The following is a 72089-nucleotide window of genomic DNA, read 5'->3' as shown; positions in this document are numbered from 1 at the left end:
AATAATCACATGAAACAATATAAATAGATATATCACATACATGTTGGCCCAACAGAAATCTCTAAAACACAAAATCACAAACCATAATACATAAGCAAACGATCTATTTGGTAGTGCTTTTCTTCTGAATGGTTGTTACCCAGACTCATATTGTCCACATAACAGAATTATACTTTTCCCAATAAAACACCAAGGACTTGGTGGCAGGCTATGACTTAATGATGGCTGTAAACCTGTGCTGCCCCCCCTTGAACTGCCCATAGAGGCAGGTGCCTTAATGTGGAGATTGATCTAATGGCTTGTTCTAAGTCACAGTTGTCTCCTTTTGTGTTATGAATGAAGCCTAACTGGAAGTTGATTTTTAGAACAAACATTAGCAGAAGTGGTTTTCTCAACAATTCCAAACTTTAATTACAGTCAAAATTTTCTTTCTTACTATTTTTAACAAATCTGGTCATATTGGGGACAGTGCCTACTCCTTTAGCTAAACCCTGCTTTGTGTAACTTAGTACTTCCTAAACATGTATGTAAGTACATCCTTTGAAGTGTAAGTTTTGACTTCAAGATTCTCCTGTATCAGTAGTCCCTGTAGTGATGCAAAGGCCCTCTAAAAGCCTCCTCTCTTCTTCTTACTGCTGCAGTAGAAATAACATTTCAATATGAGTTTTGAAGTAGAAACCCATAAAAACAAAGCATTGCATTTCTGCCCTGCTCTGCCCTGCCAATGGTTTCCCCCGCAAGACAAGACACTGAAATTCCACCCCAGTAGATGAAAATAGTCTTTTTCCCAATATTAACTCAATATTTTAAAGTCTGAAGTATCATCTGTGAAATCAAGTAAATTGTCCACTTATGTTATGCAATGGTGACAAGGAGACAGGTTAGATTTTCCTATCCTTAAAAAGAGAAATGCATCCAAAAAAGTGAATGCCATTGGCAGACAAGGATCCCGGTGTGTCAGGTATTATCTTCCCTATGGTTTTGTTGAATCCATTTTCTTGGGTGCAGTTAAAAACTGGTATCAATAGTTCTTCCAGGTAGGCAGTCCAGGCTACCAGTGGTTCTGCTCTGCTAGGTCCCTAAATGCAGCCTTCTTCACATAGTTCATGACAGAAATGTAAATATTAAATATTACCCTATAGACAGAATTCTGATGGAGGATTTGAATTTTTAGGAGAAGAAAAGCATTTCCTAACTGCTCTAGAATTTTGCACACTTGAGAATTACAATCATGTGGCACTCGTAACTGATCCACACCTGAGACGTCTTGAACCTAAGGACCTCACAGTTAAGAGATGTTGGACTTCTAATGAGCTGAATTGTTAAAAACTGTGGGAACTTTAAAGTTAGACAGAGTACATTTTATTTTATAACGTAGTCCTTAAACTACCTGGACAATTAATGGAAAAGTGTGGCTTAAAGTGTTTGAGTCTCAAGGTGCAAAAGGGTGGAGTTGTGATGGTGAGTGCTAATTGTTAACTCTACAGAATCTAGAATAACATGACAGATCGGCCATTGGACATGCTTCTTACTTTAACGGCATTAATTGAAATTGTGTGGCCCAACTACTTTGGGTGATGCCATTTCTGACTGAAATCCTGGACTGTATGTATGGAGAAAGGGAATGGAATGGCAATATGCACTCATTGATGTCTGATTCCTAAAGGTGGGTACAGTGTGACCAGTTACTTCCAGCTTCTGCTGTAGTGACTTTTCTATGCACTGCAAGCTACACTAAGTTCTTACCCAATTAACTTTCTTTTGTCGTGTTATTTTAGCACAATAACAGGAAAAGGAATTAATATAATATCAAGATAGTGTCCTCTGGATTCTAGGGCACAGATGACCAGGATGTTTGCAGTGAGATGGTATCATCTATGTATAACAGAGAGTTACATTTATGAACTCTCAACAAATGGTCTCCAAAGGAGATGTGGGACATTTCAGAAAGCTCCAACCTTAAGTGAAGATGTACAGACAACTAATAAAAGAATGAGAATCATCCTTTGCTGGTGAGTTCTCTAATAGGTTATCTAATGTGGTCAGCTCTAAACATATAAACCATGAGCAATACTAAGTGGATTCATTAGAATATATCTATATATAGATATGTATATGTGCATGTATTTATGTATATAACAGTAACAATTAAAGGTCATGAATTGGGAGAAAGTTGAGGGGTAGGGAGGAGAGGGAATAGGGAGAATGCAAAATTCTCAAAAAAAATTAAAGTAAATGTTAAAAATGAAGAAAAAAAACTACCAAACTCATAAAGGAAACCAGAACCCTGATGCCAAAACTAGACATGGGCATAGCAAAAAATAAAAGTATACACTGAGTTTTCTAATAAACATAGATTAAATAACTCAACAGACTTTTTGCAAACTGAATTCAATGATACATTTTAAAAGATATACAAAATGATCATATTAGAGTGATCTCAGTGATGCAAGGATAACTAGGTATATACAAAACAAAATGTAACAGAGTGCACAAACAGTCTCCAAAATGTAACAGAGTGCACAAACAGTCTCTAAGAGAGAAATCTCATGACTGTCACTAATAGATGGGCAAAAGGGTTTTTAACAAAGGTCAATATTCCCTAATAATGATAGCCTCGGGGAGAGACAGAGACAGAGACAGAGATACAGAGAGAGGCAGACAGAGACAGAGACAGAACAGAAACAGCATACAAGAAATATACTCAGCATAATAATGACCTATAGCCAACATTATACTAGATGGTGAAAAACTGAAAGAATTTTACTTAACGTTAGGAGACAAGATTGTCCTTTCAACTATTATTTAACATGGCACTTGGAATCTTAACCATAAAGAGAAAATGAATACATATTTCTATAAATTGTCTTTCTGCAATATGCCACACATATTCAACAACTTGCCTCTGATTTTTCTCTTCTTTCTTATGTATTTCATTTTGCTCAGATACTCAAGTTTCTGCCCTTTTTTCATCTTTCATCCATTCAAACATAGTTCTGGAAACATTGAGAATTTTCACTTAGCCACACACGTGTTAGTTTCATTTCTAAGCAAGTGTCCAGTGACTACCTTTGATAACAGCCATTTTTAGATTCACAGTTTGAGGTAAGCATCCTGCCTGCCTCTATCTTTCTCACCTCAAAGGGCACATTAGCTTCAGTGGTGCACACAGGAAGAACTGATGTGCCAGGAGGTTGGTGGCCAAGAAAACCATCAGTTAAATCTTGGTGGTGAATCTCAACTAATAGGAGAGATTTGTAGTTTGCTGTGTTGATGGTTTTTCTCAAGTGACTTGATCCCAGGCACTTCACTTCACAAAGCATAGCACCTTGTCCTTACAATAACCATACATGAACTTAGACAGTCAAGCTACTACTTATCCACAAATTCCTTTATGGTGTATTAAATCCCTATGAAAGGATGTCTTCTGATGGCTATACTGCATCCTTTAGCAATTCCACAAACCAAGAGTAATGCTACCCAAATGTTCTGTGATGCCTCCCACATAATGGTTGTAGAATGACCTTGTACTCAGTAATGGAAAATGGGGGAATTTTCTTAAACATGATGTTTCTTTATTCAATAAATATTTTAACTCGCCACCTAGGACTCACCTTGTGCTCCTCTTTAGGATTCCTTGCCAGGGCTGGAGAGAAGGCTCAATGACAAAGTGCTTACTGTGTAATCTGAAGATTAGAGCTCATACCCAGCATCTACATTTACAAGTTGGGTGGCCTAGCAAAGGCACAACACTATCTCTAAGAGATTCAATGCTCTCTTTTGCCCTCTATACACATTCACAAACACATGTGCATACTCATACTGACACATGTAAATAAAATCTATTCAAAAAATGAAATATTCTTTTCCACACTGTCTTGTTTAGGATGCTTATAACACAACACCATAGGCACAGTGTGCAGCTTGTCCTCAGCTTCCCCAAAATGTTTATTTTGAAATTTTTCTCTTTATCAGTGTATTTAACTGACTGGCTCAGGTTGTACATTACTGTTCAAAGTAAGTGCATGGCCCTAAGAAAGGTGTGCCATGGAAATACCCTAGGGCGTGCAGATAAAAGCCAGCTGTTGTTCCTTAGAGTCAGACTCTGGGCAACTTGGAGCCCCTATAACAAAAGCAGCCTGGCCATCAGCATCACTAGGGCAAGGCATGGGGCACAATGCATACACACACAATAATACTTTAGTTAGGAGCATCAACTGATGTGTGGCCTAATAAACACTTGCATCCAGATTTGACTGTGCTGCATGGAATGAGGTCTACTGAACAGCACCCTTGATGAAGCAGCAAGGTTCAGAGCTGCCACAGGTCTGTATAGAATCCCAATATGTGGTCCTGGAGTAGGAGGCCTTATACAACATTTCTTATCTCTTCAAACTCTTAAAACTCAGGCCGTTACTGTCCACAGCTCAGGAACAATACCTGGTAAAGATAAACTCTGCTCCTGTCTGAAGTCCTAGGGAATCACGAGGTTAGTATGACCTACAGATAGTCTGAAGGAACAGAATTCTTAATAAAAGGTATGTTAAATTGGTAGACATGGTTTGAAGTGTTACCACCTGTGGGGGTTTCTGCCACCTTCACGCACTGAGGCTGAGGGCTTGGCATCCAATAATGCTGAGCTCCAGATTCGCAGTTGTGGATCACATCCAACTCCCTTGCTGGAGTCGCTTCCTCATAAATGACCTCCTATTTTTTGTCTATTCACATGACTGCCTCTTGTCTGTATGCTTCTGATTTTTATATTGCCTGTCTCTGCTCTCTTATCAATTTCTCTTAGTTAAAATAGCTTTGCTGTTAGAAATAAAAGATTCTTTCATGAGAGGTGTGACCACCACTAACCTGTGGGTATTTAGGATGAAGTTAGGAATTGGGATGGTATAGAAAGCAGCAATACTATGGACTCTTTAACAGCCATGAACTCACTAGCCTTGGGACAGCATCTGGCTCCTTTTCCAGTACTAGGTCTGACTTCTGTCATCTTGAGTAGGCATTACATCTAATTATATAGCTGTTAGTTACTGCCAAGATGTGAATGCCACAGTTGCACCCTTAGGGATATTGTACCATCTTGGTCATTGTTGTGGTTCATATTTCAGGGAACATAGAAGAAGAGAGGTTAGGAAGACTGGAGAACCAGAGGACCTGCAGAGCTGCTGTGAGATTAGAGAAGTGACATAAAACTTCAGTCATGATGTCTCACAAATATGTCTACCTACACAGGAGTCATACAAGTACAACATATATAGACACTGCTGACATGGAAGAGGGAAATATCATGGTACTCCATCATAGACAAAGAACTACAGGAAAAAAAAAAGAAGTGCTGAAATTTGGGGGGAATAGTCTTCTTTGGAATGAGCCCTCTAATTCGTTATCAAATACCAAGTGGTCAGTGCTGAAATCAAATACATACATGTAACACTAAAGAAATTGATCAAGTTGTTATTACATATTTATTTGTGTGTGTGGGTGTATTCATATACCATGTATATTAGACAGCTATGTAGATACATAGATAAATATATAAATAGATAACATTTAAAGAATAACAGTTAAAGAAGCACTTAAAAATCAAAAGGGAAAAACATGAATTTGAGAGAGAGTAAAGGGGGATATGGAGAATGGGGGAGGATAAAGTAAAGAAGGGGGAAGAGGAAATGATGTGATTATAACTTAACTTAAATTTTAAAATAAAATGGCTTTTAGACATGATGCTTTAAAATTCTATGTGTATGAGTGTTTTCTCTACATGTTATGTGTGTATGTGCCCCATGTAGGTAGGTACCTGATGTGTGAGGAGACCAGAACAGGGTGACAGTTACCCCCCAACCCCCCAGTAAACTGCAGTTATGTGCTCCACCAGGTGGGTGTTGGGAATTAAGCCAAAGTCTTCTGCAAAAGCAGCAAGTGCTCTCATTTGCCGAGCCATCTCTCCGGCAAATAATAAAATAATATAATAAAAAATAATATAATAAAATAATATAATAAAATAGCAAATAATAAAAATGATGTCACCAACTTTTGTTTCTTCAATTATGGCTTCCTAGATCTTGGCTATCTATGTACTTAATACATATTTAAGATTTTCCTACAACAAAATCCAGAGTGTTAATTAGAATTGAACCAAATATCTAAAGCATGCTAAGAACAGTTGACAGCTTTATGAATATTCAGAAACTTTGTATTTTCTCACCAATATTTCACAATGCTTCCATTATTAGTTTAACTGTATATTTAACAAGATAGTTGTTGCTATTAATCTTTCATCTTTAACAATATATCAGCACTTGCAAATTAATGTTACACTGTTTGCTAACACTAGCCCTATTAAATGACTATTAAATTATTTTTATTTTCTATGTACATAAACATATTTATTTTCATATGAATACATCTAGCATATATGTGTGTATGTTTCTCTGTATGGTCAAGAAAAATAGTTCCCATGGTTCCCACCTACACATTGCAGCAGACTAGATTCCAGTAAAATGACCAAAGCTTATGCATAGGATGAGTAAAGGATTTTTTTCCTTCTATTTATTTTCAAACAGATTGAAAACTATATTTTGTATTTTTTTGCACTTCTGATTTCCATGTTATATAACGCCATTGTTTACTTTTCAAAACTCCACTCTATTTCTTACCATTAAGATCATCATTGTCCATCCCTAAGGGCTTGACACTTATTCACCAACTGTGATCAAACCGCCTTCAGCAAATAAGCCACGTTGTGTGTGGCAGGAATGATAGCTGTGCTGTGGTTGTGTGGGGGTTCTTTACAAGAAGATGAAACTGACCCTTTCACAACGGCCTCGGAGATGAAATTACTCAAACATCTTCACTTTCAGTTCCAATTTTTTTCTGAGGACAAGGCCCACATTTTCTAGTTGAGTTGAAGGCTTTGACTCACAAGAAACAGGATCTCCCTTCTCTGCTCAGGTCTGTGAGTCTACATACTTATACATATATTTCTAACAGCTTTTTTTCCCATAAAATAGGAGTTATATGTCAAGTCAGGAAAGTTCTATAACTATTTACATGCCAGGTAATTGTAGCTTACATGTTTGAGTAGAAATACTGAAGGCAAATAGTGCTTTGCTTGTCTGAGGTTTGATATACTCTGTATCACTATATCCAGTGTCCATAACCAGGGCAGTCCTACTGAAGAGTAAGAAGTTATGTTGCTGAAATAATAGGCCCTACCTCTTAAGCAAAGTATATTTTGGGAATTAGAAGGCTGACGTTTGACTGAGAATTAACACACAAATGAAATAATCTTATGAAGGGGTCGTTTTACTTCAGAGCTAACACAACTTCACATTCATGAAGAGACAAGTAGTGTGCATTTCATTCAGTTATCATATTCATGTATGAATAGTGCCCATTTTAAAGACCTGAGCACTATATATTAAACAGCTACTCTATGGGAACACTTCTAGACAATGGAAATGTTGCAATATACACATCTATGAAATTATTTGAATGCAGATGTTACACCACTCAATGTAACAATAAAACATGATGAAAATGGTAACATTTTATTGATGGTGATAGACAGAAGTTTTACTAAAAGATGAGAAAATCTACAACAGAAACTTATGTATCTGACATTTATTTATCTTACAAAAAAATCCATCACCAAGTAAAAACTACAAACAAAACATTTTATGTGCTGAAGTTCAATGTCAGGAAGCCAAAATTTTTTATTAACTATCTCATTGTAAATAAATTAAAAATACTTAATTGATTTTAATCAATTATTCAAACTGTATTTTGAAATAGTGAGTCTTTATTTTACCATAAAAATATTAAATTCCCCCTGTCTTGGATGAGCTGTTATTTCCATTATTTCATATTTAAAGAAAATTCTTTTCTATATTATACTTGTCTAAAACAAATATTTTCATCTCACCATAGAGACAGCAGAAAAAAAATCTGTTAGAATTTACCTTGTCTATATGAGTCTTTTGTGTATTACAGAAATTAGGACAGATTCGGAAGTGGTGTCACATATCTTTAATCTCAGCATTCAGGAAGCAGAGGCAGATTATCTCTGTAAATCTGAGGTAGCCATGGCTGCAGAGAGATACACTGTCTTAAAAAATGTTAGTTAATAAATAACAAAAACTACAACCTGGATCAGTTTCTGAAGTAAATCTCTCATAATTCTCACATAATGGCATTGATTCGTGATCGAAAGTCTCATCACTCAGGTATGTTGTGTCCATATGAATGTATATGTCTACTGCTCTGTAGTGTTAATATACCCAGCATCTATCTCTACGAGGCAATGATAAACATGGGAAACCGCTTAACTGTTTTTCTCATTATGTTCATTTCCTGTTATACTTATAATGCATTTAAAATTTAGTTTTTGAGATTGTGGAAAGCTTTTTCCCTTTAATTCATCATCTACCTACTCCACTGTGAAATCATTTATAACATAGGATGGGTTGGAATAATGAAAAGGCATAGCACTTGGAATCAGAAGAGCTGAATTTTAATTAAACTTTCCAAGCTTTCCATCTTTAAATCGGGGCAGTCCATGGTCTCTGTGCATTTTCATTTTGTTTATACCAATAGAAAAATAAATCATTCTGAATTTACCTTAGCAGAATCCTAGACTATGCAACTCATGGAATATAGAACTTAAAAGTGCCTCTTATTCTAAAAAGTGTTATGAATTGCTCATAGATACTATGCTGAATATCTCTGGCATTCAAAATTTTCACTAAACATAATAACCTGTACTCTTCGGGTCTTATAATTGAATTATATGCAAACAATGTTTAAGGCCAATATTTAAGCCTAAAATAAATTTGATAAAATCTTTTCATTTACACAATGATCAAATTGACAATGGAAATTTTAAGAAAAAAAAAAACCAAAATTTTTTTTTCCAACTTGCTTTGTTCAAAGACAAGACTGTCATATTTATTATAAGACTTAGGAATATACCATTCGGGTCTTTATATGCTCCCAACTCTCAAAGAATTTGGCACACTAGTATTTACTCTTGTACAGAGTTGGCATTATTCATACCAAGGTCATCATGCTTTGTTTCATTGTTATCATGTCCATAGGCTATTGTATTGATGCTTTTCTCTTCTATACTGTAGAGATCTGAATACAGATTTAAATTACTTCTACTTATCAATATTACATCTAGGTGTATTGTGTAATTATATATCCATCTTCCTCTATTTCCTTCCATTGCATAAAGTCCGCTTTGATGTTAGATTTCATTTTACATTATGAACTGGTTTATTTCAAAATTCCGTACTATTTTGCTAACTCTAATTCTCCAAGGAATAAGCATTTTTATGTCTGTTAGAAAGTATAACCATCTTAATAATAAGGTAACAAAAGCAAAGGAAACACATGCTGCCCTTTAAAAGGATGTTCATGGGAAGTATATCCATAGAAAGACAAGGTCAAAGTCAGAGACTTATTTTTCAAATGGCAGAAAGTCTGTGAACTTGCATCAGCTTGTGTTGTTTTCTCCAGAGATGAGCAAATGCCATAATTACGACCTCAAGCCAGCAAAGTGGGATACTTCTCAAGAACAACAGAAACAAAGATTAGCACTAACTACCAGTCAACCTGGAGAAAATGGTACGTCTTGGTTTACATTTGTCTCCTCAAAATGGACTGAGGTGGATGTGGAAACATTGCTGTTGTCATTCACAACCCTTTTTCTTTTTACTTCCCCAGGGGAACAAGCTCTTTTTGCTATAGAATGTATATGCAAGTTACAGGTGATGAGACAATTTGTTATAAGGACAACTGAACCAAGAATTTTGGGAATCTGCTTTTAAGGAAGGCTATATGGTAGACTATAGAAAATAAATTTTAAAAAATCATCTAACTATCTTCTTAAAATATAATATAAGTAGTAAATTTAGGAAATTTTTAGGGACCTTTCTGAATGTAGTGGAGACAATTTTTACTCAAACTATTTCAAGCCAGAGTATTATCAATATTAAAATTTGCAGCAAATTATATAAAGGAGGAAGCCTGAGCCTGGTGTGTTCTCACATATCTGCCATCCCAGGACTTGGTAAATGGAGGCAGGAGAAGTTAGAAGAGAAGGTTATCCCCACCAGTAAAGAGTTTAAGTTCAACTTGGTTACATGAGACACCATCTCAAAAAAAAAAAAAAAAAAGATAGAATAAATAACTCTAGAAGAAAGCCAACAAATTCATCCATAAATTTTATTACATCAAAAGACTTGAAGTCCCAGCGAGTGGGGAGGTATGGTAGAGTGGGAGTGGGGAGTTGGGGACATCCTCTTGGAGATGGGGGAGAAAGAATGGGATAGGGAATGGTCAGAAGGCAGACAGGGAGGGGGATGATACTGGACAATAAAAAAAAGATTAAAGAACAAAAATATGTAAATTAAAATAAATAAATAAAAATGAAGAAATAAATTAACAAAAGTTACATTAAAAAAGCTAATTTAAGGAATTCAATCATGTGGTATGTAATAACCAAAGGTGAATGCTTATGTAATTGTGTACATGATGTTTAAAAGACATTGATTAAAATTCAATACAAATTTTGATTTTATGAAATTTTGATTTTCAAATTATTATAACCTAAATGCTGTCTTTAATATATGTATGAATGTATAACACATAGAATATGTACAAATTTCTAGTTATATTATTAAATGTTAGGAGGATTTTTCAATGTAATAATTAAAATGCAAAAATATTATTGCCACTGTTACAAAATTTTCTGATATTGGTAAGTGATTACACAAGAAAAGATAAAAAGGTGATATCTATCACATCAGAGTTTAAAAGCAAAAAAGATATAAATAAAAGTATTTGAAAACTTGCAAATACATAATTAAAAAATGTTGATTAGTAATATAATTTGAATGTAACCTTGATAGAAAATTAATGCATAAACAAAAATAAATTTATTTCATAACTAAAACTATCAAAAAACTATAATGTATGAAAATTTTATGACCAAAAATTTGAAAGAGGCAAAATAAACTTTAATATTAAAAGTAACGTAGAAATTACTTTAAAGTTACTTTGAACTGCTAATGAAAAAAAGAATAAAGCACACATAGTAGAAATAGAAACTATTCAAGGATAAATACAACACTTTACAGATAAAATATTTGTGTGTGTGCACAGTCAATGTGATTCTATCAGGATGTCAATATACCATAGTTTAGAATGTCATACTCTTTTTTTTTTATTACGTATTTTCCTCAATGACATTTCCAATGCTATCCCAAAAGTCCCCCATACCCTCCCCCCCCCCACTTCCCTACCCACCCATTCTCATTTTTTTGTCCCTGGCGTTCCCCTGTACTGGGGCATATAAAGTTTGTGTGTCCGATGGGCCTCTCTTTCCAGTGATGGCCGACTAGGCCATCTTTTGATACATATGTAGCTAGAGTCAAGAGCTCCGGGGTACTGTTTAGTACATAATGTTGTTGCACCTACAGGGTTGCAGATCTCTTTAGCTCCTTGGATACTTTCTCTAGCTTCTCCGTTGGGGGGCCTGTGATCCATCCAATAGCTGACTGTGAGCATCCACTTCTGTGTTTGCTGGGCCCCTGCCTAGTCTCATGAGAGACAGCTATATCTGGGTTCTTTGAGCAAAATCTTGCTAGTGTATGCAGTGGTGTCAGCGTTTGGAAGCTGATTATGGGGTGGATCCCTAGATAAGGCAGTCTCTAGATGGTCCATCCTTTTGTCGCAGCTCCAAACTTTGTCTCTGTAGCTCCTTCCATGGGTGTTTTGTTCCCAATTCTAAGAAGGGGCACAGTGTCCACACTTTGGTCTTCATTCTTCTAGAGTTTCATGCATTTGGAAAATTGTATCTTATATCTTGGGTATACTAAGTTTTGGGCTAGTATCCACTTATCAGTGAGTACATACTGTGTTAGTTCCTTTGTGATTGGGTTACCTCGCTCAGGATGATGCCCTCCAGGTCCATCCATTTGGCTAGGAATTTCATAAATTCATTCTTTTTAATAGCTGAGTAGTACTCCATTGTGTAAATGCGCCACATTTTCTGTATCCATTCCTCTGTTGAGGGGCATCTGGGTTCTTTCCAGCTACTCTTGAAGAGCTCATTTTAAAGTTTTTGTTAAAAGTAATTATTTTTATTTCATTTCTCTATCTGTGTTTTGTGTGTGTGTGTGTGTGTGTGTGTGTGTGTGTGTGTGTGTGTGTGTGTGTGTGTATGCACGCACATATAAGTGCAGGTGCTCACCAGGGCCAGAAGAAGGGGCCAAATCCCAAGTAGCTGGAATCTCAGCTTATTGTGAGCTGGAAATAGAACTCAGAGTCTCTGAAAGAGTTATACCCATTCCTAACTGATGAGGCAACTTTCAAGAGTCTTATTTTAAAGTCTTAACGATGAAATAAAGTGCTGTAATACCCATTCTGCTCTGAAAAGAAACATGTACTAATATTGTAGGCACCATTGAATTTTCAAGCATTTTTATGAATGTAGTAAAGTTATACCTGTAGGAAATGGGCAGGCTGATTAGCTTATGTATGAAAATACTAATGCATATGGAGTGAAGCCATAATACACTGATGGCAGCATTCATGTCAGTGACAGGACACAGGTTTATTCTATAAATCATGATATGAAAGTTCAGTGTGCATTCAACAAAGAATAACTTCTGTAAGTTTCATTCCTTCCAAATATCACACACACATATACAAAATTAATGTAACAATAAAAATAAATATGTAACATTATTATAAATGCATTTTATTCATATCTATAATATGAGCCATGAAGGAAAGCTTGACAGAATCAACCTAGGAAAAATAAGTCATTTCATCCCTCTGAAGGTATCATGAACAAAACAGAGAGAATATCCGGAACATATGCATGCAAAATATATGACAAGGTGTGGTGTCACAGTCACCAACTGAGAAGTATGGAGCAAGCCAATAACTTGATAAAAACTAGAAAAGTCTCATGGAAATGAAAAATATACACATTATTTAAATGTAAATAGAAATGTCTAACCTTATTATGAAAGGAAATAAAATTATTAAAACAGAAAAATAGTGCATACTAAGTTTATAGATAAAACATGTAAACAATAATAATTGCTGAGAAAGATGCAATGAACCAGGAAATTCTATTTACTTGTGCTACTATAAAATTAGAGTAATCTTTGTGAACTAAAAGTTTCAGTCACTAGAAAGCATAACATCTGTGCTCTTTATCCACTAGGTATCATAAGAGGAAGATACCCTATAGAAAAACTCAAAAGTGAGTATGAAAACTATTACTATTTCTAATGCCAGAACTTAGCATGCATTTGAAATGTCTACTGGGAAAATTGAAAAATCTGTTGATTTAGTTTGTGCAGATATCAATGAAAGTGAATATAAGTATGCAGTTTGACTTCATATATGTCACAACGTGGTATAGTCCTAGGATGTTGTCCTAACCAAAAGATACAGAATATTTTACTAATACCTGAAATGTGTGTTGTTAAAACATTGATTATAAAAGCATTAATACATAATAGCTCTTATGTAGAAGATAAAATTGATACAATCTAAATTGTAGATAAATTAGTAAAATCTACATAGAAGATAAAATTGAGAAATGTAATTTATTCAGGGAGCAAAAACTAGTGATATAATCTGTAATCCCACAATTCAAGATCTGAAGCTGGAGGACTGCAAATTTGTGTACAGCCTGAGGCTTCATAGTGAAACTTTGTGTAATGAGGGGAAAAAAGTTTCAAAAACTTGCAAAGGATCATGGATTGGAATGGACGAAAGGAGGGACCTTAGATGAAATGCACACTTAGTACTCTTATATTTGAGTCACTTGAGTGCTTATGCTTCTTGGTCTAAGGAAACACCTTTTCTCTACCTTTTCATAAAGATGAACATTTATATTAAACAGAAAGCCACCTTGGTCCATTAGCCTTCCTTTTGCTCTGACTTCTCCTGTTTTTCTTTGACAGTATCTCCAATGTTCGTTGTTCGAGTCCTTGCTATAGCCTTGGCAATTCGATTCACCCTTAACACATTGATGTGGCTTGCCATTTTCAAAGAGACGTTTCAGCCAGGTACAGATATTTGCTGCATAAACCTACAATCTGAATTCCATTCCCAAAAACCAAAGAAATGTGGAAGGAAGAACTGACTCCACAAAATGGTTCCCTGGCCTCCATGTTCACTCCCTGGTACATGGGTACCCTCATATGCATGCCTACATGCAACATGTATGTGGGCACACACACACATAGAGTTTAAAAAGTGAAAAAATATATAAAAGCAAAGAAACATTCAGTAGTGAGAGTGAAAATGTTTTAAACCATAGCTTGGCTGTTCTACAAACATCCAAGTCACATTTGTTTACAGTAGAAGTTACTAAAGTTTAACAGTTATAATTATCTTGACAGTATTGTGCAACAAGGAAGTCCCAGTTTCCTCAAGAGGTAAGTGAATCTTTTTTTAATATTAAACACAAATTGCAAACATCTATGTGTATCAGGATTTACTAAATATTCAAAGGCATTCAAAATATTTATGATATAGTTAGATATATAGCACATAGTTCACTGTAGACTTTATTGCTTTTAACTGTGAAGGCTGTGAAATTGTTGGAAGAGAGTATTATGTTCCTTTTTTTCTGGCACTTAACACGCTAAAGTAGGAGGATCAGTAATTCACATCCCAGACTGGCTGTGTAGAAAGTTCAAAGCCAGAATGGGTTACATGAATCCCTGTCTAGAAACAGTAAATAAATAAAGAATAGTTTTGCTGTTTCTTATTATATTTTATTTTGTTGTATTTGGTTGATATCTCTTAGAAGCCTGCTATTATGTAATGAGAAACAGAAAGGAAGTGAATCTGGAGGAAAGGGAAGGTGGGGAGAAACTAGGAGGAGTAGGAAGAAAGGAAACTATTAATCAGGCTATAATGCGTGAGAAAATAATCTATTTTCAATAAAAAAATAGAAGGAAAAAGGGAAAGAAAGAAAAAGAAAGAAAGAAAGAAAGAAAGAAAGAAAGAAAGAAAGAAAGAAAGAAAGAAAGAAAGAAAGAAAGAAAGAAAGGGTGAAGAAGGAAGAATAAAGGAAGGAAGGAAGGAAGGAAGGAAGGAAGGAAGGAAGGAAGGAAGGAAGGAAGAAATCTTTAGTTTGGGGACCTTCTTTTCTTCATATATAATGATTCGATGATTTAGAATTGGAACAGAAAGGGTATTTAACTTGCCTAGATGAGATCTGGTTCAATAGTCAAGTGTGTACAGGATTAATCTCATCTCTTTCTAGAGGGCTACTGTGGCCCATGCCCTAACAACTGGATATGTCACAGAAACAACTGTTACCAATTTTTTAATGAAGAGAAAACCTGGAACCAGAGCCAAGCTTCCTGTTTGTCTCAAAATTCCAGCCTTCTGAAGATATACAGTAAAGAAGAACAGGTTAAGTATTTAATTCCATTTAATTCTAATACTTGAGGAAAGTCACTGGAGTGCAAACCTAGAACATACAGCAGGCATCAAGGTGTTCTAATACCCATTCCAGACAATAGTGATAAAAATTAAGAAAGTGGGAGTTGGGGAGATGGCTCAGTGAGTTGAAACATTTGTTCTTAAAACTTGAGGACCTGAACATGAACTCCACAGCTCCCATCAGGCATTGGTGAACATGTTTGTATCCCCAGCTCTAGACTCAGAGACAGGTAGATCCCAAAAGCTCCTGACCAGACAGTTTAGCTGAAAAGTTGAGTTTTCATTTCAGTGAGGGACCATGTTTCAAGACAATGAGACAGGGAGCAATGAAGGGAGATATATTATGTTTTGTCCTAGCTTCTGTGTGCAAGATGAGCAACTGCATACTCATATGCATATATACCACCCAATGGCTGACCACCCCCAAAGATAGAAAAATTAAGAGATATTTGAGTGTCTATGGTTCAGTGAGAATTACAGAGGCCATGGGACAATGCCTCCTTGCTCAAGTGATGAGTTTCTAATATTCTAGACATGGGTTTCATCTGTATTTCTCTTGTGATTTCTCACAGGATTTCTTAAAGCTGGTTAAGTCCTATCACTGGATGGGACTGGTCCAGATCCCAGCAAATGGCTCCTGGCAGTGGGAAGATGGCTCCTCTCTCTCATACAATCAGTGAGTCTCAAGTGGGTTGTTCAGCTGTTCCTATGAGCACTCATTTTTCAGTTTCTTTTTCACAATCTGACACATTATCATATTCTAATAAGTATAGAAAAATGCTTAGATTCTAAATCTAAAGGGCAGGGAGAGTGGTGGAGTAGCCAGGATAAACATTAACGAATGACATAAATTGATGACTAAGTGTTGAGAACTGGTAAAGGTCAATCAAATATATCAATTTCATAGATAGGGGCTGAAGAACTGCATATTTTCTTTTGTATATTTGTGACTCAAATGATGGGGATAAAACTGACATGCAATAAGCTGTAGCCTTCCATCCCTAGTAGCCTCTTGTCTGTTTTTATGTTCCAGGTACTTTCAAATATGAAGTAACATATGGCTAGCTGTGGTCATTCTATTTTACAATGGAAGAACAGAAATAACAAATGTATGAGGCCCCTGGGATGCTAAATATCTTTACTTCATCAGTAGACAGCATTCACATATATCACATCATGAAGTTGTACCCCCAAACATATACGATTATAGTTTCAACTAAAAAGTTAGAAATGATGCTTTAGTGTATATGGATTGCAACCTTCAAAGAGCAGTTCCTAATAGAATTTCTCTGCAGGTACCAGCTGTTTCTATACCAATGGCATTCTGTACCTTGCCCTTTTAAACAAGGATAACAATGGACCCCTTTCTCTTTAGGCTTTAAATTTTACACTGAAGTGACATTGTCATTTCCTTGTGTCTTCTATTTCTGACTTTGTCCTTAAAAGGAGAAATTTTATTTATTAAATTAATCATGGAATTCCAAACATTAAGACAAAAGTAAAACACACTCACATGTGTACCCACATATGCATACATACATCACACCAGTGTGCACACACACACATCACATACACTACACATGCATGTACACATATATGCACACATATGTACCACACACATATACCCATATACATGCACTGTTATTGTGCATATACATGTGCGTGTGTGTTGAGAATTTTACAATTACTTTTGTTTCTCACCATGTAAAATTGTGTATGTAGTCATTCATGGGAGACTGGCTCCAAACCTTAATCTCTCCATAGATTCTGAATTCCATGAATGATTATCATCTTTATACAGAATGGTGTAGAACCTGCTTGTATTCGGACAATTCTGTATAGTTTAAATCATTTTATATTGACTATCACGCCAAGTAGAATGTAAATATTGTATAAACAATTCCCACACTGCATTATTTAGGAAATCAGGACAAGATACAAAGTAGATATCCCGTATGGATGTGGGCTTTGTTTTGGTTATTTGTTATGTATAGTCAGTTGTATCGGACAATACTAGTCTATTTACCTATGGAAGATTGCTAATTTTTACACAGAACACTCCAGCAATTGAATTTGAAGTTTATTTCTCCATCCATTTCTAATGTAAATACTTAATATTAAATAAACATCTTGAAGCATTTTTACTCAGGTTCATATGTAGAGGATTTTAGAATTCTGAGGTGATTAATTTCTGGTATGAGCACATCGAGGGATTATATTTTTACTTTTATCACCTGGATTGGCTCTATTTTGCACATGTGTTAGGAGGAATAAACATAGTGCTATAATGACTTGAAATATATTTGAAATCCCTGCATTCAAATCCCATAAATAAGAGTCCATGTTGATGTGGCATGCCTTTCTCTCTGCTGCAGGTTAACTCTGGTGGAAATACCAAAAGGATCCTGTGCTGTCTATGGCTCAAGCTTTAAGGCTTACACAGAAGACTGTGCAAATCTAAACACGTACATCTGCATGAAAAGGGCGGTGTAAAAACTTTCATTACCCATCTCAGCAACAACCAGAACAAGAGAATTGTCTCGGGAGAAATTGGGACTAAGAAGAAGAGACTGGGCATAAGACAAAAGCAAAACAGCAGGTCTGCACCCTCCACCAAATGATTAGCTAAACACATTGTGTTCCCATAAAACAAGGGAAGCCTGTGGGGCCAAGGAACCATGAGACAGGGGAAGAGGGAACAGGAGGACCAAGAGTGTGGTTGAAGCCTATCCAAACTAGGGAAATATGGTCCTGCCCTACTGGAGGAGGTGGTGTTGCCCAGTAGACTCTCAGCACCTTGATTTCCTCCCAGATATCCCCTACTCACTCTCTAAAGGTTTAAATTAAATATGATATTTTATTCAAGATGCCTCTAGAGAGTCTAGACTCTATTTTTGTAGTGGTCACCGAGGCCTGAGGTCTTTTCACTCCTGGCAGTTCTTGCCTCACTTCCCCTCTCAGGGTCTGCTATTGTGATCATTGGTTGATCATGCTGCTTCTAGGATATGGGGAAGAAGACGAGGAGGAGCTTCCATTTCAAGATGGAATCAAAACAGAGGAACTGTGAGAACTGGAGAATAAAACCCTATAGCTCACTGGGAGCTTAATCTCCAGCACTATGGAAAACTGATGGCTGGGTATAGCCACAGCAGGGACCACAGGGAGTGCTGTGCCTGGCAGTGTTGCCATCTCAGTGACTCAAGAAAGCAGCCTGCTGTCTGGGAGGGACAGCAGAGACTCTCTGAGAAAGGTCAAGCAGGACTGCTTTTGGAACTTGACAATCTCATGGAACTCACTTTGTTGATTTTTGTGCTTTCTTGGGATTCTCCCACTCTTTCATATGCTTTCCACTTGAGATGACAGTGTCTGTTGAAAGCAAGGCACTATATTTGAAAGTATATAGCTTGTTTCACTTTACAAGTCAGAAAGGTGGTGCTGGAAGGAGTTGTCAGCTCTGTGGTTGTTAGGGTAGAATGGATACAGTTTGCAAGTGAGGAGATGGACTCCTGGAGCCATGGGTATAAGTTATACACCAAATGATTTTGTATTTTGTACCTCCACGTTTCATATTTAAAATTCAAACTCCAGGTATTAATATGAGGAGACAGGCACTGGATCATAATGTTTTAAATCATAAGGATAAAGGCTTTGTAAGTGGGATTACAAGAAATGGAGTTAGTTTTGCCTCTTAAGAATGCACCCAGGCAGTCACCTTTCTTCTCTTAGCTATAAGAGAACACAGGATAATTCTGATATACAACCTGCACAATGACCTCATCAATAAACAGTAGATGTGGTTATCAGTAGCCATCGATTCCCAGACTTCATAATTGTGGGAAGTAGATTTCTGTTGCGTACAGCTTGATCTGTTGTATTTTATAATATAATCCCAAATAAGCTGAGACCAGAGGGGAAGATCGCTAGATATTAGGTCTTAGTGAAAAATTTGAAAACAGGGCTGGAGAGGTGGCTCAGAGGTTAAGAACACAAGTAAAGAGGTTAAGACTTGGGTTCACTTCACAGCACCTGTATGACAACCCATAACCAGCTGTAACCCCACTTCCAGAGGACCCAACACCCTCTCTGGTTTCTACAGTCACCTGCATGCATATCTTGTACATAGATGAGTGAAGACAAGCACTCAAAATAAAAATAAATTTTAGAAGAAATGTTTTATAATAGTGTTGTATACTATTTTACAACATAGAAAATACTAAAAAATAATAGGCAGGTTTAAAAGTCTGTAGGACATCATATATAAATAACACAGAGAATCACAACAGAAAGGGAGCCACAGAGCCTTACTTTCATCTGAGAGACTATAATAAAACTGTGGGAGCCTTAGGTTTCTGTTTTGAAAGTTTTTGTGAAGCAATAGAAACATGCGATTTAGCTTTGGGATCCTCTGAATGAGGGATTCCCCCAAAGGCTATAAGCTTATACAAAGAATGGCAAATAAAACCCACACTTTAGAAAGTAACAACAAGATTCCTTGCTATCTATGCCCATGAGATGGGGGGGGGGGGGGAGAAAACCTCCATGAAGACTCTGCATCGATGGAAAGGCTTCCTTTAATCTCACAGCCCAAGGTCTGCCTAGCACTCTTTGCAGGAAAACAAATCTGTATCTTTTCAAGGTAAATAACAGTCTACCATCAACACTTTATTTTATAAGTCTAGTGTACATCCATTTGGACAAGAGAGACACCCAACAACACTTTGGGTTTTTTGGTTTGTTGTTTGGTTGGTTTGTTTAGTTTTTATAGAACTTCAACTCATTCCTTAAAGATTTCTCACACACAATCTAAAGAGTAAAACAAAAATTGAAGAATAGTGATAGTTAGGGGTGGCAGTTAGTTAGCTCATGGCAGTGTTACAGTATCCAGGGGACCTACCTGGGTGAGTGGTAGTATTGTGATTCATTGAATAATTAAAGAAAGTTTAGCCCTACACTAACAAGAAAAAAAACAGGGCATTCCTATGTTCTAGACACTGTATTCAATCTGAAAATGCAAAAAGAAATCAATAAAAATCCCACTTATTTCCAAGAGCTCAATACAGACCTCAATAAAACATAAAATCCAGACTAGAATGCAAGGCAGGCTGATACAAAAGGTTTCAGGGGAGGAAATTCTTGTGATAGCAGCGTGAGCAGCTTTACCAGAAACAAAGCTTTTGAAAACATTTCTAATAAAGAAACCATGAGAAAGGGTGTAACTAATTTAGATACATTTCATGGTGTGCTTAGGAAAGCACTTGATATTTCTGTGATAATCATCTCCAGGTTAGTGCAGAATGTGTTATATGTGTTTTCTTGGTCAAGAAATGGAGTTAGTTTTGCAGTGTAAACAGATTCCACTGTGCCTAGGGGAAAGGCAACTTAACACTTTGTGTTTATGTTTAAATATTTGAGGGTTACTGATAAGTGAGTCACAGGCATGAAGGCAGCTGCCATTAGAACAGTTTAAAGTTTTGCTCAATTTCCAACACTGTGTGAAGAAGCTGTTCTAAGATGTTAGGTCTTCTTATAGGCCCAGATCAAGAGAGCAAACATTCACTTTCCAATCATGTTCTCTTTAGTTCCCACCAGCTGTTCCATGGAAAGATTGAAAAGGAGCAGTTGACACTGATCACATCTAACCTCTGTGTATCACAGAAGTGCAGGGCCTGCCAAAGTTTGGGGATGGAGGAGAACGTAGAAACTATCCTCTGATTCTGTAGAAGGGAAAAGGCCTAGATCCAGGAGTCCTCAGAACAGTACGGGTCCTAGAAAGTTACTCAGAGACCCTCAGTGTTGAAGGCAAAGGGGAGTTTTACTGAAGTGGGATCAAACCAGCAAGAATAAAAGTCTAACAATTTTACATCTTTCTTAAAGAGATTATAACAGTAGGAAAGAGAAGCAAGGCAAGGGTTGGTGTGGTGGGTTTTATGGTATCTATCCTGGTCTTCTTGCTCTCTCTCTGTGTATTGATATTACTTTGGAACTTTCTCAGAATCCTCTATGTGGTGGTATGGCAAGAGCAAAGAAGGTGTCTGTTGTTTACCTTCCCTCCTCCTTCTTAAAATGCTCACCTATAATAAGAATCTTTAAGATACATAGTAATTGTAGGAAATAAAAGTCTAGGTTTGGCATCATATGCCTTTAATTCCAGCAGTCAGGACAGGAACAAGCAGGTTTCTATGAGTTTGAGGCCAGCCTTGTCAATAAGCTGATTCAAGACCAGCCAAGGCTACATGGTGAAACTCTTTTTCATAAAAACAAACAGCCTAGGAGAGATCAAAACCAAGAAAGAAAATCAAGATGATGTCAGAAAGAAAATAATCTTAGCCAGTTAGTCCTGAGAACTCCAGTGTCTTCTTCCCCTGATTTTTTTCCCCTGAGTTTAGGATAGTGATTTTTTTCTCTTTGAGAAAAGACACAAAACAATGTAGTGTCCTGATTCTAAGATCAAGATAAAGACAAGTGACCAGAGGCAAAGCATTCAACCATGATGATTCTTCAACACCACTTTGGGGCCTTGCACCCCAAGCTAACCTGTTTGTTCTAGGCATGGGAAAAGGAACTCAGCTGCTCTTAGGAAAAAACACAGAATCCCAGGCTGTCCATACTCTGCTCTGATAGCAGTTAAAAATATCTGCTTCTAGAAGTGAAGCAGGAAATCTTGTGACATGGACTCAACTGTGGTACACAGTAGAAGACCACAGCTGGCAAACAGGAAATTGATTCACACCCAAGATCTCACTGATACAAGACCACACTCAAAGATGGAGTGGTGGGGAGAAACCAGCTGCAGGCTTTACCCACTTCACTCACAGACCCCAAAAGGAAAACCTTGAAAATTAGATGGAGATGGGCCAGATATATTTTAAACATGGAACTGAAAAGCAAGGATTGATACTTTAAAAGGCTGAAGCAGAAAGTGTGGCAATCAGCATGGCTGTAGAAGACATTACAATGCATATGTGCAATGGATAAGAAGCATGAAAGAGAAATACACACAGAAAAGACAAGTTGTTAGATGAATGACTTGCTTCATGAACTCTCCTAAATCTCAATACTGTTGTCTTAAGACTAGCATTGAGCAGTTGAAAGTACTGGCTTCTCTTCCAGAGGATAAACATTCAATTTCCAGCAACTACATTGAAGCTTCGTAATTGTCTGTAATTCCAGTTCTAGGGGATCTGACACCCTCACAGAAACATACATAAAGGAAAAACACCAATGTCCATAAAATATAAAGCTAACACCAAACCCAGACACTATTGCATATGCCAGCAAGATTTTGCTGAAGGGACCCTGATATAGCTGCCTCGTATGAGGCTATGCCAGTGCCTGGCAAATACAGAAGTGGATGATCACAATCATCTATAGGATGGAACACAGGGCCCCAAATGTAGGAGCTAGAGAAAGTACCCAAGAGCTGAAGGGGTACTTTAGGTGGAACCCTATAGGTGGAACAACAATATGAACTAACCAGTACCCCCGGAGCTCATGTCTCTAGCTGCATATGTAGCAGAAAATGGCCTAGTTGGCCATCATTGGGAAGAGAAGCCCCTTGGTCTTGCAAACTTTATATGCCGCAGCACAGGGGAATGCCAGGGCCAAGAAGTGGGAGTGGGTAAGTAGGGGAGCAGGGCGGGGGGGGGGGTATAGGGAACTTTCGGGATAGCATTTGAAATGTAAATAAAGAAAATATCTAATAAAAAAAGAATCAAAAAATAAAGCTAAAAAGAAGCACTAGCATCAGTAATACTAGCAATTTATCCTTAGATCATGCAAATGTTTGCTACAAAATCTGGCATTATAAAATTCTTACATGTAATTTCCTGAACTTCTTGTTGGTCTTATCCTTCATCCTCCTCCTATAATGCCACAACATCCACCTCCATCTCTTCTTCTCCTTCTCCTCCTCCTTCTCCTTCTCCTCCTCCTCCTCCTTCTCCTTCCTTCTCCTTCTCCTTCTCCTTCTCCTTCTCCTTCTTCTTCTCTTTCTCCTTCTTCCTCTTCCTCTTCCTCTTCCTCCTTCTCCTTCTCCTTCTCCTCCTTCTCCTCCTCCTCTTCTTTAAATTTTATTTATTATGTTGGCAGGGGCACACATGCCACAGCCCACAAGTAGACATCAAAGACAACATGGGGAAATCAATTTTCTCTCTCTTTCCGGGATGTGGGTTCCAGAGACTGAACTCAAGTTGTCAGTCTTAGTAGCAAGGGCTTCCATGAACTGAGCTATCTTGATGGCCCCCCAAATTGAAACTTTTGAACTTGTACTCTTCAGAGTATCTAATAACATGTGTTCCTGTTTGTCAGAAAGGAATTTATAGAAACAGTTCCTAAACATAAATCATTTACAAAATCATGATAGGAAAAAACAGTTATAAACTGGTTACTCTTTTCCCTTTCCTATCCAATACAACCAAAGTTTATATCATACACAAGACAGAGCTCTGTGGTGCTGGGTGGACAGAAGCAGAGACATGAATGACCCAGTGATGTGCTGTTACTCAAGTTACTGGCATAAGCTAAGTAATACTTTTTCAAATACGTGTTCACAGTTGGGCATTGAGGCTTTTGTCTGTAATGCTAGCACTTTGGAAGAAGACTAAGGCTGGAGGATCTACTTAAATGTGAGGCTGTGCTATGTTAATGAGCATTTATTGTGAAGCACCAATTAGCCTCTTTTCAAGGAATCTAAGGAATGGCAAAGTCAATATGTAATCAATTGCTATGAAAACGATATTGCATGAAAAACTGATGGCAAACTATAAAGTAGATATTAATTTGTTAAAGACTGTTACACACATGCATACACACATGCACACAACTATGGAGTTTGTTTTATCTTACTGTTTTCATATCATTAAAAGTTTTCACTTCATTAGATGAAAATTAGGAGCTAGAGAAAGTACCCAAGGAGCTAAAGGGATCTGCAAGCCTATAGGTGGAACAACAATATGAACTAACAAGTACCCCAGAGCTCTTGACTCTAGCTGCATATGTATCAAAAGATGGCCTAGTCGGCCATCACTGGAAAGAGAGGCCCATTGGACACGCAAACTGTATATGCCCCAGTACAGGGGATCACCAGGGCCAAAAAAAAAAAAAATGGGAATGGGTGGGTAGGGAAATGGGGGGGAGGGTATGGGGGACTTTTGGGATAGCATTGGAAATGTAATTGAGGAAAATATGTAATAAAAAATATTTTAAAAAATTCAAATAGCAAAAGGTACTAGTAATCTCACTTTTCAAGATTTTCTATTAAAAATCTCCTTAAGATTTTCTGAATTCTTCAACATGGTATTAGTTTCAGTAAACAATTTTAATTGTTACTTGTACTTGCAGTTCATATACAATATTTGTTATTTTCATCACATGACTTAGTTGCAAATTATAGGATACTTTGGCATTTCACATATTCAAATAACCTTGGAAACTGCCTGTTGCTGTCAGAGTTCTTGATTCACCTTGGCATACTATTATTTTGATGTTACTAGCAGATACTAGAGTGCTCTAAACATCTAGGTTTTATTACTAAACACAAGTTGAACAAAGCAAATTTGAGGCATTGTAACCTTTTAGATGATAAATAATTCTTCTTTAAAAGTTACATAAAATAGAAATGTAAAGGCATCATCAATCTCTTCTATTATTTTATATTTGTCTGTAGCTTTTTTCTAATTACATCAACAATTATGAGTATGTAAATTTTCTCTCTCTTAATAGGATAATCCAGTACTGCCTTGATAGTCAACAGCCTTCTACCTTTCAATCATTATAATTTACTTCCATGGTATAATAGAACATAGTGATAGTGTTGGCTTTCAACTCATGCCATAGAACCAATGTTTTGTTATCAAATGTATAGCTTTATAATTCTACATTTTGTTCTTAGATAATGTCTTTGTAATTTGTTCTAGTTTTGTGCAGAACTCAGCTTTTGTTATTAAACACATTTAATTTTTATTTGCAGATCCACAGACAAAGAACTTTAAGAATTCAAATACAGTTATTTTTAAAAGCCACAAATACTCAGTGATGAAACTGTAGGACTAGAGGGAAAACTTAATGTTGTGATACAATAATAACTGAGTAAAAATTAAACTGGAGGTAAGAAATAAATATAGTTTTTTAAAAAATGAGTAAGTTCAGACAGCTAATGCCAGACAGTATCAACAGACCTAAATTAGTATCATTGTATTCTCAGAATACAATGACACATGGTGTTCTGAAGTCAGAGAGATTTCTGCCCAAACTAGGAAAAGGTATACCTGGTATAAAAAATAGAGATAGTATCAGAGAAAAGCCACGTGGAGAAGAAATTTCTTTAGTTCTGGGTGTAGGCAGACAAAGGTCTCAGGTGTACCTACAAACTCCATAAACATGGAGTATACCCAACATACCTCAGCAAAGACTCTAAGACATAAACTATAATAACATTAAAATTCACATGTTCAATCCACTGGTTCACCTACCTATCCCATAACCCTTTCTACCCCCAAATATGTTAAATGTTGAAGCTGAACTTCCATGGGACCACCATCCACAAAGACTGAGAACACAGGAACATTTCTATCTGAATATGGTTATTATCTTACTGGTTGTTTAATGGATATATGAAATGTAAAGAAATCAAATGTACCCTTTAAAAATATGCCCTTTGGTGCATATAAAATATCTCAATATATTGAGAAACAGCTGTTTTATAATTTTATGTTGGCAATTATTTAGGAGATGAAAGTATATGAAGTTGTTGCAGGAAATATTAATGAGTGGCAATATCCCGCGCTATACCCAGCTACTCTTTGACCACAGTATTTCCACTTCTAGGCTATCCCTATGCAGCAACTGATCATGGTTTTCTTGCTGAAGATTCTGCTAACATTCCTGCCATCCATCCCCCTGTGGTCAGCGATCTCAAATCCCAGTGACCCAGTAAAATCAAAACTCTAGAGGCTTGGAATTTATAAGTTAGATTTATATCAGTAAATTCTCACCCCACAAAATGCCCACACAATGAACTCAGAGCCAATCAATATTGATATAAATTTCCCACCTAGGTAAGACAAATTATCCCAATTATTCTATCCCTATATGATATTATAGCTACCTGTGACTATTTAAAGCCACGTAGAATCTGGATCATCTTCCTGTTGCTCCATCTTCCTTCCTTCTGCTCCTTCCCCTCAGTCCCTGTCTCTGAAAACCCTTCACTCCACCTCCCTTTTCCCTGTCCAATCATAGGTTTCTTGTATTAATTGGACAGGGAAAATTCTGCTGCATGAAGTCTATTACCCACTATCTCAAAAATTCTCAAATACATACTGTCTAACAAAATGTCTAGTAAAAGTAAGTCATTTCTCTCTGAACCAAAAAAAGATGTTCTATGAAAGATACAACATAAATAAAGAGATTGAGAATCCTTGCTCATGGATTGGAAGAGCCATCACTGTTAAGGTTTCTTTATTTAATAATATACACTGGCTGTGCAACTTATTGTATATGAACTTAATGCTATGGGGGGGCGCTATTTAGCTTCTTCCTTTGGTCTGTCTATTTTAATATTTACAAATGTATCCTCATACTTAGTAGACGCTGGTCTTTATAATGGTTATACCTTCTCAGTTTACTTAAACACTGAGGCTACATTTACATATTATCTCTGTCAAATTGCTCAGCTCCACTAAATATATCACTAGGTTTTTAAAGAGAACAGTTTAATTTTTAAAAAAAGTTAATTAAAAAGTTTCAAAATTAAATGCCTTTATATTCTTGTCTCATTTTGTATCTTTCAGTAGTTCCTTTACATATGTTTCTGATATGTTTTTAAATTTCATTTTTACATATTTTTTCTTTTTTATTGCTGTTAATGAGGATTTATCATCTCTTATGTTTTCCTAACTGGTTACTATTAATGTAAAGCAATGCTATTTGGTTTAGGCATATTAATTTCATTCAGTTAATCTGCTAATTTAATGAAGTATCATTGTTCACATTAGCTTTATCACTGACTTAGTCTGGTTGTTTAGATGCAATCTCTGCTGTACAAATACTTTCTCTTTTCCACTCTTTTATTAATCATTTTATTCATTTACACTTCAAATGATATTCTCCTTCCTAGTCACCCCTCCACAAATGTCCCATCACATCTTCCCTCTCCCCCCCCTCCCCTTTGTCTCTATGAGGGTGCTCCTCTACCTACTCATCCACTCCCACCAAACTATTCTAGCATTCCCCTTCCCTGAGGCATCAATCCTCCACAGGGCCAAGGGTCTCTCCTTCCACTGATGTCAGATAAGACCATCCTCTGCTACATGTGTATCTGGAGCCACAAATATCTCCATGTATACACTGAGAGCTCTAGGTTGTCCAGTTGATATTCTTCTTCCAACAAGGTTGAAATCCCCTTCATTTCCTTCAGTCCTTCCCCGACCTCTACCACTCAGGTGTCCAGGCTCAGTCTGATGGTTGGCTGTGAGTATCTGCATCTGTATTGACCAGGTGCTGGTAGAACCTCTCAGGAAATAACCATACCAGGCTCCTGTAAGCAAGAACTTCTTCACATCGGCAATAGTGTCAGGGTTTAGTGTCTGCAAATGAGATGGATCCCTAGGTGGGGCAATCTCTGGATGGTCTTTCATTCAATCTCTGTTCCATTTTTTGTCCCTGTCTTTCCTTTGGACAGGAACATTTCTGGGTTAACAATTTTGAGATGGGTAGGTGGCCCCATCCCTCAACTGGGAGCTATGCCTGTCTTCAGGACGTTCTATCTCCCCATTTGTTGCATTATTTTGGCTAAATTCATTCCAGTTGAGTACTGGGATCTCTCGCTTCCATGGAGTCTGGGACTTTCTAGTGAATTTCCCCATCCCCCACTGCTATATATTTCTATTTCATTTTCTGGCCTTCTGTACTTCTGCCCCTCCTAATACTTGTTTCTTCCCCCACTTTTTCCCTCCTGTTCCTCTATCCCTCCAAGGTCCCTCCCTCCATCTACCTCCTGTGATTATTTTGTTCCTTCTTTTATGTAAGATTGAAGCATCCCCATTTTGGTTTTCCTTCTTAAGTTCCATATGGTTTGTGGGTTGCATCATAGGTATTCTGATCTTTTGAGCTAATATTATCTTATCAGTGAGTACACACCAAGTTTGTCCTTTTGTGTCTTGGTTACCTCACTCAGGATGATATTTTCTAGTTCCATCTATTTGCCTCAGAATTTCATGAGTTCTTTGTTTTTAAGAGCTGAGTAGTACTCCATTGTGTAATTGTATCACATTTCCTGTATCCATTTCTCTGTTTAAGAATATCTGAGTTGTTTCCAGCTTGTGGCTATTATACATGAGGCTGCTATAACATAGTGGAGCATAGGTTCTTGTTATATGTTGGAGCATCTTTTTTGGTATATGCCCAGTAATGGTATAGCTCAGTGTACTGGCTAATTATGTATAAACTTGATACAAGCTGGAGTTATCACAGAGAAAGGAGCTTCAGTTGAGGAAATGCCTCCATGAGATCCAGCTGTAAGGCATTTTCTCAATTAGTGATCAAGGGGGAAAGGCCCCTTGTGGATGGGACCATCCCTGGGCTGGTAGTCTTGGGTTCTATAAGAGAGTAGGCTGAGCATGCCAGGGGAAGCAAGCCAGTAAGGAACATCCCTCCATGGCCTCTGCATCAGCTCCTGCTTCCTGACTTGCTTGAGTTCCAATCCTGATATCCTTTGGTGATTAACAGCAATGTGAAAAGTGTAAGTTGAATAAACCCTTTCCTCCCTAACTTGCTTCTTGGTCATGATGTTCGTGCAGGAATAGAAACCCTGACTAAAACACTGGGTCTTCAGGTTGGGAAGGAGGAAGTCAAGATATCACTATTTACAGATAATATGACAGTATACATAAGTGACCCCAAAAATTCTACCAATTAATTCCTACAGCTGATAAACAACATCAGCAAAGTGGCTGGATATAAAAATAACTCTAACAAATCAGTAGCCTTCCTCTACTCATAAACGGACTGAGAAAGAAATTGGGGAAACAACACCCTTCTCAATAGTCACAAATAATATAAAATACCTTGGTGTGACTTTACCCAGGCAAGTGAAAGATCTGTATGACAAGAACTTCAAGTCTGAAGAAAGAAATCAAAGAAGACCTCAGAAGATGGAAAGATCTCCCATGCTCATGGATTGTCAGGATTAACATAGTAAAAATGGCCATCTTACCAAAAGCAACCTGCAGATTCCATGCAATTCCCACTAAAATTCCAACTCAATTCTTCACAGAGATAGAAAGAGCAATTGTCAAATTCATCTGGAATAATAAAAACCCCAAAAGAGCAATAACTATTCTCAACAATAGAAGAACTTCTGGGGGAATTACAACCCTTGACCTCAAGCTGTACTACAGAGAAAAAGTGATAAGAACTGCATGGTATTGGTACAGAGACAGGCAGGTAGATCAACAAAATAGAATTGAAAACCCAGAAATGAACCCACACACTTATGATCTTTGACAAAGAAGCTCAAACAATCCATTGGAAAAAAGACAGAATATTCATCAAATTGTGCTGGTTCAACTGGAGATCAGCATGTAGAAGAATGCAAATTGATCTACTCTAATCTCCTTATACAAAGCGCAAGTCCAAGTGGATCAAGGACCTCCACATAAAGCCAGGTATGCTGAATATAATAGAAGAGAAAATGTGAAACAACCTCGAACACATCAGCACAGGGGAAATTTTCCTGAAGAGAACACCAATGGCTCATGCTCCTCTAAGATCAACAATCAACAAATGGGACCTCATAAAATTGAAAAGCTTCTGTAATGCAAAGAACACTGTCAATAGGATAAAACAAAAACAGTGTGTGTGTGTGTGTGTGTGTGTGTGTGTGTGTGTGTGTGTGTGTGTGTGTGTGTGTGTGTAAACTCCAGAGAACCAAATAACCCTATGAAAAATGGAGTTCAGAGCTAAACAGAGAATTTTCAACTGAGGAATCTCGAATGGCTGAGAAACACGTAAAGAAATGTTCAACATCCTTAGTCATCTGGGAAATACAAATCAAAATGACCTTAGGTTTCACCTCAGACCAATAAGGATGGCTAAGATCTAAACTGCAGATAACAGCAGATGCTGGTGATGATGTGGAGAAAAAAGGAACACTCCTCCATTGCTAGTGAGTTTACAAGCTGATAAAACCACTTTGGAAATCAATCTGGCAGTTCCTCAGAAAATTGGAAACAGTTCACTCTTCTATTTTAATATTTAGAGCCAGGTTATATTTAGCTGATACCACCAGAATCATGCTAATGAGGTGTGAAGAGAATTACTATCTGTGCTATTTCCCTGCCCCTACTGGAAATGTTCAAGAGATAAGATTGTCACCAAGACCTTGACTGTGGTATGATCATTTGAAAGCTTTCCCTGGGCTACAAAGTCAATGCAAAAAAAGCTTGCTCATTACAAAGATGACAAAAGCAGATATCAATCCCTGCAGACTGTCATTCAGTCTTTCTTCTTTACACAGTCTGCTTAACAGGACAGCTAATGGTACTGTCGCTGGCTCCTTCTAGATCAACTGAGGAGATAGAAAATGGTTAATAATACGTATGATCTAGCCTTTTAAATAATAAACTCTGCTTTCTGTTCAGTTGCTTTGCCATGGTTATTCACATGGATATGATGCAGAAGAAAATGACTCAGTGCTGCATTGGTGAGGAACTTGCAAGTTGGTCACAATGCATAATTTACTAAGTTATAACTTTCTTAGCAAATACATACTGAAATCAAGTAATCTATCATTTTTTACAGATTACTTTGGGGAGACTGTTCTCAATTGTATAGATGCAGAAAAGGACTTTGACAAAGTTCAACATCCCATCATAATACAAACCCTGGATAAATCAGAAATATTAGGAGCACACTTTAGTATAATATGTGTCTTAATAGATGACAAACCTATGGCCAAAATGACTACAAATGGGGATAAACTGACATTGTTTCACTTAAAATCAGGAATGGGACAAGGATCTCTACAATTTAATATAGTGCTTAGAATCATAGAAATTGTTCAGGAAGAACAAATAAAAGATATACACTGAGGAACAGAACCAATCAAACCACATCCATCCGCAGATGATATGTTACCATACTTAAAAGGTACTAAAGATAGCATGAAAAAAAAATCTTGAATGGGAGAAACACTTTCAGCATGCAACAGGACACAGAATCAACAAAATAATCAGTAGCTTTTCTAAATATTCCTAAAGAATGTATGGAAAAGGAAATCAGGAAAGCGAATCTATGCACAATAGTTAAAAAAAAATCCTAGCTGACACAGGTATGTTAGACTTCTAAAATGAAAACCTTGAAATACTGAAGGAAAAATGAAGAAGGCACTAGGAGATGAAAAGACCTGCCCCTGTGATCATGGCTGACTAGAATTACTGTTGTGAAGTGATCATTTCCCTTCAACTCATCTCCAGGTACAAACACTGAAACCACAGGGATACATAGGACTTGGTGTAGAATAAATTTTATTTAATGTTTCCAAGAAAACTTTACAGGAATATTGAATAAAATTATATTTCATAAGTCAAAATATTTATAAAACCTCTCTATTTTTGCTTCATCTGAACTTTATGCACACGTGTGAAGAAGCCATCAAGTATAAATTACTTGGGTACAAATGTATGAGAATTATATACTACCAAACAAAAACATTCTACAGACACAAGATGGAAAGGTAGTAATATTGAGAGCTGTTACTATTTTTAGTAACCGTGGACCTTCCTTGTCTATACCCTTTGCCTTAAGAAACATTTAAATAGGCAGTTTCTTACAGATGTAACGGTTTTTATTTTCACAGGATTCAGCAGAAACGCTTTTGCTTGGACTGTAAACAATGCAGTGCTCTGGCCTGATAACTGAGAATTCTGGAAATCTGTAATGAAGAAGAAAATGTTAACATATGTAAAACAGTAAGGGTGTTTAAGGTTATTTTTATTAACTCAGAATATGGGAAACCACTTGATGGAGAAATTTACTGAGTGGCTTGGGATTTTGTTTGTTTGGCCTTATGTGGTTATCTTTCAGCACCAACTTTCACAGTTCTAAAGTACAGTGCTACACGAAACTCAATTACTCTCTTACTGGTCCCTAGTGCTAAGACCACAGAATGTGATTCTAGGTGTGGTTTTGTTATGTGTTTATTTGTGGGCTTTTCACCTCTATCAGAAATGGTTGAATTGTTAATTTTGTTTTTTGAGATAAAGTCTTAGTACCCAGCCTTGGCTGACATGAAACTCACTACCTAGACCAGGCCATCCTCAAACTCAAAGAAATATGCCTGCATTTGCCTGTGTAGTGCTGGAATCAAAGGTATGTATCACTTTGCCTGGCCAAATGGTTTTGATGATATTCTTGTCTTCTATTTGGTTAAGAACAAACAAACAAAACTAAAAGAACAAAAGTGAAGGCCCAAGAAACACATGCACATGTAGATATACACATTAGCAGACACAGATAACTCATAAAAGCAAAGTTGAAAACCATAATATCTGAAAGATTAAATAAAAACGTACCCAAACAAAGCATTAAAAAGCAAAACAGAACACCCTCCAAAAATACCACTTTTTTACCAGTCAACTACTGCTGGGCATAATGGGGACTGCCCTTATGTGTGGTTTGTATTTTTAAGGGGATGACAATCTTGGAGGAATTAGGGAAAGGAAAGTTGTTATCATATTATACTGTATAAAAGAAAAAAAATATATATATATATGTATGTATATGTATATATATATATATATATATATATATATATATATATGCTGATATAATCTAGGTGAAAGAGCATAAACATAAACTTTGTCCCAATATGAGTCTCTAGATTTCATGTATATAAATGAAATCCAAGGATAACATTTATACAGAAAATAATTGCTGAATATTTGAAGATAATTAAAAAATGGGATCCATCAAAACAACAAAAAATGGATGAGCTGTGCTCTCTGGGCCAGCCTGTATCTGAGATCACTTGAGCATGCATAGACACATATGGTGTTCCTACTATGTTACAGTAAGGAGAAGACTAAAATTTTCTTATGGTATTGGGCACTCAATGTTCATATTACTTGAGCATAAACTTGAATGTTATGGGTAAAGCAGTGACTGCTGTCCTGCCACTCCCTATAGATTTTATATATTCTCATGCTCCACACAAGGTATTTGGGTTTCTGAGCCCCTGGCTGTGATTTTTCAATAACCATAGCTAGGATAAAGTCACAAAACATACCCCAAAAATCCTCAACAACCAGAAACTTACAAATCTTTTGAGGGAACTGTGCCATCCTCCCATAGCCAGGCATTTCTTTTTTCACTATAATGCATTCCAATCCAGAAAAAGGTTTGACTGAAGTTCATAAAACTCTACTTAGAGACAGAAAGAACAAGTTAATCAAATTTGAACATGCTCTGAGGGCAACATATTTAAAAGGAATCCAGAATAAGATTCAGACTGTGGATGCTCGGGTTGAAATCATTCTGATATGAAAGGCATTATCACATACCTTAAACTTTTCAGTGACTAGGTCATTCACTCGTGGAAAAACACTACAAAATTTTGTCTCTTGAAAGATAAAAGTTATCATAAAGAGAATGAGACTTTCGTTCTGTGTTACAGTTTCTTCATGGAATCACAGATCAAATGTGATCCCAGTGCCAGCATCTTGTAACCTCTCCAACCTGAGCAGGGCATGAACAACTTGAGAATTTTTTCATAAGAGCTGAGTTCTTTCCAAGATGAACCTGGTGGTACAGGCCTGCAATCCCTGGAGCTTAGGAGGCTGAAGCAGAAGTTCAATTTGAAGGCCATAAAAGGAGCTTAAAGGAAATCTAGGAATATCTGCCTCTGTCTCAAAGCACATAGTAAATTTAAAAAAAAAAATGATAGGGTGCCTAACAGGCATGCCTCAATTCCTAGGTTCAATCCCCTATGACACACACAATAACAATAATAATGATTTGAGTAATTTTATGATCACATCATCTGTTACTGGTTTTACTTTACATTCCAGAAAGATGACAAAAAGCCATATAACATGCACAAGCTTGTGTATTCTGCTCCAATAAGTAATAATTGAATAATAATAATTAATAATAGTAATAATTAATAATTGAAAGTTCCTCTTTTGGTCCTCCTATAGGTGGAACAACAATATGAACTAACCAGTACCCCGGAGCTTGTGTCTCTAGCTGCATATGTATCAGAAGATGGCCTAGTCAACCATCATTGGGAAGAGTGGTCCCTTGGTCTTGCAAACTTTATATACCTCAGTAAGGGTCAAGAAGTGGAAGTGGGTGGGTAGGGGAGTGGTGGGGAGGGTCTAGGGGACTTTTGGGATAGCATTTGAAATGTAAATGAAGAAAATACCTAATTAAAAAATAAATTATATAATAAAATAATACTAGCCTACTAATTCTGGAAATGTTGGAGGTTTGCACATTAACTCCTAATCTATTAATATATTAACCCCTATAATACAAATCTTTGAAGACTTTTTTTGTGTGTGCTTTCTAGTGTATATTTCAAGGTACATCATGAGGGCCATGAACTCAGACAGAACCATCACTGTCGACCTGGTAGTAAAGACTTACGTGAGAGTGGCCAGTTTTGTCAGGTAGCATGTTAGTAAGTGTGAAAGAATGTAAAAAACAATGAAGTACTTGCCAATTCATTTCTGGATTGGGGCTGAAGAAGGCTGGAATTCTGCGAAGCACAGAAATCTCTGCTTCTTTTCCAAGACTTTTCTTCTTTGGAAATAAAGTAACAATTGCACTGATGCCCAACCCACTTGTCCAGGCAAACACAGCATTCAGAAACTAAAAGGCAAAGCACATCCTAACAGATTCCAACTTCTTTGGCACTCCTTGGCATTCAAAGATTATTTTGTTTGCTATTAATTTCTTTTCCTACAAACATTCCTTCAGAATGTGTAGTACACATCACATCTTGGTATTATTCATCTAAACGCTTTGCCTCGTGGAGAGGATATTCTAAAGATAGATTCAGAATGACATCATTCTCAATCCTTTGCTATGATTCGTGATAACTAGATGAGACGATAAAATAAATCTAGCCGATAGCAGAGAACAGGACGGGACCAGAGCTAGAAGAACAACTTTGAGGATGTACCCACAGCTGAGCATGTCGGTGAATGTCCAATAACTAGAGGAAACAAACTCACAGGGGAGACATCCCACAAATTCCCTAAGTCAGAGAAGGCTACAGTGCTTTAAAAGATTTTTTATTTTCTTTTTTAAAGCATGAACATATATAAGCCAACTAGCTTTAAATCTGATTGACAGTTTAGGGGTGACAGTGTATCTTTAGCACCTCTCTTCCTCAATAATAAATATCATGATACATTAAGGCACTCAAATCTTTATCACATAAATGGCACTAAAATTGAGATAAAATAAAAAATTAACTGTATGATCAGAAAGCTATAAACTTGAGGAGCATTAGAAAAAAAAATATTAAAATAGAGTTTGGGCCTATCCTTTATGAGTAAGGTCTATTCTTATAGAGATGTCTATACTGCATTCTGAAAAACAGAAGCCGGGCTGGTGAGATGGCTCAGTGGGTAAGAGCACCCGACTGCTCTTCCGAAGGTCCGAAGTTCAAATCCCAGCAACCACATGGTGGCTCACAACCATCCATAACGAGATCTGACGCCCTCTTCTGGAGTGTCTGAGGACAGCTACAGTGTATTTACATACAATAAATAAATAAATCTTTAAAAAAAAAAGAAAAACAGAAGCCAAAGAAAGAGAAGAATATGAAAGCGTAGTTTGTTAGAAAATGCAAAATAATATTTGTCTGTAATGTGTATTGTCATTTAACGAGTCGTGAACACTCGTTAGGAAACATGTATGTTCTGCTTCAGAATAGAGCGTTCTCTTTTTATGAGAATGATGACAATTTTATGGGAGACTTTGGACCTGAGATTTTCCTCCAAGATCTATATGTAAGAAAATTTGCATGCAAGTTGTGATAAGGCAGCAGTACCACCGACTTTTAAATGTGGGGTACAGTGGTTCTTTCTAGGGTGCTAGGGGAGGCTCTTACTTGGAGAGTGGCAGCTCTCCTCTTCATTTTCTCCTTCCTCCCCTTTGCTTTCTAGCTACTACATGAGTGGCTGATCACCCACACATGCTTCCACCGTGGCACAATGTCTCAACTGAGCTGCAAAAAAAAAAGGCAGGCAGGCCCAGAAGAACACAGTCCAAAACTTCTAAAACTCTGAGGAAAAAATGAACCTCTGCATGTAGTGTTTATATAAAGTATGTCTTACGCTGCTTACATTCAATGTAATTTTAATACAGAACAAAAAAAGGGCGGGGGGACCATTTTACTCAATGAAACCATGCTGTAGAATGAGCTTCTCTGTTTTATCCTCTCTGAGTCATGAAGATTTAGAAAGAAAAATGGAACCTACCTTCCTGGAATTCTACAGTGGTGGTTGGAGAAGGTGTTGATTGAATGTTCTGTATAGTAAATGCTATAAGAAATTATTATAGACTTGCTTAGTTTGACATGTATTTATGAAATAAAATATTACACATTAGAAAAATTAAATGTTTATTATTAAATTATTTAATCACAATGTTGATTTTTTTCCTATATACTTGCTTAGGAACACTTACAATTTATCAGCAAAACTCCCAAAGTAACCATCAAGAAAAGACATTTTATTCCAAAGATGACAGACATCAGTCTCCACCGAGTGATCCTAGAAACTATAAAAAAATACCAAACACATACATTAATGACTAACAGATGAAAGTGCAGACATAGAAGATGACGTTCTTTTTTTTCCTTTTTTTTATTAGATATTTTATTCATTTACATTTCAAATGCTATCCCCTTTCCTAGTTTCCTCTCCAAAAATCCCTATACCCTTCCCCTCCCCCTGCTCCCCAACCCACCCACTCCCACTTCCTGGCCCTGGCATTACCCTATACTGGGGCATATCATCTTTGCAAGACCAAAGACCTCTCATCCCATTTATGGCCAACTAGGCTATCCTTTGCTACATATGCAGGTAGAGACACGAGCTCTGGGGTTACTGGTTAGTTCATATTGTTGTTCCTCCTATAGGGTTGCAGACCCCTTCCCATCCTTGGGTACTTTCTCTAGCTCCTTCATTGTGGATGACGTTCTTAAGAACAGAAACCATTAAGAATGAACCTGAAAACTTCTTCCTTTAGTGGTGCAGACACCTCTCTCTAGTGGAACACTGGAGAACGAAGATGTTCCTTCAGAAGACCACCCATTAGCAATCTTTTGAAGTGGTATACCTTGTTCTTTGATGAGGTTATTCATACATATTTTCTGCCTCATTAGAGTCATTTACCTCTGACTCTTTAAATCAGCAGTGAAACTTATCTCTATGGTTAGAATAGATCCACAAGCAGTCATGACGCTTGGTGGGCTTGCTTAATAATCATTTTTTTCTCTCAAGAATGTCATGAATAAAAAGTTTTGTGTTAAAGAGATGATTTTTTAAAGGGGGAGGGGCAGTAATCACAATGCTATTTTCTTAAGATATAAAGTTAGTAAGGGCCCACTCAAAACCAAACAGAATATTGTCAAGACCTAGAGTCTGTTATTTATTATATACCATCCTTGTCAGGAGAATACCATGATGGAATGGGGTCCCTTTGAACACAGACCATTTTTTGATTAGTGGTTTGTTAATGTCTGCAGGAAAATAAAAAGGAACCTTCTAGACCTGGTATGGCAGGAGGTTCCATAACAAGCATAAATTGAGGATCTGGGTTCAATTAACAGCACCTTGAATTATGACACAAAGCCAGCCTTTGAATTTCTGTTCTTAAACATTATGTTAGGTCATATTCAAAATCACTTGCCTATTGGCTAAGATATTTCGATATGAGAAGAATCTGTATTAGTAACGCAATACTGTCAAAAATAGTTCTACTGCTAACAACAGCACACAGTGTCAGTGAGCCTGAGTGATTTTGCAAGGCCACAACACAGCAAGAAAAGTTATAAAGTTTTAAGTGTCCTTTATATTTGGCCATCTTTGTCCCCATGTTAGAAATATGGTGTGTGTTGATCAATTTAATTTCTGTTTTATTCTGAATTTAACATGATGCCTAATAGACACCACTTGCTAACTCAGTTAGGAAAAGTTTACAAAAGTATGCACTTCATAAAATCATGTTCAAGTTTCAAAACACAGAATCGAGAAAACAATGAACACAGAAAGCATCAAAGCACAGAAAGTCTAAAAATATCTACTGCAGATTATATGCTTTCTGTTTTATTTTTTTAAACCCTCCTTGAAGTTAGTTAATACAAGAGGCATCCTTCCTGGTTATTATTTTATCACTACTATTACATCTGCTGACAGGGGCACACATACCTGCCATGAGAAGTGATGTTCCAAGGATGGTGCAGAGATGTGTTTGTGCTTTTTAAAGAACGGTGTGGACCACAGGGCTGAGCAGGAAGCTACGGAGGAGACAGTAAGCATTAAAAGAGGAAGAAACACTGTGTGTTGTGGCGGTGCTATTGAATCATCTGTTGGTGGGACACAGATGCACAGTGGGAATGAGCAGAAGAAAGACTGCAAGCTTTGAACAAGACCCAGGAACCACTGCACACAGGAAATTTGCTCTTTTAGTTTTGGTACAAAACACCACAGCAAAATAAGGTTGGAGGAAGATTGTTTTCAATGTGCACACATCAAAGTCGTCCCTAAAAGCAGTTTAGAAAATAATGGAGAGGTGTATAAACCATGGTAAACTCACTTGGTATCATAAAATCCCACACAGAATTACTACCTTCAAAATAAAGAAATACTTATTTATTTTGTGTTAAACAAATTTTAAATCACATATTATCTGATCGCTTAATAAAGAAAATACCAAATTTGATAGTGGGGAAACTGAGGCACAGAAGTGCTGATTTGACTAAGGTTACTTAAGCTTGATGCCCAGTCTTTTACCAAAGCATACATGGAATTTATCTCAAACCAAGCACATCCTTGGACTTGCACATTCTGGGTTGATATTTCCCATCTTTAGTACAAACTGTTGGGATATCCAATACTTGTTCTGTGTTTCTGCTCCCTGATCACTGACCCCAACCATAGTCAGCAAGACCCAGAAAGAATTCAGTATTATTGTGTTTTCTCACTTTTCTTTCTTCCCTGATCTCTCTCCCTCTCCCCACCTTCTCTCTTCCCATCTCTCTCTCCCCAACACACACTTTTAATCTTCCCATTAATTCTTTCTAAACTACTAGCTATCCTTGATTTTGCTCTCATTTTGTACACAGGTAAATGAATTGTTTACACTCCTTGCCATCCCTCCTACTCATCTCCACTCAACACACATCTCATGTTCCCCAATCATCTCTCTTGAATATCTGATAAACTCTGGACAAATACTGTATACACCCCTATATATATGACCTTTACTTTTTTTTTTCTCTTAAAACTTCTGGAAACCTTGATGTTCCAACACATGGGAGTACACAGTGCTGACAAATTATCACCAGGCTGGCCTTTAAGGAAATAAATCAGGATTTGATACAGTTCAGTAACATTGGAATTGAGATCACAGAACATAGGGTGTTGAGCATCTCATAACTCACATAATACTCAGTGGGATATTGAGCTTCACTGAATCTGTTTCAGATAATAATAAATTCTTCCAATGTTCATCTCTTCCCTCTGCTTCCCCTGCTCTTAAGTCTACTGCTCTTTGAACAAAGAGAATTTGTTCAAAGCAAGTGGTGACTTTAATAATTACATCTTTGAAAGATTGAGGAAAGATCCGAGAAAGGGAATTTAATGCCCACTGAAGATGTGAGCAATGGAGAGTTCTCTATACCTAGACATGTGCACCTAGACTGTACAACAGCTTGGTAAAAGCATCCCAATGGAGATACTTATTTTTTTTTCAGTGCTTGTAAAGACTGTGCCCTCCCATTGTGCACCAGGCTACAAAGCACACTCCATTAAGGAGGCTTCCTGAAAAGGAAGATTCTGGCCTGCCATAAAGTCACTTGTAATCATGGTGATGAAAAACCCTCATAAACTCTAGTAGGTTTTGCTTGTTAAATCCCTTACATATTACATATTTTCGTTAGGCTATGTTAGTTTTCAAATTCGATGGAGTATCATTTCTTGCCAGGAATTATGGCACATACTTGTTATCCCAGTATGTGAAAAGCACAGGTGAGAGTTCAAAGCCAGTCTCAACTAATATATATTTGTGTGTGTGTGTGTGTGTGTGTGTGTGTGTGTGTATTGAAATAGGGAAGACTAAGAAAGTTGTATAAATGTGTTTTATTGATGACTAAGGCCATTTAATTCTCACAGAAATATAGGTATCTTTCAAAATATGTTACTATCTTCTTTTGTTAATCATAAATTTATTGTCATACCCCCCTTTTTTTTTATAAAAATTTCCCTTCTCCTTGTCCACAAACCAAAAAACAAAACATTTTCAGAGTTCACTCTCCAGTTGTCTGTCTAGTCACTTCCCTCTTCTTTCTGTATTTTAGCATCATCTATTGACTTCTAACACTATAGTTTAGTTTTCCTGATTTTAAAAGATACACACCTGGAACAAAACCTATGTGAGCTTACTCCTGCCTACATGCAAGTTATCCATAAACTCCTTCCTCTGCTTTATGCCTGAGTGGGCCAAGTAGACACTTCCTGTGGTCAGTGGATCAGAAACTCTGGGTGGCTTGAATGTCATGGATGTGAGTACTACTTTCAGCCCTGGAGTTTCTGAATCACTCAGAACAGAACAGTAACAATCATCTCAAGGCGATGCTGATTTGTGCATATATGTACAAAACCACACATAGTGTATACCTTTTTGTAATCGTGACCACATAATGTATTTGTTTATAGTGTAGGAAATAATAATTACCAAATAGTTTATTAATCAAAAGTATGTTTTTATTATGGAAAGTTGGGATAAACATAAAATTTTACCAATGTTGGCCAATTTTTGTGTGAATGATTTGGTTCAATAGAGGAGAATTTAAAACATTTTATGCCAATTTAGTGTTTGGCTTGTATGTCTCACTTCAATACACATGTGCATGAATATAAATATAAATATATATATATATATATATATATATATATATATATATATATATATATATATTTGTACACTAATGTATGTATCTCTTAATGAAGTATTTTGGCATTCCACTATTTTACTGATAGAAAAAGAATTACCCATAATGGTATCTGTATGTAAAAAGAATCATACAAATATACCCAGCAACAAGGATTTTGTCCTATCTCTGAACATTTTTCCGAAGTTTAAGATTCTGATATGATTTTAATTAAGCCTCGAGTCATTCATCCCTGCCATAGGCCATTTCAAAGAATTTACTAAGACTTCTTTCATGACCTTTCGCTGTACTTCTTTAAAGCCCTTTAGTAATGAACACCCAGTACCTGCCATTAAGGCAAGAAAGTATATGCAGAATAGAAGTGCTTGCCATTCTAATTCAGTACCAAGTTCAACTTGCCCTCTGATATACTGTGTACTAATTTTGCAGTTATATTTTGGGTGCTTGTTACTGTCTTATTTTTTAACAAATGCAATAATATCATTTTACAGTTTCAATCCTATTTGCAGATTTAGTCATAGATATTAACCAGAGTCATTACACAATAAACTACCACCTTTCTGTATTCACAATGAATTAAAAGTAGCAAGAATCCCACTTCTCATGTGGAGCTAAACAGATAATTAAGAAAATAAAAGCAGCAGCCCACACCTTGTTCAGTCAGTTTACTTACCCTGGAGGAGAAGTGATGTCATACAAGTGTGGGATGTTGATGTTCCTTCTGAGTGCCGACCCTGTCTAGGTGACTATTTTACCTAAGAGTGATTTCTTCACACAAGTGTTCATATTAATATAACATAGTGATAACTTAGACAAAATAATTCACATTCTCCTCAGTTAGAGTATACGGATGTTTATAAAGCCAAAGGGAAAAAAGCATATGCAATATATACAATTTTCTTAGTAATTTCAATCCTAAATGTACTCTTCTATTTCGTTAGTCCACCACAGAGGCCATCTAAGCAGATGTGAGAGCTTCCTGAAAGAGCTGTCTCTCTTCACCTCTTGGGTAACTGAAAATAGTTTATCTGTGGTGAGTTTGCTGTGTCTTTGGGCCCTCATTCTGAAATATCACAGCAAGGTTGACAGATTGGCCAGCTCTTGACATCCAAAGCTCAAGCATTTGCATGGAATGAGTGTCAGTGCCATAGCACTGAGTCTGTTTCTGCCTTTCAGCAGATCATCTCGCTTGTTAACCAGGTCACTGTCTGCTAAGGAAAACTGGGCAGGAGGAAAATGGAATGTGGCAACTACAGAGATTCCCTAACTAAGAACAAAAGGCACACAAGTATGCAGACAGAGACTAAGAATCAGATAGGCCACCTAAAGAGCTCAACATGCAGCCTTAGGAGACAAACTTCTCACGTGTGGAGTGAGTATCAATTCACACATTTCGTTATATTTAGACAGGGTCTCACTGCATCTCAGGTTCACAGTATCCTGAAGCTCACTATGAAGTCCAGGAGGTAATTCTACTATCTCAACCTCCTAAGTGCTGAGACAACAGGTATCTGCTAGTGTGCCTGGGTCAGGACAATGGCCAGTAATCACTTGCTACAGAAAGTTTGAAAACTGACTCTTTAAAAGGATTTAATTATACTATGTTTTAAACTAGATGTGGCGGGGGGGAATGGGTCTGATACATGAAAGTAATTGTTTGTAGTCAATCTCTGGATTCCACACTGTTTGGATCTGGCTTAAGTCAATAGCTCAGTTCACTCCATGAATATAAAAGGTAGGCCTGATATATATATCACTGTATACTGCTGAATACTTCCAACCACAGAAGTACCATCACCTGAAACAATAGTCCAAGCCTTGCTGTCATAATGTATTCTAGGGGAGAAAGAGAGGGTGGTTGACAGGATGAATGTTCTGCCTTGAAAATAAAATGCTATTGCAAAAGTTATTGGAATAGAATAGCCATGGCCAAGAAGCAGAAGACAAAGTAAGGAAGAAAGAAGGGGACATAGTGAGCTTTGTAAGTGTGACTGTGGTTGATTATCGCTGTAACTGCAACACTGATGAGATTCTAGCAACATGTGGCCACAGGAAACATTTGAGCCCATGACAATATTTACCCTATAAAAGGAAGATAAAAAAAAAAGTGTCAACCACAAAGATAACCCAATGAACATGAAACATTGAGTGGACTGTATATACCAGTCACTCTTTTCCATAGGATCCTTTCACTGCCTTCTAGAGGACTCAAAGGTGAAATCACCTGCAGGTAGAGATAATGAGCAGGCAAAGGCTGGAGAAAGAGTCCGAAGAATTCCACGAACTGTTGTAATCGAGTTCATCAGTCAGCCTCATGGCTATGCCACTCCGTGATAATTTAGAAAGGACACAGCCTTAGATTAAGAACTCCTTTTGCGCCGGGCAGTGGTGGCACATGCCTTTAATCCCAGCACTTGGGAGGCAGATTTCTGAGTTCCAGGCCAACCTGGTCTACAGAGTGAGTTCCAGGACAGCCAGGGCTACTCAGAGAAACCCTGTCTAACTTCTTTTGCAAGTAGAGTTTGTTGTTGTCGTTGTTGTTGTTGTTGTTGTTTAGTTTTTAACACTTTACTGTATCTCATCATTACTGTTTGACAATAATTTTCTGTATTTTGAGTACACTGGAATGCTATATGCATGTAAAGTGTGGTCAGATCAAGTGTGTTTGCAATATGGAAATGGCATTATAATCCAGGATTGCAAGGAACATAGCCCAATCGAGGCACAGTTTTGCCAAAAAAGTCAAAAAATCAAAAATGAAATCAATCTAAAATATGCTGATGATTGTTCTTTTACACTCAATATTTTCCACTAACTCTTTAAGGAAGTAGAACTCGAAGTTAGTAAAGTATATTGTGCAAATATAAATGTGAAGTTATTTATTCAAAATTCTTGGGGTAAAAGCTGTTTTAAGGTTCAGATTTTTTCAGATGCAGGAGATGAGAACATCATGTTTAAGAGATACTGACCTAGATGTAGAACTGCCAGGGCCACTCAAGACACAGAGAATAAAGTATGGAGGATCTGAGGAAAGCCAGGGCCCTTGACATCACTCTTTGCCTGACTGTGCATGCTGCACACACTATCAATAATACATCTCAAAGTATCACATTAAGGAAGCAGGCTTTATACGGGGGACTATATGCTACATACTACCTCATCAGATTTACCTCATTATTTCATTCAGAAATCATTTATTACAGTGTCTTCTAAAATACATGCAATACATTTGTTAGCATAAACACTGACAAAGAATAACACTGGAATATATTTGAATACAGTTTTATTTAAGCAAAGGCAAATATTTGTCACATTTTCTTCATAAAATAAGCACTCCAGGAAAAAATGTTAAAAAAGATTAATTTTCATATATTTCATGAACTCATAGAATTAAATATGCTACTTCTTGCAAATATATGTCAGTTTGTTCGCACAGTTTTCTTCCATATAAGCTTCTTTTGATTTATAAGATGCACAGAAGTTTTTCATATTAGCTTCAAGTTTAGAAAACCTAAAATGAAAGAAATTCCAGTTATTGCAAAATTATATCGCATTCAAACACCTAAGAAAATACAATACTGTTGCCCTACATATAAATGTCAAAAATCCAATCCATTGGATTTCCATAACCCGTAATTCTTATCAGTAATATGGTAGCAAACCACAAAGTTATCAAGTCAGTGTGTAATTGTAAATGTCAATTAATATTTCAACTAAGGAAGAGTCTAAGGGCAAAGGATGTCAATTGGTTGTTAGGGTAGAAAAAGACAAATTCAAAAGGAAAGAAAGAGAGAAAGAAAGACAAACAGACAGGAAGGAAGGAAGGAAGGAAGGAAGGAAGGAAGGAAGGAAGGAAGGAAGGAAGGAAGGAAGGAAGAGGGAAAGAAAGAAAGAAAGACTGTGAGTAGGGCTGAGAGGTGTAGCTCAGCAGAGGAGTATGATATTAACAAGATCAAGGCCATTAGGTCCATGACACCACAGTAAAACACTAAAAAATAAAATAGAGCAAAACAAATTGTGACTTACTCGCCTAAATATGCATTTACACACCACAGTTATTTGGTCTCATGGTAAGTGCAATATTAAAGACCAGGAGGATAGTAATGACATATTACAGGCGACGTTAGATCTTTTATAATGCAGCCATTGATTTGACAGAACAGGGGACAGAACACTGAACTAAGGAGGTTGCTCCTGAACCCTAGAATTAAAGGAATTTATGCTAAATAAAGGTGTTCTAACTTATCATCAGCCAAATAAAAGAGTTGCTAGTTAAAGCCATCATTTCCTGAGTAGGTAGGGGTTGGGGTAGGGAGGTGGGAGGAGAAAGAAACTGTTTAAACTGATAGTTGGTTAATCCAAATCAGGAAAGAGAGTGTCAGTGCCATTGGAGAAAGCCGTTGCCTACAGAGCCACTATCTAATCTCCTGTAAAAGTCCTGTCTGCACTCCCAACCACTGCGACCACCATGCTCAAGCCAAGCCCAAGCCCACCGCCATTGTCGGGCCAAGGACTTTCCAGGCAGGACCAGCCAGAGCTCCCCCCTTCTCCCCTGGCCCTGGGCTGGTTCGAGCCCGTGGGGCTCCACTCTGTTCTCAGCTCCTCCACAGCTCTCTATGGCACCCGCGTGTCCAATAGCCTGAGAACCATATGAGCCCTGCTTCCTTGCAGTCCCAAGAGGCCAGCTGTCCTGCACCACAAACTGTACTTCCCCACCCCCAGAGTGGTATCTCAGGGTCTCTGTCCATCAATTTTCCTTGTCCTGCCTGCAGCAGACAGAGTGTGAAGATAATTTTCATCTGCCTGAGGACTGCTTTCTAAACACCTGAGGCCACATGACTACTTACAGCCCAGAGGGTAGAACCGAATGGTCTTCCCACAGCCACTGTCTGCGAGTTTCATTATAGTAAACTCCAACCCAAAAGAAAGACTTCAAAGAGAAGAAATTCTGAAAGTGAGAAAACAAAGATATGTATGGCTCCAATGATTGTCTTCTCATCAGCTCTATGGGGGTGACTTTGAAACTGTTGACTCCATCTGTACATATTGATTCTATGTCTGAAGTCGGCGGCCTCACACACATGACGCTCTATTACAAGACATGCCCAAGCTATGAAAAAATACAACTTTTCTGTTCTTGTGGGAGATTTGGAAAACAGAGTAAACAAAATATAGTGTTGAGTTTGAGAGGAGAGTGAGGTTTAGTTCTTACACTATTTCCACAGGTTTCTTGGAGACACACTTTACTGTGGTACCTTGAAGTATCTAATAACGAGACTCTGTATTGGGGAAATACACCAAAGACACTTTATCTTTATTCTGTCATCATGACTGGAGCTAGAAAAAAATTCTTCTAGACCATGTTGGGCTGTTCAGTGCCATGTTGTCTTGTTTTGTTTTGTTTTGTTTTGTTTTTTTCTCTCTGACTGATTTGTTACTGAAAACAAGTGTAGATAGATAGATAGATAGATAGATAGATAGATAGATAGATAGATAGAAGGCTTCTTTTAAGTTGCCCAGGCTTGCCTTTAACTCACTCTGTAGCTGAGACAGACCTTGAACTTGTAACCCTCTAGCCTTGGGTTCCCAAGGGAATGGGATTACACACCTGTGCCACCAGGCCCAGGTTCAATATTTCTTTTCGTGAAATGCAATTCCAAATATCATTTCACTGTTTCTATCTTCTTCACATAATACATGGGTCTACTTGACATGAGGAGTGCAACAAAAGATAGAGCGGTTTTATCCTCAACCATGGATCTAGTGCTAAATTTAAACAAGTGTAGGTGACATTTCACTTAACCTTATTTCATCTCTTAGGGGATCTCACACCTAGTGACTCACAGTTGCAGAACTTACCATTTCCTCTTTGTTCATCCTTATGAGACTGGAGTTAAGAGACAAGCAGGCACGCTGACTGTCTCTCCAAATTAGCTCTTCCTTGGAGAAGAAATAACAGCTGCACCTGAACCAGACCCAGTTCTCTGGACAGGGATGATGGAGCCCTAGAGAAGGAGCACCTGTCACTCTACTGACGAGATTCACAGATCCTGAGTATGATTTTCACTTGCTCCAAACAGAGGCTTGCCCACTTGCAACACTGAAAAAATATTCTAAAGGCAATTAAAGTCATTATAATAAAACTATGAACTGAAAACACACACTTCTGCTTTTATTTTTATCTGAACTTTTAGAACGTTTCTATTTTGTAGAACACATTTCTGCTTCTGATCCATTCTCATTGCTGAGCCATTAGTTTTTCTAAGTCAGGGTAGAAACACCCCTTTATAGAATCACTAGATTCTGTTGTTGTTGTTGTTGTTGTTGTTGTTGTTGTTGTTGTTGTTGGAGAAACTGCCCTTCCAAAATTTGTTCTCATGTTAATCCTATTCCATAGAAAACCATGGAATCTCACAAGAATGTTCATGCTGTATACAACGGTGTGTAATAACACCAACAGTACTTCTGTATTGTGTTACAGTTGGTTATCCAAAAACCTCTGTTCCAGGTTGTTAAATGTCTGGGACCATGTCCTGTCCTTTCTTAGTTATTCTGAAGTGTCTTGCCTATGAAGACTGTCTGCTATTCATGGAAGTACTATAAGTAATAAACATGTTTTTCCTGATTGCATCTGTGCAACAAGGCTGGGAAATCAACACCTACCTTCTTGCTGAATAGTAGAAGATGATCTTTCAGAAGATGCTACAAGAACAGTCCAGATCATAATTAGTTCCTTTATATTAACACACCAACAGAATTAATAAAAAAATTTAAAAAAAAAAAACCTTCTGTTCTAGAGCAACAAATAAGCAATTTTAAAGACAATGTTAAAAATGAAATAGTTTTCACTATTGTTTTCTGGTAATGGTACCAGACATCCAAGCCAATGTCCCACAACTAGTAGACAAGCATATCAACTGTACCCAGAGCCAGTGAGGAACTTGATAAGTTTCTGCAAACCTGCCCGAGAGGAGAACAAGAGCCACTCACACTTTGTGGTAAAAGTGGTCATCACCATGGCTACAGCCATCAGGAGAAGGCACATGGCACCGAGCACACTCGAGAGAAGCCTCCATGGAGGTGAGCAATTCCCTGAGAAAGATAAACCCAAGAGTGGGATCAAAGGCATCGGGCAGTGGCATGAGGTGATAGGCTGGGCCAGGTTGATCCAGGGATTGCTTTCATCAGCAGAGCATTCCAATGATTCACTTCTGATTTTCATAGCCAGCCTGTTAAATTTTTCACCCAAGATTTAAAGCAAACAATGGCACAATGGTTTTTAAAAATTCCTAAACAACAGTAATATATTTATTTATCGAACATCACAAGTACCTGGGACTAATGTATCTGGAATGCTCCGTGGAACTAGTTTAATATCTTTAATTTAAAACAGAGTTCAGTAGTCAATGTGGAAAATATAAATACCACTGCATAAAGGTAAGCCAAAAACATCAGTGAGTAATTTATAATTTTGTATAACACAGGAACTAAATTAAAAAGCCTTTTCAGTGAAAATAATCATTTACTAGAACTGGGCCTTTTATTCCTATATTTGGCCTCAAACCCTACTCTCTAGCACCCTCTTTAGGGTGAAGAGGGCATGTGTGGTGGAGGAACTAAGAGAATACAATTTGAAACATAAATGAGAAAAGACTGATTTAGCTCTGAATTTTTCTCTGTACAGGTGATTGCATTCTAAACTAGGAAGCCAAATGAACCGCTTTTACTAGTCCTTTTCCCTTCCATACTTCCCGACTCTTTTCTTTAACCCAGAAAGCACGTGTCAAGGTTTATACTGTGTCGTCCAAGGAGGAGACTTACTAATGAAGCTGAGAACAAGGGTTGGCCACACTGCCAACACTTTCTAGTGCATCTACCTGGCTAGCACTGGTCAGCTGATGGACTCTACCTTCTCTCTGCTGGCAAACAGACTGGGAGGGAGTCACATCCACAATAGACTCAAACTTCACCTGGGTGCTCAGTGCCACACAGCAGTCTGCTTCCTCTCGGCCAGCGTTTCTCATCTACTTGGCTTTTCTTTCCTTTTGCCTTGCCGCTAATATTCTCTTCCAAACATTCACCACTGAATGGACACAATCTCAAGATCGACATGCTCTAAGTAAACATTCTATGGAAGCCTATGCTTCATTGAAATGGGATTTTTGGGGGGTGAGTTTTCAGACTACTAGCATTACTGTGAGAAACTTAATTCATGCTTTACTCACTCCACTTTAGCAGTATTCCTCACTGTATTTTAAAAAAACAAGGTAAGTCTGAAGATGAAGGTGGCATTCTGGTCCCTAGAGCTTTGCCACTCAAGCTCAGATTTTCTCTTCCTTTCTTCCTTCTTTCCTTCCTTCCTTCCTTCCTTTCTTCTTTGCTTCCTTCCTTACTTAGCAATCTGTAAATTGTCATCTGCCAATTCCTAATTTCCCTTTCTCTATCTAAGATGCTTGGATCTTCCAGACATTTAAGGCAAGCCTTAAATGATAACCAGAGGAACATCCCAGAAATAAGCCATAACTACATTAGCTGCATGAAACCTTCACAAAGAATTGATTTTATCTTTGCTTATATCCAACTTGTTTTGAAGTCCAAGTCTGAAGGAAATACATTTATTTTTTGCTTGTTTCAGGGTATTATGAGAGTAAAGTTTCAGCTTCTCCTGCACGCAATAACCTGGTCAGAAACCCATCAGACCAACCAAATTCATAATGCCCCAGAACAGGATTCCAAGACCCACTGCCCTGGGCAGCTATATCCAGTAATTTTTTCATATTTTAACTTCTATAATCCTGTAGCCAGGGAGTTCAGTTCTATCCTTTTTCACTTCTTAAAAGTTTATTTTTTTCCATTCAAGGCTAAAGCAAATATCTCTTTAACAGCAAGCAATGTATATCCCTAGTATCTAACAAAACTTGACCTTAACCTGAATTTTCAACAATCTCCCTGTGTTTATTGAATACAATATTATACCTTTACCACTGATGTCTTCTGCTGTGTTTTTGTGCTTCTTAAGATGTTTCTGGTATTTTTTCCTCTGCTCAATGGATGACAATTCATTTGAATTAAGTGTATTCTTAATCTTGTTCTTTGCTTTACTCTTCTGCTGGGAATTCACATTTAGGGTAGAACGGGTTACAGGTGCTTCATCCATCTTTATAAAGACAAAAATGCTGTGAGGAAAGGAAAGGAAATATCGGCATAGCATAATCTGGGGAAATGTACTTTAGTAAAAATGAGTAAAATAACAATTCTAAAAGCTTTTGCGTTGAGGAATAGACATGACCATATGCTTTTATGAGGTATGCTTTCAACTTTGAAGCCTAAAATATATGAAAACATAATACCAGAAACTTAGAGGTAAATTAAGTAAACTAACTTTATTTAGTTAATTCTTTTCTTAAAACAGTGAGGTACTTAGGCTCCAATCCAGCACCTTGTGCATGCTACATAAGTGCTTTATAAGTGGGCTAAATTTCCAGTGTTGTTTGTTTGTTTGTTTGTTTGTTTGTTTGTTTGTTTGTTTTGACAGATTCTCACTACACTACTGACAGGTCTTGAACTTCTAATTCTCCTGGCCAAATTAGTTCTTAAATAAATGTGACTAGGCTGATTGTATAGCTTATTAATACAGCATTTGCTTAGCATGTATAAGGTACTAAGTTTATCTCTAGCAACACACACACACACACAAACACATATGCACAAAAAGAGGCAAGGAAAGAAGGAAAGAAGGAAAGAAGGAAGGAAGGAAGTCTTGTCTTTAATATAAACTGAAAAATAGTATTCAAAGATCCAAGAGGCAGAGGCAGGCACATTCCTGAGTTTGAAGTCAGCACCTGATCTACATAGAAACTTCTGGACCAGCCAGGGCTGTATAGTGAAACTCTTTCACAAACCAAAAATAAATAAAAAATAAAAATTAACAAACAAACAAAACTGAAACAAAAACAAAATGAAAAAAAACAATTTTGAAATAATTAATTAAAATACTTTAAAAGATAAAAATAGCTTATAAACATTTTTAAAATCTGTATTGTTATTCAAGTAGTGTGATTTGTCAAATGAATAAACAACAACAACAACAACAAAACCAAGATATATAAAATACTAAAATATATTAAACTCAAAGTGGGAGGAAAATTAATTGTATGCTATTTGCTAATTTTGACCCTCCGTGGCAGAGCTGAGGAAAACTGACCAGAATGCCATCACTTGTTTGTGACTCAGGTTCCAGAGAAGCTTTCCTGTGAAAATTGTTATATCTGAAAGTCACCATACCAAGCTGGAAGTTGTAGTATCGTTACTTTGGTCTGTCATTGATTTCTGTAGATTGGGAATGAGAATCAAATAAAATGAAAGCTTGCTTGCTTGTGTACTCTGGTTGGTGTTTATTTTCAATTAAAATGCCTTAAACAAGGCTGGAGAGATAGCTCAGTAGTTAAGAACACTAGCTACTTTCCCAGTGAACATCCCAGAACACACGTGGTGGCTCACAATCCTCTGTAACTCCCCATCCAGGCTATCCCATGCGCTCTTGTAGTTGCCTGGAGCACCAGGTACACACAGTGTGCACATGCATATATGCAGACATGACACCAATACGCATAAGATAAAGGTATAATAAACAACTTTAAACCATGCCTTGAGGGAGATTTATTCCCCCTAGAACAAATTATATAAGTTATATGTTCCAAACTCTGAACCAGAAATGATCAGACATACCTGAAGCAAAGAGGGAATTCCAGGCACAGATGTTAAAACTTTAATATGTGCTAATCAGCAGGGTCTGGAGCAGGATATGTAAGACTGAACTGGGAACAGGGGAGGAAGCTGCTTGATCACACTTCACAGCCCCATAGCAAAGTCCTCACTAATGCTTTACATTTCCGTTTAGCACCCATAATATGGGTGAGAGCATAGCTTAAAACTCAAGTAAGATCATGTGTCCATCCACTACTCAATACTCATGAGGCTGTGCATTCATTCCCAGGCACAGCAAGTCATGGATCTTGAAAAAAAACAAGCAAACATTGATGTAATCAAATATTCCATTCCCATAAGAACATTTTCACTACAATGTCATATATGACTCTCTGGAACCACAGCTTAAACACAATCGAGTCAGAATGGCATGAGAATGATGTGTGTGTGTGCCTCTGTGTGTGTGTGTGTGTGTGTGTGTGTGTGTGTGTGTGTGCGCGCGCGCGCGCGTGAGTGTGTGTGCTATTGTGTGAATATGGATGGGTGTGGTCACCCTTAACTTTCATTTGAACTTAACTAAATTTTATTTTAGACAGTTTTCTTCCAGACTATTACTGGCTGACCTGCATGTTTTTCAAAGTATTACCTTTGAAGACTGTAGTACATTCTGAGATATAAATCTTCAGCCTGTTCCCAGACTTATGCCCTAGGAATGCCTCTGTCAAAGACTCAGGTAAAGACATTCCTTAAGAATACTAATACAGTCTTTAAGAAAGAAAGTGTAAACGCCCAGCTCAGCTTCAGAAAGCACAGACTGGGACAACAAACATCTGAGCCATTGGCTGACCTCTCTGTAAAGCCTTCATGGATTTTCCCATTAGCTCATGTTATCTCTCTCTTTTGTTTCTGCTTTTTGCTTCAGAATTGAACTCCATTACTTTCCCCTACTTCTATCATCTTGAATAAGTTGTTTGCCTATTGAATTCTTCCTAGTGGATTTCTCTTTGACTACGTATACATATGCAGAAGTTCTGTCTCATGTTTTGCATCTTTTTTTTGTAAAATTGAAAGTTAAGTAACTAAAAAGATGGGAAACAAAATTACTGTTACTCTCCCCAGGCCAGACTTTCAGAATCACTAAGTGTCTTAAACATTCTAGTAATGAGAAGTCCGGAAAGAAAACAAACAGAGTGGAGGAGATTCTGTGAATTTGCAGCCCCAAAACTGCCACCAGTGGGAAGCATGCTTAAGAGTGGGAGGGTAAGAAAGACTCTGGCCATGAGTCCCCTGAACCAGTCTGTGGAGTCTTATATCCTCCAACTATTCTCATCCTGGGTCTCTTTTCGTATCCCTGATAGTCCCCCTTCACTCAGAGGCCTGGGAAATGGCTCAATTCTCCTAGCTGTGCAGTTTGAGGAGTCTGCCTCACAGTCCTGGGGCCTCTACTATTTATGTGCAGCTGAGATGTCTGGATTCTGGACTTGACAGCAATAAAGAATGTCAAGATGAGCCAAACTGACACAAACTTGGCCTGGTTGTTGATCAGGAGATACAATTTGAATTGTATCAGAGAGAAGTGACCCTCAGGGCCATCAACCTTGGAAAGAGATTTAGGGATTTTGGAATTACAGTATTTAGAGGGAAGAAAGAAAACATTGCAACTCTTTGAAGTATAAATGAAATCACTGGGTCATTTATGAGCACACTAGACAGGCTTACACACAAGAAAGGAATTTTTTAAGAACAAAAGCATGAATGGATAAAGGGATGGATGGATGGGTGGATAGATAGATAGATAGATAAATAAATAAATAAATAAATAAATAAATAAATAAATAAATAAATAAATAAATAAAATTTACATAGATCATATACATACAAACAAAATGCCGCAACATATTCTACCTGGGCATACTTAACTACCCATCTTAGCAATTATATGTGTGATCTTTTTAGGCAGTATAATCTCTAGAAATTTTGACTCAGCTAGCAAGAAAAAGGTCCAGGAAATGGGGCATAAGGGACTTGTGCCTTTCTAAAACTCCTTTAAATATTTCCTCCTTTCGTTTTTGTTTTTCATTCTTTGACTGTTATTTTATTTAAAATAGCACTCTCCAATTTTGTATATTTTCCCAAAAATGACATGATTTTACTTGTCTTTATAGCTAGGTAATATTCCTCTGTGTGTGTGTGTGTGTGTGTGTCTGTGTGTCTGTGTGTGTGTCTGTGTGTCTGTGTCTGTGTCCATGAGCAATACATTTATATATTCTTTTTTCCATCCATAGATACATAGGCTGATAACTCAAGAATGATAGTTCCATCATAGTATGGGTGTGTAGAAACTACTACTTGAGTTTTGAAGACACAAAGCTGGATCTGCAACATTTCATCCTCTGCAAAATCTAATCTAGTCAGGCAAGATTCTTTCCAGGAACTTTCATGTGCATATTTGTCATTGGATGACATTATGAAAGTCTTTCACTCTCTAAGCTCTCTTCTCATTCGGGTAATGTTCTTCCCCTCATCTGTGCAGAGGATTTTGATTTCCTTTGTCAATTCTAGCCATGATTTCCCACACTGTTAGGGTTCTACAGATGGCTATTGCCTGTGTTTTTTTTCTTGAAGACTATCTTGCTTTCATTTCCATTTCTCCATGCATTATTGATCACATATACTTTCACTTAAAAGGTGTTTGGTTCCCTTAACACTTAAGCTGGCATTCTTACATTAAAGTCTGATATATTTGATGCTTTAATACATTGATACACTGGAGTTGTTGGTGGTTTGTTTTGTTTAGTTTTTAATGTGGTATTGGTTATTCTGTGACAGCTACAGATACAAGGAGTCATTAAATGGATCTAGCCTGCCACCTAATGTCTAGGCAGAAAATGACCATAGTTATTTTAAAAATCTAGCCTTGTTGAGAGCACCTCATAAATGTCCTTGTGCCTCCAGAACTTAGGAATGTTAAGCACAATCGTCCTCTCAAAGGGATAGACGTAAAATCTGTTCTTCCATCCACAAAGCTGAGGATTGGAAGTGATTAACAGCCTGTTGATCTGTTGGGTCAGATCATATCAAGCTCCAACAATCAGAACCAGAGGTGGCTAGTAATATACAGTAATCTGTATATCCAGAGGCTTCCCCAAGCTCCCATAACCAGGACCAGTTATCACCAATAGCCCAAAATATCTCTAAATTATCTAAATTATCTAAATTATCTAATTTATCTGTATAACTTATACCAGGCCAGATCCTCAGTAGGCCCTCAAGCTAATACAGGTAGCCTATCTCTCAAACTCATCTTCTTGGAAGACATGACATGTACCCTGAGTTAAGTTTTAATGTAGTCATACTTTCTTGTACACCAGGAATTGTATTGTACCAGGAAACTTTTTACCAAATTATACTGTTTAAATATGCTGGAAATAAACCACTTGGCATCAGACTCCTGAGCTTTGATCCAAGTTGATGAAGTCAATCTGAAATGATTTTTTTATCTGCAACTTTTCAAGGCTCACTTCCCTGCCTACCATGACCACCTGTAAGGTCACCCTCATGGCCTCCCAAACTGTGAAGGAAATTTGGGGCCATGGAACTGCCTTGCAAACTACTTAACTAGGGTCACTCACGCATGTCAGAATAGATGATAGATGATAGATGATAGATGCTAAGTGGTTTATTTCCCTACAAGTAAATAATTCTATTGTTGATAAATCAACTGAAAGCAGAAAATTAGTAAGGAAAATCAGAAAAGGAAGATATATTCAAGATGCCCAACATGATCTAGTAGCCATTCCCCACTCCCATGTCCACCTTCTTGGTCCTGACCTGCAGTTAGGTGTGGTCTAGTCCATCACTGACCCATCTTTGTCTGAGCCTGGTCTCATCCTGTAAGGTACTCTGAAAAGTTCAGGTCTTGAGGAAGGAACGAACTCTCCCTATTATGAAAAATATACAGATATTATATTTAATATATTTATATAAAAGGTTTGGATAATCTCACTTCTGTCCATCAAAACCATGCACAAATGTTTCTATCCTGTTAAGAATTTATAAAGAGCTGTAAACACTTGTTCATTCACCTCACCTGTGGCATTGATGGAACATAGCAGTACCCTGAGAGGGGGTCCTATTGGTAGAAAGGTGATGGGGGTTGGATCTGGAAAGGGAGATCTTGTACTTTGCTGCTGTAATGGAATAAGCCATCTATTTCCACAGTGTGGCTTCTGTTGCCATAATGCATTGTCCTAACAAGGGTTCAAATAGCCAGGCCAACTGGTCATGGACTGAAGCCATGAGTCCAAGCAAGGTTTTCTTCCCTATGTGGCAAATAAGATTACAAATTTGAAAGACATGAGAAAATGAAGCAATTTTTCATCTACCCTTTGGCAGAAAGGGACAGAACATAGAGAAAAGTCAAAATCACTACCTGCACTATACAAAGACTTCAAGTCTAGTTTAGGCTGTAGAAAAAAATGATTTCATATTAGGAAATGAGATATTTACAGACTGGTATTAGCACTTTCCTAGATGGCTACTCTGATTTCTGTAGTAACAATGAGATTCACTCTGTTGTGGAGTGGTCCTGTGTGCAGCTTCTTTGCTTTGCTTGTCAAAGGCAACTTCTCTGGAACATGAGTAACCACAACTGCATTCACATCCATTTTTAAGTTGATTGGTCTCCTCCTGACTTTATAAGTTGGATGTTAACTTTCTGGAGCCTATATCCTCATTAAATCTTAAAAAGAAAAAGAAATCTGACATGGCACTAAGACAAGAACTTCACATGGGGCTTTTGTGCTCCTTGTTTCACAGGACTGTACAACTATACTCAGCAGGAATTCTGATTTTCATACAAAAAGGCTATCAAGGTAGAGGGGCAGATATCTCTCTTCCTGTATCTGTTTTCAACACACCCTCAAGTAGGTTTCTTATAAGTTGAGTGAATAACTTCATGAGTCAGTATGGCACTTTACCCTGGCAGTGAAGCTCAAAAGGATCTGTAATTCGACGGTGTGTGTGTGCATATTCACATGGTGGGAAGGAATAACTACTCTGTAGATGAATAGAACCAGCAACTAAGGAGAGCAAAGCAAGATCTAGAAGCTTCTTTCAGGTGATTTGAAAATCATAAAACTCAAAACTTGTACTAGATCCAACCCTCCTGAGTGCTCTGGATTGAAACATGGAACGGTCAGAGAGGGAGAGTAGACTCTGCCCATACACAAGGACAAGGACTTTCTCTTTGTGTTTTGCCTGAGAGAAAGGCTTGATTGAACAGTGTTTTCAGGAGACAGCTTTCAAATTTTCGGATTAAGTCTTGCTGGATAAGAACCCTGAAATCACTCTTAGAACCTTAACCAAAAGAAAGAAAAAGAAATCTTGTCTCTATTGGTCTGCCTCTGCAGCACTCCCTACTCAGTGGAACATCCATGGAAGTTTCATGAAAGGTAGCTTTAGGCAGGATGTGCTACCTGCAATGGTGTGTGATGCCTTTGTCACAGGTGTTTTTTATCAAAGCCTGTGGGGGAAAAAGTATGGCTATATCTCCTACATTATTCCCAAAATTCTGGCAGGAACTACAGATCGTTCTTGAATTCCATGTGCTTATCATAAATGCATTATTAATATTTTTCCTGCTAAAGAGTAATCCTTAAGCTGTCTGTCACTCCAGAGTTAATGATAAACCAATGGGAAGAAGAGCTGGAACTCTCAAATGTACATAAAGATGAATTTAAAACTAACAATAAACATAACTAGGGGTGTCTTTTCAACCCAAAACTAAGAGGTAAAATCACATTCATATATTTGGTATTTATATCCTAGCTCAGACACCCTTCCTGAGTTCTGGGACACACTGAACTGCCTTTATCTAACTACTAAGTTAAGCCAGCAGTACAAAATATATGGTTATTTTATCCATAGTTGGCCCATGAGTTATACCACAGTTTTCACACCAGAGACTCATGCTCTAGGCAGACTCATGTCTCATTTCAATAAAAGCATCAATGGGCAAAGAATAGAAGCAACCAGTTGTTTTGTTTTGTTTTGTTTCCTGTGCCTGCCTTGCCCCACTTTTGCAACGCATACTATTCTTCTGCCCTACTTTCATCTCACTGAAAGCTCCCATAACCTGTCTTCCCATCTCCAATTGGTTATTTAGGAAAAGGTTCCAGGGTAGATAGTCCTAGCTTAAAGCCATGTCACCAAAGGCCTGGGGTGATTTCAAATTCTCCAATGGCAGAACTAACTTTGATGGAAGTGGTTCACAAAACTCTTTAAGAAAAGGACATTTAAAGCTCGGTGTTGGGGGAAGTGGGAGGCACATCTGAGAACTCATGGGTGAGAACTCAGGACCTGATTTTGAAGAGAGTTGGGAATAACTATGTGGATTATATGACTTTGACCTTAGAGTCATAATTTTGCTTCCAAAAATGCCTAACCTGTCTGTTGGCTCATATTTAAATCACAGGTATGATAAACTGTCCACTATTTCCTCATAACTACTACACAGCTGTTTGAGCATCACCAAAACTTTATAGCAAGGGTTGGGCATGAGGAAACAGAAATGAATCACCATAATTCAGAAGCGTGGGACTCCAGACAATGGAAGAACCTGTCTGAGAAGATGGAGCTATTTAAGGGCTCTGGAAAGACATTAAAAATGACAGAATGTTGTGCTATTTCCAGTTTATAAGTGAAGAACCTGGAATTTATAAGGTTAACTACCTGACAGGTGCATTTTAGTGGCTTTGTGCTGGGCTTTGGAAACCAGTTACTATAGTAACAAAGGAAGACCGATGCAGTGTCAACATCTAACATGTGTCTCCAAAGCTTCTTCAAAACCCCTTTTTATTTCCAACCTAAAGGAGGCATTCATGCAGTATGCCAGAGTGACGGAATACCAGTCTATCACTGTTCCAAACACTGAAAGTCAATTATGCTACCTTCATACTTCGTCTCTTGTGTAGGTCCCTGCAATAGGAAAAGAGGACTTATGCAAATATGTTCACAAAATATACAGTATGAAAATAATTGATGTTTTAAAAGGGTGAGCAGATTATGCAAATCACTGAGTCTCTGCATCAAATTTCTAATAAATAAAAAGAAAAGCCAAGATATGGTCACAGCACTAGCCTTACTTAATGTCTACTCACCTTTAAATACATCATGACATTTAAGACAAAGTAGAAAAAAAAAGACATAAGGTAATTAGTGTTGAGGGGGTTTCTGCAGCACTACTAGCAGAGTTTTGATCCAGGAGAGGCAAGATGAAAGCTCAGTAGTCAAAGCTGACTCTAATGTTGAGAGTCTAACACTGGGTAGTTTATTTTAGGCATATGTAAGCACAGGACAATTTGGGGGAGAAATGTCTTCGTGATAATGATTTCAGTGCCATGTGCACAACAAATTCTAAGACAGGATTACATCAAATCTCTTGTAAGGTACTAGTGAAGTCTTCCATAAGTATGGGTTCTATAGATTAACTAAGGAAGCAGGCTAAAGGTAAACAGAATGCATTGTAAGAGTCTAGGGCAGATAGTGTAATAGATTGACTGAGATATACAGGCTCAGGTTAAAGGTCTGGTGGAGCCAGTGTGGCCTGGCCATACAGAGAGTTCAAAGGTCACCAGGCTCCTAACCACCTCCACCCCACACCTTCTAGGCAGAAAACAGATTATACATCTCTCCTTCCAAACAGACAAGCCTGTACGTTTAACATTCCTGGATTCCCTGGTGTTCGTCTGTGAAACGGGTGCAAGAGGCCTCCCATTTCTCCTTTTTAATTTTTTATTTTATTTTATATTTTTTTTAATTTTTATTAGGTATTTGGCTCATTTACATTTCCAATGCTATACCAAAAGTCCCCCATACCCACCCACCCCCACTCCCCTACCCACCCACTCCCCCTTTTTGGCCCTGGCGTTCCCCTGTACTGGGGCATATAAAGTTTGCGTGTCCAATGGGCCTCTCTTTCCAGTGATGGCCGACTAGGCCATCTTTTGATACATATGCAGCTAGAGTCAAGAGCTCCGGGGTACTGGTTAGTTCATAATGTTGTTCCACCTATAGGGTTGCAGATCCCTTTAGCTCCTTGGGTACTTTCTCTAGCTCCTCCATTGGGAGCCCTGTGATCCATCCATTAGCTGACTGTGAGCATCCACTTCTGTGTTTGCTAGGCCCCGGCATAGTCTCACAAGAGACAGCTACATCTGGGTCCTTTCGATAAAATCTTGCTAGTGTATGCAATGGTGTCAGCGTTTGGATGCTGGTTATGGGGTGGATCCCTGGATATGGCAGTCTCTAGATGGTCCATCCTTTCATCTCAGCTCCAAACTTTGTCTCTGTAACTTCTTCCAAGGGTGTTTTGTTCCCACTTCTAAGGAGGGGCAAAGTGTCCACACTTCAGTCTTCATTTTTCTTGAGTTTCATGTGTTTAGGAAATTGTATCTTATATCTTGGGTATCCTAGGTTTTGGGCTAATATCCACTTATCAGTGAGTACATATTGTGTGAGTTCCTTTGTGAATGTGTTACCTCACTCAGGATGATGCCCTCCAGGTCCATCCATTTGGCTAGGAATTTCATAAATTCATTCTTTTTAATAGCTGAGTAGTACTCCATTGTGTAGATGTACCACATTTTCTGTATCCATTCCTCTGTTGAGGGACATCTGGGTTCTTTCCAGCTTCTGGCTATTATAAATAAGGCTGCTATGAACATAGTGGAGCATGTGTCCTTCTTACCAGTTGGGGCATCTTCTGGATATATGCCCAGGAAAGGTATTGCTGGATCCTCCGGTAGTACTATGTCCAATTTTCTGAGGAACCGCCAGACTGATTTCCAGAGTGGTTGTACAAGCCTGCAATCCCACCAACAATGAAGGAGTGTTCCTCTTTCTCCACATCCATGCCAGCATCTGCTGTCACCTGAATTTTTGATCTTAGCCATTCTGACTGGTGCGAGGTGGAATCTCAGGGTTGTTTTGATTTGCATTTCCCTGATGATTAAGGATGTTGAACATTTTTTCAGGTGCTTCTCTGCCATTCGGTATTCCTTTTTAATTTTTTAAAAAATTAACAATTGTTGCTGTAATTGAAGCCAATGTTGAGTGTGTTGCCTACGTGGCTCCCTACTCTAACTAATACAGGCGAGCATGAAGGAATTATAAGGATTAACAGAGGACAAAGAAAGGAAAAGCTCATTTTAACCATGACAGCCATTCAAAGGTCACTGGAGAGATTCGTTTCTATCTCTCTATTCAGATCATTAATTTGACCATCAATAGTATGAGAAAAATCTGACACAATAAAACAACCTATGCCAGAAAATTGTTGATCACCAAGATTATGCCTGAGCAAAAATAATCTGTAGTATCTTTAGTTTGTGAAACAGTGGGTTTTAACTCACCCATCTCTTGATTAACTTCTGTTAATATTTTTTTCTGCTATATTAGAACTTTTACTAACCATACAGGCCATCTTTAAGATCACTCTTTTTATTATAATAGTCATTCTTGGGACTGGTAATTTAAGCCTAAAAACAATGTTAGATAAAGCAACATTATCTATTCCACTAGAGTGTATAGCACTCCGATTACAGATAGGCCTCTTATCTCCCCTGACCTCCCCCGCCTCCTCCCTGCCATGGATCTTGTGTTTACAAGCTGAGAATTAACATATAATACAGTCAGGAGACATAACAGCACCATTTGGTCATCGGTAGTATTGTGTCCTTATTGTATTCTCAAGGTCTTGGTTTGAGGAGTTAAAATTTCCATGTCTCCTAAGTTATCAGCTTACATTTCTTCCTCTTGGAATGTCTCCACTTGTTGTATTTGTCATCTATCTTCAAACACTCTGTTCGGGGGTCTCCAGGATGCTGTCCTGATTGGACACGTCAAAGTGTAAGCCATCCTGTGACTTCACTCCTTTCCTGAAAAAACATAGCGTAGTTTTGCCCTGATGTCAAACGAAAAAAAAAAACAAAACAAAACAAAAAACAAACAGAATCTTTGTGTTGATCAGTTTCTAATTTTTTTTTTTTTTTTTTTTTTTTTTTTTTTTTTTTTTTGGTTTTTCGAGACAGGGTTTCTCTGTGTAGCCCTTGCTGTCCTGGAACTCACTTTGTAGACGAGGCTGGCCTCAAACTCAGAAATCCACCTGCCTTTGCCTCCCGAGTGCTGGGATTAAAGGCGTGCACCACCACGCCCCACTCTAGTTTCTAAATCTTTCTACTTAACAAAAACTTTAGGTTATGTCTTCTTTAGAGGAAAATACTGGGTGGCAGAGAAAACATTATCCTTTAAAGTGAAATAAATTAAAGTTAGCATAGCTAAATGTAGCATAGTTTATGGAGACTTGTCATATATGTTCCCTTTTTATTTTTAAAATTTGCCATTTAAGTACTTGACTGGGACATTCTACAATAGTTTGTTCCAGTGGCTTATAAGGATTTCTAATAACATTCTTAATACTTCATATGTTATAAAATTCCTTAAATCGTCTATTAGTATAAGCAGAACCATTTTCAGTTTTTAGTTATAAGAAAGTCTTAAAAGGGAACTACATAAAGAGCCCCATGCCATATCTAGGGCTGTGCTCTGCAGCTGGCTGGTTAGGGAGAAACAGTGTATATGCCTGAAGTACACAGATCTCCACACACCTGACAGCAGAGACGGCCTCAGACACAAACAGTCACAGTTCCAGGTACCAAACTGATGGGAACCACTATTTATTAATTACATAGTAGAAGCTTGAAATATTGTGCAAAATATACTTAGAATAGAGGACAGGCTCTAAGGTGCCTCTTCCAACTTCCTCCCTTGACAGTCTGATGATTTATGTCAGACTAACAGCAAGAACAAAACTCAAAAACAAACAAAATCTACTTAATGGTCATCAATGTCTAAAGATTTAAATTTAAGGCAACCATCCAGAGACTGCCCCACCTAGGGATCCATCCCATATACAACCAACAAACCCGGACACTATTGTGGATGTCAACAAGAGCCTGCTGACAGGAGACTGATATAGCTGTTTCCTGAGAGGCTCTACCAGTGCCTGACAAATACAGAAGTGGATGCTCACAGCCATCCATTGGACAGAGCACAGAGTCCCCAATGGAGAAGCTAGAGAAAGTATCCAAGGAGCTGAAGGGGTCTGAAGCCCCTTAAGAAGAACAAGAATATGAACTAACCAGTACCTCCAGAGCTCCCTGGGACTAAACCACCAACCAAAGGAAACACATGGTGGGACTCATAGCTCTGGCTGCATATGTAGCAGAGGATGGCCTAGCTGGCCATCAGTGGGAGGAGAGGCCCTTGGTCCTCTATGACCAAGTATAGGGAGGCTCTATATCCCAGTATAGGGAAATGCCTGGGCCAGGAATCAGGAGTGGGTGGGTTGGTGAGCAGGTGGGTGGGGGAGGGAGATAGGGGATTTTCAGAGAGGAAACCAGGAAAGGTGATAACATTTGAAATGTAAATTAAAACATCTAATAAAAATAAATAAATAAAAAGATTTGAGATCTTTAAAATTCAGGGTAATTTTAAGTTTGTTCTCAAGAAGACTCCTATATAGCTAACAGGATACTCAGAAATACCTGAGAAATAATCACAGAAAATCCTGAAGAAGAAAACAACTGGTCTGTCCCATGCAAACATGAAAGTAGATATCCAGCTGATATTATAAACAAAACAATAAAAATTAATTAATAAGCTAACTAATTAATTCACAGCCCCTTGAAGGAAGAACTCACCGAAAGGCTTTAGTTCTTACTACAGTTTGCAGGCAAGCTGATGTAAGAGATTCTTAGGCTGAGCCAAAAAATAATTTTAGTTGAAAATTTTAAAATAATCTAACTCCAACTGATTATATTTCTGGTTTAACCCCTTCCTGCCTCCAAAAGACTTTGAGAAACATGGAATTAAGCTTCCATTTCTTAGCCACTGTATTATCCAGGAGAAATATTTTTTAAAGTTTCTTGATTTCATTTTACACCTGTTTTCCTTCTTAAGTTCATCTCACATATGCTCAGACTGTTATTTTTAATTTTTGTTATATTGAAAAAAATAAAAAATGTTTTAAATGAATTTGGATAATCATAAATACAAAGAAATCTGGGTGGTGTTGGATTGAGCTCAGTGTCTGAAAGTCCAGAAATGAGGATGTCTCCCTTATTCGGCTAACACTGCTAGTGCACCTTTGGATGGATGTGTAACTTGCATCAGCAGGGAAAGTCCCACCCCACCCCCACCCCCACCCCCATCCCCACCCCACCATTCTCAGTAAGGCATGACTCACTGCCTCTTACCAGCAACAGCCTGGTTCCCAGCTTTCCTCTTAGGCAGGCTCTTCCTGCAGGTGCTCTCTGGAGACAGAGGTGTCAGCAGTTCACTATGAATGAAGCATCTCAGTCGGATTGGATTTATTTATCTGTTTATTTTTTAAGGCAAGGAAGCTCAGAAGGGACTCACTAAACCTCTCTACCGTTTCTGTCTTCAAGTCACTTACGTCTCATTCATTCCCATTTTCCTGTAACTGGACTCTCCGTCTTCCAGGACCTCATTTTAAATGTTTTCCTTCTTTCATTACACTCTTCTCATAGCCACACCTCTTCTGCAACATTCCATTTTCCTCAAATTAGGTAGGTTTTCATTCTCAGTTGCCTCTCTATCCCTCATGCTAATCTACACATGATGTCAGTTTAAAATATCCAATAAAAGCTGATTGATTATGGTGAGTTTAGACTGTTGAGCTTTATACAAAACCAGGGGTGTTGTGTTTTATAAAACTATAGAGGAAGAAGGAATTTGTTTGGTGGAAGTGCGGTATGGTGCTGGGGAAGGGGATGCCTCTGCAAGTTCCTGCTGAGGTATTCCTTCCCCTTCTGAGGTATCAGCCGCAGGATGGTACAGTATAGAATAGAGGTTATTCAGGGCATGGAGAGGGAAGTTGAGAGAAAGGCAGAGAGAAAGAGAGAAAGGGGAAGGGGAGAGAAAAGTAGAGGCTGGCCACAAGCTCCTGGAAAGAGGGGGGAGGAGCAAGAGGAGAGAGCAAGAGGGCAAGAGAGTGAGAAGGGGGCAAGTTGCTCCTTTTATAGTGAGCCAAGAACACCTGGCTGTTGCCAGGTAACTGTGGGGCAGAGCCTAGGCGAGATGCCAACAAGGAGTGAGTAGTCTTTTTTTGTGGAGCATGTGGGATTTCAATATAAAGAATACACTTCTTGTCCTTTGGAAGAGCCATCTGTAAAACCATTAAAAGTCATCTCTATAGGCTTTTTATATTTAATTTTAAACAAAACACTTAGGGTACCTTCAAAAAATCTTTTGGATAATGATTATCCATAGATCCTGGGCAACATGGTAATACTACTTGCAGATTAGCCTCAGAATGTAATAATAATCAACATGGGCTTTATTTAGCAGCACATTGATTTTTATAGTCTCTTTACCAGTAAGTTGTTTAAGATATATCCTTCTCAACATTACCAAGGCTGCAATTTTTTGTAAATAAGAGAATTGCTGTAGAGAATTGTGACATGCACAAATTTCTATAGTACTACTACCTTGTTGATATATAATCCCAGTAGGTGATGAGGAGGAAGGATAAGTAACTGATAAGGAAGTAAAAAGGAAGTAAAGGGTTACTTCCATGAGCTACTTGCTGTAGCAGCAGCATTAATTTTTTTTAACTAATCATTAGTTCATAGTGAATTTCATATCATGCACACCAATCCACCCAACCTTACAAACTCTTCCACTAACAGAGGAAAATATCTCATAGAAGCTGTAGTGTGTCCTATAGTATGCCCTTTTGTCTATAATTCTTTGCTTGAAAATGTTTGTTGCAAAGACCCCTTGGTCTGTTTCAAGTTCTCTGGCTTCTGCTACTTTAGATCTGTAGGATTGACCCTTTCATGCACTTCAGCAGTTTATTGATTGGATAGATGTTGGGGTGAGCCAATTCAAAATCCTGGGCCTTGGTCTGAGAGGTATCTGAACTAATCAGGCCGGCATGACACCGTCAAGACAGCAACTGGCAATCCAGACAAGCAGAAACAACTCTATCCTGCTATCCAGGCAAAATGAAGAACTCTCTCTCTCTCTCTCCCAAATGCAGCAGGTGAGGGACATGGCCAATCCTTCCACCCTCATACCCCAGGGCCCTGGCAACATTATCCCATAATTTTTTTGTAAGTAATAGAGAGATATTGTGATATAAGTGGACAGTAGGAGTGGGGCCACTCCCTGTCTTACTCCACCTGCTCTGGAACACGTAATCATGACATTCTACTGAGAGGTCCATGGGGGGGTGGAGGACCCGGAATTTTCCATGCTAATGAGGTATCTATCTAGCCAATGAGATTCCCTTCCTGGGCATTTCTTCCAGCAAAGGGTATTTAATCCCTAGTTCACCCTAAATAAGGTGCATGCATCCTCATCTCATTCTCAAATAAAGCAGTTTGGAAAAGAAGAGACTGTCTCTTCTTCACCAAGGATCACCTCAAGGGGTAGGCCTTCATTGTAAAGACCCTAAATCACCCAGAAAAGGCCTTCCCTCCTCCAGCCACACCAAACTCCCCACCCTCACTCAGAACCAAACTGGGCTTCAACCTCATCCAGGGCTCTGCTCTCCCTTTCCTGCTTAGCATATCCTGAGGGAAGGGAGGAACTAGAACCCCTGGTCCCAACTCCCAGAGGTATGCCAGGGGTCCCTGGGTACACAGGAGACTTGGAACCACAGCAATCATCCTAGATCTTGCTGTTTCCCAACCAAGAAAGCATGGACCGCCATTACTAGCTGTATACTGTGTTCTGTGTCTCCTGAGTGGTGTGCCAGGGTCTCCCAGTGAGGCAGACACGCAACCCAGCAGTGTACCTTGTTTAGGAACTGTTAAGCTGAGAGGATGGTGGCAAATTTGTTTTTGAATAATAATATATTCTCAATAATTATAAGGTGATTGCTTTTGTATTTTTTTTCTGGAACTATGTGTAAAATTTGTTCTTCTTGGGCTATTTACAATAAAAGTGAATAGATTAGATATATACTGATTAGATAAGCAGAAAAGGAGAATATCATCCATATAATTAATGACCAATACTTCAGGAAATTAAATCAGCACAGGCTTAAGTGCTTTATTTATATAATATTGACAAATAGTGGGGCTATTTTCCATTCCCTGTAGTAATATTTTCTATTGATGTAGAGTCATTGGCTGTTGATTGTTTAAAATGGGAATACAATACAGAGAATGCAAAATGTTCCTCATCAGAGGGTAAAGAAATAAAGGGGGAAAAGTCTTTAAAGCCAGGTATAATCACTTAGTGTCCTTGAGAAATCCCAGTAGAAGCAGGGAGCCCTGGATATGGAGCCCCCATTGCTTTCAGAATTGCATTTATGCCCCTAAAACGATGTGACAGCTGAAATTGAAATTTTTTCTGTCTTTTTATGAATTCCAAAGGACTGAAGGTTCTTTGTGCCCTGACTTCAATTGTTGCTGTATTAGAAAGTTAGGCTTTGTTTTAATTTTTCCCTATGAATAGTTCATTGATCAGCTTATACTGTCATTCCTGTTCTGAGGGAAAAACAGAAACCAGGAGTAATCCTAGCATTCCTATGGGTAGAGGATGGAAGTGGGGAGTGAGGTGGTGGAATCGAGTAGGGGAGTCCTGCACTCCTGGGAACTGAGGGAAGGGCCCTAGAACCTGGCCAAATTAGAGAACTAGAAGCCTCTTTAAGATTGCCTCTCCTCCTGCTCAATGAGAGGACTGGGCACCAGAAGGAAAGAAAAACAGATACACTGAAACTTATAAAGGAGAAAGTGGAGAAGAGCCTCGAACACATGAGCACAGAGGTAAACTTCCTGAACAATACACCAATGGCTTATGCTCTAAGATCAATGGACAAATGGGACCTCATAAAATTGCAAAGCTTCTGTAAGGCAAAGGACACTGTCAATAGGACAAAAGAGCAGCCAACAGATTGTGGAAAGATATTTACCAATCCTACATCTGATAGAGGGCTAGTATCCAATATATACAAAGAACTCAAGAAGTTAGACTTCAGAGAATCAAATAACCCTATTTAAAAATTGGGCACAGAGCTAAACAAAGAATTTTCAACTGAGGAATATAGAATAGCCAAGAAGCACCTAAAGAAATGTTCAACATCCTTAGTCATCAGGGAAATGCAAATCAAAACAACCCTGAGATTCTACCTCACACCAATCAGAATGGCTAATATCAAAAACTCAAGTGACAGCAGATGCTGGAAAGGATGTGGAGAAAGAGGAACACTCCTCCATTGCTGGTGGGATTGCAAGCTGGTACAATCACTGGAAATCAGTCCAGCTGTTCCTCAGAAAACTGGAAATAGTATTATTACCTGAAGACCCAGCTATACCACTCCTGGGCATATACCCAAAAGACTCTCCAACAAATAACAAAAACATATGCTCCACTATGTTCATAGCAGCCTTATTTAAAATACCCCAAAGCTGGAAAGAATCCAGATGTCCTTCAACAGAGGAATGGATACAGAAAATGTGGTACATTTACATATTATTAAAAACAATGAATTCATGAAATTCTTAGGCAAATGGATGGAACTAGAACTAAGTGAGGTAACCCAATCACAAAAAAAAAAACAAACATGGTATGCACTCACTGATAAGTGGATATTAGCCCCAAAACTCAGAATACCCAAGATACAATTCACAGACCACATGAAGCTCAAGAAGGAAGACCAAAGCATGGGTGCTTCAGTCCTTCTTAGAAAATGGAACAAAATACTCACGGGAGTAAATATGGAGACAAAGTGTAGAGCAGAGACTGAAGGAAAGGCCATCAAGAGACTGACCCACCTGGAGATTCATCCCATATATAGTCACCAAACCCAGACACCATTGTAGATACCAAGAAGTGCTTGCTGGAAGGAACCTGATATAGCTGTCTCCTGAGAGGCTCTGCCAGAGCTTGACAAATACAGAATCAGATACTTGAAGCCAACTTGGCTTCACACTGGGGTCCCCAATGGAGGAGTTAGAGAAAGGACTGAAAGAGCTGAAGGGGTTTGCAACCCCACTGGAAGAACAAGAATATCAACCAACCGGACCCCCCAGAGCTACCAGGGACTAAGCCACCAACCAAGGAGTACACATGAAGAAACCCATAGTTCCAACAGCACATGTTGCAGAGGATGGCCTTGTCAGGCATCAATGGGAGGAGGGGTCCTTGGTCCTGTGAAGGCTGGCTGGATGCCCCAGTGTAGAGGAATTTGAGGGCAGGGAGGCAAGAGTGGGTGGGTGGGTAGGGGAATACACTCATAGAAGGGGGGAGGGGGAAGGGTCTTCGAAGAGGGGGAGGACTAGGAAAGGGAATAACATTTGAAATGTAAATAAAGAAAATATCCAGTACAAAAACTTAAAAAAAAGAAAGAAAAGAGTAGAAAAAAGGGCAGAAATTCAGCTCTCCTGTACAAAGGGCCACAGCATAATGAGTCAGAGATTTGATGAGGAGCAGGGGAAACTGGATCAGCAGAGATGGGGGCTTGGGGAGACAAACCTACTTAGCAAGGGCAGGAACTCCTAAGGGTGACATGGGATAGAGTGGATGTGGCCATGGACACCTCACAGGACTGCCAGTGGCCATTGGTAACAAATTTGTCTGGTTCTGGCTGCGGCCTGCAGAGGCACCAGGTCAATTCTAGCTTTTAATCTTTGCTTCTGCTTTCTCATTCAGCTGATTGTTTCTGAGGGCTTGTTGTCAGTGAGTGAACTTCAGGGACGGAGAGTGGTGGGAACCCTGGACATCAGTGTGCTCCTCACCTCTCAATTCAAAGTTGTGGCCTCTTTGTGCCTTGACAAGACTGGGATGCTAGAGGTCTACAGGGAGGGAGCACCAGGGCCACAGAGAGCGGGAGTAACAACTGAGGAAATGTAGAAGAAAATGGGAACTGGCTGGAGTACAAGGGAACCTTAGGAATGAATCCACAGGCCAGATATCTGGAATTTTCGTGCATCTCGGGGGAGGGGGGCTCTGCAGGTGGTTCTAAGGATTCTTCACTTTTCAGTTCCAGTCACTCCTGTCACTGGCTGGGTTTCAGCAAAGAACAATCCCTCTAGACTCTACCCAGCTGTCTGTGATCCAAGTTCCTGGTGGTTGAGTTGCAGGGATCTAACTGGAGAAGAAGGAAGAGAGAAGTCGGGAGGCATGAAGCTACTGACCTGGAAGGCCTCAGTACTCCTCGAAAGGACGCTCCTGGGCTTCTCTTCCTCCTCTTCACTCCCGCAGTGGCACCAGTCTCGTGAGCCCTTAGAGTTCACTGTGCCCCTTCCCCATCCAGTGGATTGGCAAACTTAGGGGGGAATTACTATGGGAGGACAGTATCAGAGCTACCTGAATAAGGAGGGCAAGACGACACAAGAGGAGTGACTAGTGCCACCCTCAGCCCCACTGAGGTCCTCAGGAAGACTAAAGCATATCACCAGGACTGGATATGTTTGATAGGCACAGTGCGGACCCACTAGGAGGAGGTCTCAGACTGCTCCCCTGAACCTAAGGCATTTTATGCTCTGAAGAATGCCTTTGCCCGGCACTCCTCACAAGCCCTTCACTATTCCTGGACCTCTTTACCCTAGAACTTTCCTTCTTACCCTCCCAAAGTATTTTACCAGCAAATCACAATAGGAGCATTCAGGAAAGAGGCAGCCACAATAACCCACGTACTTACCTTTTTCCTTTCCCCTTTTCCTTCTTTCTTGTTGCTGTTGTTGTTGTTGTCGTCGTCGTCATGTTTCAAGGCAAGATTTCATACTGTAACCCACACTTCAGAATCGAAGCACTATATTCTCTTTCCCATCCACCATGTGATTTACCCTCCTCTTCCACCAGGTGGCGATGCGTGCTCATGCCTGAAAACGCCTCAGCTACTCAGACTCGCTCTTTGTCCTCTATGGAGGACTCTGACAATTGTACTGGGTGGGAACATATGGAAGCGTCTGCCCTTACTTCCCTCTGCCCTTACTTCCCAAGCCCGTGTCCAATGGTATTCTTTTAGGAAAGAGAAGGTTCGTTTTGTTTGTTCTGTTTTGTTCTGTAAATGGCAGGCAGTAAATATATTCAACTGGAGAAGCCATGTTATGTCTGTCCCTGTATCAAATAGTTCTGCATTTAGTGAGAAGGCAACAAGCTGACGAATGGGACACAAGAATTGTCCTCTGTCCCACCTTGTGATCCCAGATTAGTATATATTCCATGTACCCTAATTGGTTGTTGTCCATCCCTCCCTCCCCCCAGAGTGTCTTCCTCAAGTACTGTTAAACCTGAATGTTTCCAAGTCAGCTGTGGGTTCTATGTTGCCTGTGGCTTCTAGGTCAGCTAGAAATGACAAGAGGTCCTGAGTTTAAGGTCCTTGGATCTTTTTATTACTATATAATGGATTCCTCGGATTTAGTGGCCCAAAGAGGAGTGCCTTGAAGTCTTAGGCACTTGCTGAGGGAGAAGGGAGGGGGCAGCTTAGTTGAGAACTGACCACATTCACTTTCCCTAGATGAGATAAGATTTCCACACCCATCTGGGGAACAGGAGATGCTCTGTCAGACAAAAGTCTTTGTGTCTCTATCTTAGGCAGCTCTCAACACACATGTGACTTGTGATGTCCTTGCAACAATGTCTCATTTCTGGATATCTTCTTTGATTG

The 72089-nt window shown here is 38.3% G+C and overlaps 3 protein-coding genes across 18 annotated transcripts; 1 reads left to right on the top strand and 2 right to left on the bottom strand.

Moving 5' to 3' along the window:
- Nucleotides 1–6867: 6867 nt before the first annotated feature.
- On the top strand, nt 6868–20448 carry Klrk1 (killer cell lectin-like receptor subfamily K, member 1). Of its 5 annotated transcripts, none has more exons than XM_030255429.1 (8): nt 6868–6960; nt 9529–9636; nt 13250–13288; nt 13998–14102; nt 14439–14474; nt 15311–15462; nt 16065–16179; nt 17868–18359. In XM_030255429.1, exons 2-7 carry the CDS (start codon nt 9531–9533, stop codon nt 16170–16172), a joined length of 546 nt encoding a protein of 181 aa, XP_030111289.1. In that variant the 5' UTR covers nt 6868–6960; nt 9529–9530; the 3' UTR covers nt 16173–16179; nt 17868–18359. The 5 variants fall into 5 exon arrangements, with proteins under 5 accessions (XP_030111289.1, NP_001076791.1, NP_001272947.1 ...); NM_001083322.2 differs by having other exon boundaries at nt 6907–6960; nt 16065–16168; nt 17868–20448; NM_001286018.1 differs by having other exon boundaries at nt 6907–6960; nt 14421–14474; nt 16065–16168; nt 17868–20448.
- Nucleotides 20449–31995: 11547 nt separating this feature from the next.
- Klrd1 (killer cell lectin-like receptor, subfamily D, member 1) lies at nt 31996–42679 on the bottom strand. Of its 3 annotated transcripts, none has more exons than XM_006505656.1 (7): nt 42351–42679; nt 38934–39022; nt 37189–37281; nt 36981–37043; nt 35210–35292; nt 33806–33909; nt 31999–32422 (listed from the first exon to the last, which is right to left on the bottom strand). In XM_006505656.1, exons 2-7 carry the CDS (start codon nt 38938–38940, stop codon nt 32302–32304), a joined length of 471 nt encoding a protein of 156 aa, XP_006505719.1. In that variant the 5' UTR covers nt 38941–39022; nt 42351–42679; the 3' UTR covers nt 31999–32301. The 3 variants fall into 3 exon arrangements, with proteins under 3 accessions (NP_034784.1, XP_006505719.1, XP_006505718.1); XM_006505655.2 differs by having other exon boundaries at nt 35210–35361; nt 42351–42647; NM_010654.4 differs by lacking the exon at nt 42351–42679 and having other exon boundaries at nt 31996–32422; nt 35210–35361; nt 38934–38961.
- A 2263-nt stretch (nt 42680–44942) lies between these two features.
- Nucleotides 44943–71406, bottom strand: Klre1 (killer cell lectin-like receptor family E member 1). Of its 10 annotated transcripts, none has more exons than XM_017321589.2 (9): nt 71121–71406; nt 64702–64758; nt 56216–56325; nt 50654–50834; nt 48668–48769; nt 48341–48379; nt 47537–47682; nt 46525–46625; nt 44944–45188 (listed from the first exon to the last, which is right to left on the bottom strand). In XM_017321589.2, the coding sequence occupies exons 4-9, from the start codon at nt 50832–50834 to the stop codon at nt 45077–45079; spliced, it is 681 nt and encodes a 226-aa protein (XP_017177078.1). In that variant the 5' UTR covers nt 56216–56325; nt 64702–64758; nt 71121–71406; the 3' UTR covers nt 44944–45076. The 10 variants fall into 10 exon arrangements, 9 of the variants coding, with proteins under 9 accessions (XP_006506191.1, XP_017177078.1, XP_006506186.1 ...); XM_006506123.4 differs by having other exon boundaries at nt 50654–50853; nt 71121–71405; XM_030255388.1 differs by lacking the exon at nt 71121–71406 and having other exon boundaries at nt 50654–50853; nt 64702–64770.
- Nucleotides 71407–72089: the final 683 nt, after the last annotated feature.

Source organism: Mus musculus, chromosome 6 (genome assembly GCF_000001635.26).
Source record: "Mus musculus strain C57BL/6J chromosome 6, GRCm38.p6 C57BL/6J".
Classification (NCBI taxonomy): domain Eukaryota; kingdom Metazoa; phylum Chordata; class Mammalia; order Rodentia; family Muridae; genus Mus; species Mus musculus.
Note: the sequence above shows the minus strand (reverse complement) of the source record. Positions and strands in the feature narration are given on the sequence as shown.

Coding starts and splice junctions, on each gene's coding strand:
- Klrk1 (NM_033078.4), top strand. CDS start 8,198: ATGGCATTGATTCGTGATCGAAAGTCTCATCACTCAG. Junction 13,289..13,997: donor CCCTATAGAAAAACTCAAAA/GTGAGTATGAAA, acceptor TTTCTTTGACAG/TATCTCCAATGTTCGTTGTT. Junction 15,463..16,064: donor TATACAGTAAAGAAGAACAG/GTTAAGTATTTA, acceptor GATTTCTCACAG/GATTTCTTAAAGCTGGTTAA.
- Klre1 (XM_006506121.1), bottom strand. CDS start 51,959: ATGGTGACTTTCAGATATAACAATTTTCACAGGAAAGCTTCTCTGGAA. Junction 48,380..48,667: donor GACCACTTTTACCACAAAGT/GTGAGTGGCTCT, acceptor CTGTTCTTGTAG/CATCTTCTGAAAGATCATCT. Junction 47,683..48,340: donor TTCTACTATTCAGCAAGAAG/GTAGGTGTTGAT, acceptor CTCCTTCTCTAG/GGCTCCATCATCCCTGTCCA.
- Klrd1 (XM_006505655.2), bottom strand. Junction 35,362..36,980: donor CACTGTAGAATTCCAGGAAG/GTAGGTTCCATT, acceptor TTTGCCTTTTAG/TTTCTGAATGCTGTGTTTGC. Junction 32,423..33,805: donor ACAGTTCCCTCAAAAGATTT/GTAAGTTTCTGG, acceptor TCTTCATTACAG/ATTTCCAGAATTCTCAGTTA.